Source organism: Alexandromys fortis, unplaced genomic scaffold (genome assembly GCF_014885135.2).
Source record: "Alexandromys fortis isolate MF-2015 unplaced genomic scaffold, M_Fortis_MF-2015_v1.1 scaffold_98, whole genome shotgun sequence".
NCBI classification, from domain to species: domain Eukaryota; kingdom Metazoa; phylum Chordata; class Mammalia; order Rodentia; family Cricetidae; genus Alexandromys; species Alexandromys fortis.
Window position 1 is genome coordinate 2,652,413 of NW_026068002.1, and position 66,351 is coordinate 2,718,763.

At 44.6% G+C, this 66,351-nt stretch overlaps 1 protein-coding gene and 1 pseudogene across 1 annotated transcript; both read left to right on the top strand.

Moving 5' to 3' along the window:
• Nucleotides 1–2,530: 2,530 nt before the first annotated feature.
• On the top strand, nucleotides 2,531–3,220 carry LOC126512961 (PAT complex subunit Asterix-like; annotated as a pseudogene).
• A 9,529-nt stretch (nucleotides 3,221–12,749) lies between these two features.
• Nucleotides 12,750–58,173, top strand: Wdfy1 (WD repeat and FYVE domain containing 1). The gene is made up of 12 exons (XM_050161018.1): nucleotides 12,750–12,932; nucleotides 32,395–32,462; nucleotides 36,900–36,973; nucleotides 41,051–41,105; nucleotides 43,483–43,633; nucleotides 44,981–45,093; nucleotides 47,342–47,468; nucleotides 48,161–48,266; nucleotides 51,656–51,757; nucleotides 53,134–53,264; nucleotides 54,286–54,394; nucleotides 55,042–58,173. The coding sequence occupies exons 1-12, from the start codon at nucleotides 12,796–12,798 to the stop codon at nucleotides 55,099–55,101; spliced, it is 1,233 nt and encodes a 410-aa protein (XP_050016975.1). The 5' UTR covers nucleotides 12,750–12,795; the 3' UTR covers nucleotides 55,102–58,173.
• Nucleotides 58,174–66,351: the final 8,178 nt, after the last annotated feature.

Genomic DNA, 66,351 nt, shown 5'->3' on the forward strand with positions numbered 1-66,351 from the left:
AGGCATCCTACAGCTGAGATGACATACAAACATATTATGTCCATAGAAGCAAATCACAAAGCTTAATTCCCCACTAGTCCAACATGATCCAGAACCTATGAATTGTAGCATGAATTCTAATTGGTCTTAATAATAAAAACTCAGAGTCAGCTATCAGGGGGTAGAAGCTGAAGGATCAGAGAAGCAGAGCAGCCAGTCACTAGAGTTCTTACCTCTACCAATGCTCAGACTAAAGGGGCGATCCTGTCCTTATACTTCCTCATCAGACTGACTACCTCATACTGCTGCCTCACACTGACGGCCTCAGACTACACTGCTCCTCAGACTACACTGAGCACCTGTGTAGAGGACCTGTCCCATCAAAAATACTTCTTACCAGGGTAGGGGCACGGGAGCCAAAGAAATATAACTAAAAAATATAAAGATGCATTAAAAATAATAAGACAGGCCGAGCAGTGGTAGTGCACGCCTTTAATCCCAGCACTCAGGAGGCAGAGGCAGGCGGATCTCTGTGAGATCAAGGCCGGCCTGGTCCACAAGAGCTAGTTCCAGGACAGGCTCCAAAGCTACAGAGAAACCCTGTCTTGAAAAATCAATAATAATGATAATAATAATAATAATAATAATAATAATAATAATAATAATAAGAAGAAGAAGAAGAAGAAGAAGAAGAAGAAGAAGAAGGAGTCAGAAAACACAGAAAGTATCAGGAGGGCATTTCAGGGATTAATCAGACACTGAAATCACTTACTGTTTATTTTTTCCACAGCTTTTATACCCGATGTAAACTGAGGGAGAAGGTAACGAAAGACCTTATATACATGATACAAAAGGTTAACTCACATAGTCAACTCTGGGATATCAATCATTAGCATTCTGTTGTCTAGGTAGCGAGGTGCCCCAAGTCAGGTACTCTAGGTCACATGCCTGAAGACTGCCTTTCTCTAGGTGACCTCATAGTTATAAAAGAAAGGATCAGAAGCACATCTGCATATCCTGACCAACCATCAGGATGGCACCAGGCTATCTTAACTTCAAAAGGGCCAGGCAACCACTTCCTGAGTTAGAAGGTGCAATTAAGTCTGTAGTCTCCAAACTCTCTGACCTTCAGACAAGGTGGAAATGGGCCTCCTTTTTGCAGCCTCCACACTCCTGTCTCCTCCTGCCTTATATTCCTCTCTGCCCAGCCATCCAGTCCTGTCTCCACCTCCCTAGTGCTGGGATTAAAGGTGTGTGATCCCAAGTGTTGGAATCACCTTTGTGTGAGATCTGTTTCTCTTTTAGATTGGATCAATTTTGTGTAGCATGCAGGGTGGCCTTGAACTAACAGCGATCCATCTGTGTCTCCCTCTCAAGCCCCTATCCCCAAATACTGAGGTTAAAGGTGTGTGCTACCACTGCCTGATCTCTGATCATCAGGCAAGCTTTATTTGTTAAAACACAAACAAAATATCACTACAATGAACCCTCTCACAGGGACTATGCACAACTTTAGAGAAATGTAGGTGTTTTGTAAGGGAATTTACTGGGCTTGGAGAAACATGATGTTTCATACAGTGAAGTTTCTTGGGCAGGAAATGCAGACAATAAATTGCAAGTGGCCCTCATTGGAATAATGAGTGGTACCCTCAAAGACAATGACCTACAAGGAATGCCTGCCAGGGTATGCTAGCAGACTTCAGTCTTTCTGCAGAGATAATGGAAAGTCAGTGGAGGAGCCAGAGGTAATTATTTGTTTCATTGGGGGTTCAGGTTTTAGGTAGACAAGAAGGTATCAGAGAAGTTTCCTTCACTCTCCTTCTCTTCAGAACAACTGGTATTGGAGAGTTGTTGGCTGGGGTTTCTGTCTCACTGGATCCTGATGCCCTTGAGTTCCAAAGAAACACACAGAGGTCTACATTAATTATAAACTGGTTGGCCTATTAGCTCAGGCTTATTAACTCTTATATCTTACATCTTAACCCATAATTCTTGTCTGTGTTAGCCACGTGGCTTGGTATCTTTATCAGTGAGGCATTCTTATCTTACTCCTCTGCATCTGGGTGAGGACTCTTCCCAGAATTCTGTACTTCCTGCTTGGTCACCCTGCCTATACTTCCTGGCTGGCTACTGGCCAATCAGCATTTTATTAAAATAATTCAAGTGACAGGATAAAATACCATTGTCCCACAGCACTTCTCTCCCCTTTTTTTCAAAACAAGAATTCTGAATCTAATATCCTTTGTGTAACCAACACTCTAAACAAAGATAAATATCCATAATCCATTTTTTGGGAATGTGGGCATAGTTTTCCAGACTATTTCCTGCTGATTAAGGGTGTTGATAATCTTATGGGGACCTAAAGAAAATTTCAAATTATGATCAAGTCCTGACTGGAATAATCTGTGAGGCTTGATAATCTGAGCCAGCAGTCTTGGGGCTGTTCTAAATGCAGAACTCAGAGGAAACTCCAACAGAGGTCCTCTGAAATATTGGATCATCTGGACCAGCTGCTCCTATTGGAGATTTTTCAGGGGGGTCTTCCTTGATCAAACCTGATTTTTCGAAGCTGCTGGTCTAGCAGTGAAAGAGGCACGGCGTGGTCTTCAGTTCGCAATGTCCACCAACAATATGCCCGACCCACGGAGACCCAACAAAGTGCTGAGGTATAAGCCTCCGCCGAGCGAGTGCAACCCAGCTTTGGACGACCCGACGCCGGACTACATGAATCTCCTTGGCATGATCTTTAGCTTGTGCGGCCTCATGCTTAAGCTGAAATGGTGTGCTTGGGTTGCCTCTACTGTTCCTTTATCAGCTTTGCCAACTCCCGGAGCTCGGAGGACACCAAGCAGATGATGAGTAGCTTCATGCTCTCAATCTCTGCCGTGGTGATGTCCTATCTGCAGAATCCTCAGCCCATGACACCCCCATGGTGATGTCACCTGGAGGGCTTGGATCCTGGACTCCTGCCCGCCTTCTGGCCCAGCCTTTGGCTATTTCCAACCTACCCTTAGCTGCTGTTTTCAACTTGCCTGAGTGTTGTCTCTGGTCTCCCAGCATAATGGAGGGAAGTTGGCCCGTTCTTTGGGTCCTGCTTTTGCTTTGACAAAGGGGTAACCCACAGACTTCCCTTTTACCATCCCTTTCCTGGCCACTGTTATGGGAAACCCTGTTCATGTTTCTAAAAGTATTCACTTGTTTTCTTGTTGAAACCGGTTGATATAAAATTTTCCACTCTGGAAAAAAAAAAAAACCTGATTTTTCTTAAGCCAGAATGAATCCACAGCCTCTCGTTTCTTGTGGAAACAAAAGCAAAACCTCTTCTCCAAAGTAACATGTCTTTAGACTTAAATTTTGAAGTCAAAGCTTTTTCAAAATATATGTTGTATTAATCCAGCAGAATTTGTAATCAAATGTCTTTTAGCAGCTGTTGTTCCTTCCTCAGCCATTAAACCATTTAAAGACAACACAATAACATACAGTATCCAGATTCTGTGTATTTTCCATCTTTATGTGGCTTTATTTTAAACTCTATTTTTATTTTTAATTTTTGGCTTTTTGAGACAGGGTTTCTCTGTTTATCTTTGGCTGTCCTGGAATTTACTCTGTAGACCAGGTTGTCTTTGAATGCACAGAGATCTGCCTGTGTCTGCCTCCCAAGTGTTAGGATTAAAGGTGTGTGCCACCACACCTTGAACTCACAGAGATACACTTGCCTCTGCCTCCCAAGTGTTGGGATTAAGGGTATGTGCTACCACACTTGTCTACTCTTTTTTTTCTTTTTCCTTTTAAGGACTTTAACCTTTTTCTTTTCTCTCCCAAGCGCGCGCGCACACACACACACATACACACATACATATATTTAAACACACTGTAAACTGAGGCTTTTTTGTCTGAATCTATCTTTACTGTATATCTCTCTTTTTCTGATCACATGAGTCTTTAATTTGCTAAGCGATGTGGCTAGGATTAAGGGCGTGGCTTTGACGGCTGGATCTAGCCCATTCCTTAGATTTCTGAGAGTCTAGCTTCCTGGCAGAGGTACTGGCCAGAGTCATGTTTATCGTCACAATTCTATGGCATTTCAAAGTCTGTGCCACCACCAAGAAGCATGTATCAGCTATTCATCAGCACCATTTAAGTGTTTTGTGGTGGGGCCTCTTAAAAGAGCTGCAAGGTTTTCGCAGCTAAAGCTGAGTCAGGAAGCCTATCTTAAATAAGACGCACTTGTTTCTAGCAAGCAAAGTCCACCTGAGAAAATACTGCTACCAAGAAGCCATGCTTAACTCTTCTTTTGTGTCTAGAATTACCTCCCAAGCTCTCTCAGGTTTTATATGGATGCAATTGTCCATGATGGCACCATTTTGTTGACAGAGGTTTCTGTCTTGCCCCATTCCACAGCCATTCAGTCCCAAAGAAACACACAGAGGTCTACATTAATCATAAGCTAGTTGGCCTATTACAGAGTGCATTTTGAGATGATGGTCCTTGGATTATTAGTAAATTCCCCTACACCTACTGAAATTAGTCCTGCCCTCCAAGCCCCCATAGTTGCAGATTCTATTTCCTATTATTAGAAACATGAAACAAACTCTAGAAACAGAAACTGGGGGTGTTAGTGCAGTGTTTACACATTCTTAATACTTCTTTAACATGGGACTTGCACTGGAGTAAGAGGGAAAACCATGGTGGGAACAGGAATATTAATCATAAGTAAAACTAGGCAGTAAAACAGAGTACACTGGCTTCTAACTCCATTTGTGCTGTCTGTTTTGTGTAAATAAACATGTAGAGATTGTTTGAGCTTTATGGAGAGAACAATTTGTAAAGAAGTGAAATGGTTATAAGAATTTAGTATCCTTCCTTCCTGGGACAGAGAAAGCAAGGCTAAGATGAATTATCCCAGGAAGGAGATGACACTGAGATTCTACTGTCAGTTTATGCCACAGATTTAACATGCCTTGAACAGATAAAAGTTTATTACAGTGCATAACAAATGCAGAGACATTGGTGATGTTAAACATTTTCTCTTAATTAACGAGACTATAGCCACTGAATTATAAACAACCTCAATGCTGTATGTAAAAGAGCCTTCTTAGAAGTCTATCATTTGTATGAATCATATTGCTTATGCCTACGTTGGTATTTATTGTATTATAATGTAAGTATATGCTGTCACAGTTCAGTGGTTTTATCATATGGTCCTCGTGATGATATTGGTAATTCATTAGCATCACATTGTTGGTTGTTTGTCTGTCCTCCCTGCTATTGTGTGTGTGTGTGTGCATATGTGTGCATATGTGTGGTTTCTTGAGATAGGGTCTCACTTTGTAACTCCAGTTGGCCTCAAACTCATGGCTTTTTTCCTGCCTCAGTTTCTGGTATTACTGGGTGAGCCACTATGCCTATTCTATCCAGTAATTGTATCAGTTGGGGCAAATCATGAAAATAAGACCCATATCAGATGGCTTCCTGGAGGAAATTAATAAAAGGAACTGTTTTCAAGGTGTTGAAAGCCCTGAAAAACTTGCAGGGGATCATAGGGAAGGATTAGAAAGACAGGGAGGAGATACCATCACAGCACACCAGGGAGCCCCAGGACCCCAGCATCCTAGTCAAGACATCCCCCTAAGAGCTAGTACAAAAGAGGGAGCTCTAGCCTGTGGAAACTGGAGATGCGGGGGAAAGACTTTGTTTCCTGAGCAGGAAAAGCAGGTAAAATATTCTCATTTCTCTTTCCCTCCCATCTTCTCATCTTCCACACCTGCTTGCCACTGTACAAACATATCAGGGAACAAATGAACAAGAGTCTAGGAAGACTGCAGAACTAAGCCTTCTACGACACAGACAGAACAGGGAAAGGGTGGACAGCAAACAGGAGAATAACCAGCAGGGTGATTGTCCTCAAGAAGCAGAGATGGGAAGAGTGAAAAGTCAAGGCCAGATTAGAATCCTCACCTATTAGGCTAATATCCTTTTAATTCATCCAAATGTTAAACGTAGAGACTTTTAAAAACTAGCAATTAATGATAATTATACTCATTATTATTATTATTATTAGGAAATTATAAAGACATCCCCTCAAGGAATATAATGTAAGACTCAAAGATTTAGATTTAGAAAAGGTTTGATGACAAAATGGATGATTAATGGTGAGACCCAAGGTCAGGAACCTGGGTCAACCATCATGGCTTCTCTACATAGTCTCTGCTTCCTACATCACCAATAAAAGTTAATACTGTTTTTACGGTAGCTACGCAATACCCTGAAAGACTATCTAGCTTGCCAAAGATGTCTCTGCTACTTAACAGCAGATCTGGAACAAAGGGACAGCTGATAACCTTAGACAGCCATCAACAGTAGAACAGGATTAGCCACTCTGCTAACTCAGCAGGGCAATTCAGAAATCAGTTCTCCTTGTGTATCCCGAGTCCCTTGGTTTCTAGAGACTGATAATTATCATCTGTTGCCACCATTCAAAACCATTCTCTTCAGGCTTTACATCTGGATTTCTAGAGGCTTCCAGCTAACTTATTTGACCAATCTTCATCATTTGCCGTAGCCAACCGCTCCCTCCTCCTTAAACTAAACATCTTCCTCCATGAGTTCCAAACCAACACTTAGCTTAGTTTGCTCCTATTTCATGGCTTCCTCCTCTGACCTCTTCCTGGGACCACTTTCTCTTGGTTACCCATAAATGTTGGTGTGTACAAGGGCTCTGCTTTCTTCACTTTCACCAGTGGTTCTCAACTTTCCTAACGCTGCAGCCCTTTAACACAGTTCTTCATGTTGTGCTGACCCCTGACCATAAAATTACCTTCATTGCTACTTCATAGCCTCAATTTTGCTACTGTTATGAATTGTAAAGTAAATATCTGATATGCAACCCCTATGAAAGGGCCCCCAAAGGGATCGTGACCCCCAGGTTGAGTACTGCTGACTTATACATATACAACACATATTTTTCTTTTGAACTTAATTATAGTTTCATAGCTGCAGGAATAAAATATATACTTAAAAGTTAGCATGCATTTGAGTACTGATTTTATAAAATATGGTATAAAGAGGAGGTAAAATTTTAACTTAATCTGTTTGTATAAACTGTCTCCAAGATTTAGGGAAAAGTTTTTTTTTTTTTTCTGAGACAGGGTTTCTCTGTGGTTTTGGAGCCTGTCCTGGAACTAGCTCCTGTAGACCAGGCTGGTCTCGAACTCACAGAGATCCACCTGCCTCTGCCTCCCAAGTGCTGGGATTAAAGGCGTGTGCCACCACCGCCGGGCTAGGGAAAAGTTTTATGCACCTTTTAGAGGCAAGCACACAGAAGCAGCCGTAGTCATGGGAGACTGGAAGAGATGCACACTTTTGGGTCAGACCATCTCAGTTGTTTGAGGTGAGGGTTATTTGGACTTCATATACAATGAACAGTTATAGGTGGTGGTTCATTTTTCTCTGCTTCTTAAAGTGATTTGGAAAATAAGGCCTATTAAAATAGGAGGCAAACTAATGACCTCCTATTTTTTTTTTTGTAGTTTGTAGATAAACTACAAAGAGTATATCCGAGGAAATAGAAAATAATAAACCAGAAAGGTTCAGACCCAAAGTGATTTTGGAGACATCCTTTGACAAGAGGCTTTTTAAGCATGAATGCTAAGGAATCATAAGCAATGGTTAGTCACAGCTCTTCTGTGACCTTGTTTGATCTGTCCCACTGGGGGAGATTCTAGTTGTATAATCAAGGTCTTGTTGACTGCTTCTGATTGGCTGAGCTTAAGTTTTGTTTTCCTTTACTACAGTCATTTACAAGAAATGGGTCAAGTTAAGTTTCACTCATGTTTGCAAATCAAGAAGGGTTAACGTCTTTGATGATGAGGTTGAACAGGCTTTGTGTGCTCAGACAGACATGAGGCCAGAGTAAACACTGGTCTCACGTAGCCCAGACAGGATTCAGACTCACCATGTAGCTAAGGATGCCTTTGAACTTCTAATCCTCCTTACTCTATGACTGGGATTACAAGTGTGTGCCACCATACCATCTTGTGTGGTACTGGACCTCATACCCACTACTCAAGAACTCTATCTACTACATGAACTACATCCCCAGACCAGAATTTCTGAACAACTCTTTTTAGATTACCTACCTTTCTTACTCATTTTCAATCATCTTGTTGCCATCAGAACAAAACCAAGCTTGGTTCCTCTCCTTTGCTGCCAACCACTGAGTGCCATTGGCTGCTAAACACACTGTGTCTAGCTGCCTTGACCTTCTGAAGGCACATCTGTGGTGCAGGATGGAGGGTCATTCTTCCACACTGTGTGATGACATGTTACTCTAATTGTTTTTTATCAATAAAAACTCAGGAGTCAGATATTGGAGTAAGAGCCTGAAAGATCAGAGAAGCAGAGACACCATCAGTCCTATCTACTTGCTCAGGTTCTTCCTCCAAACAGAGAGCCCAATCCCTTCCTGTCCCGCCTTACTACTTCCTGTCCTACCTGTCCTCCATCTTCCAAACGTCTACAGTTAATTTAGATCAGCTGGTGGCTAACTCCGTCCTCTGGGTCCAATCAAGCTTTATTTGTCAGAACACGATCAACTATCACACAACAATGTGAAGAATGCCTATTTGTCTTCTTGTCACCTTCCCTTGGAGACACAATAGACACCTTCAGCTTCTTGTTGAAACTGACCTCCACACCAGCTCCCTCTTCATTTTGCCAGTTTAGAAGGTTGTAACTCTAGTCTTCTGGTTGATCAGCCCTCATTTTTAGCTTCCTTTCATGGCCCATGAGGGTAACACTGAGTGGGAGTGTGCTTGACTAACATGTGAAAGCCCTAGGCCCATCCTCACACAACACAAAAACCAATCACTCAGTCACACAAATGAGAAGTAGCTGGGTATGATGGCACACAACTATAATTCCAGTGCTGAGGAAGCTGAGGCAGGAGGATTGTGAGTCCAAGACCATCTTGGCTATTTATCAAGAGCATCTCAAAATCAAAGCCAAAATCTAAAAATAGATTAATCCAGTCTCCCCCAAATCTGTCACTGGCTTCCCAACAAATATGAAGGGAAACCCAAAATCTTTACGAGGTCTCCAGGCTCAACATTATCTATTTTGTCTGTCTTATTTCTCTTCTTTTTGCTCCACCCTCCCCCGGCATCCGTAGTTGCTGCCTTGTTCCCATAAAACCCCATGCCTGCTCACCTCTGGGCCACAGCATATGCTATTTCCTTGTCCAGGATAGCATTTTGCCCACATTCCACGAGGCTTACTTCCTTGCTGGCTCAAATGTCTTTGCAGGGACGCCTCCACTGGTCACCTGACTCGGATAGTATTCTCTCCACGCGGAAACCGAGCTAGAGGTTGGCACCCAAGGTATTATTAGAGTTTAACACCTGTAAAGGGGAGGGTACTAGCAAGATTAGGTAGGAATAGGCCTGAGTAACATAGGGCTGGCGAAGCCCTGCTCTTGCCAAGAGAGAGCTCTGGAGCCCAGTGTTGACTAGCAACGTGCCCAGAAGCATCAAGTCTGTGGGTTCCTGTCTCCCTTAGCTGTAAAATGCAAGGTGCTTTGTAAAGGGGATGGTTGCCCCCTGGGGCTTTTCAGTAGCTGGGGCATATCCTGAAGCCCCTGAAGGCCACACTGCCTCCATGAAGGTGGATCTGTGCAGGTGTCTTTGTATTCTCCGCCTCCATGAAGGTGGATCTGTGCAGGTGTCTTTGTATTCTCCATCCCTAGTTAGAACTGTAACACCCCTATAGTCCAAGTTACCCCTCACTGCTTTATTTTCCTCATCACAGCCAACATTTTCCAATATAGAATATGATTTATTTCACATATTATTCATTTCCTTCAGTGGCATGTCAGACCCTTCTCTCTTCTTCAGTCTCTGCCACTCTGATAGTAGTGCAGCTGGAACTCTGTGTTTTATGACACTAATCTTGGGAAAACATGAACAAGTGTTTACGTACCCCAGATAGGGAACTGACAATAGACCAAAATATGGACGCCGCTAATTTCCGATTTGGTGAAACCAGTGAGTTTTATTGGGGTTACTCACAAGGAAACATGGGTGAGGAGTTACTGACAGGAGCAGAGATGACTCAAAGGACAGTTCTATCACCCAAAGCTCACTTGAGCATAAGTGACAGCTCCTGAAAGCTGGAAAGAAACCTGGAGCACACCGCACAACCTGTGGGCAGCTTGGAGTGTCCTCCTTAGGTAAGTTACTTGATAGATAGGAATTGTAGAAGAAGTAGCGGGCCGCTTCTTGCCGCCCGGCTCCTGGCCGCTTTACCCAAAATAATTACACACAAATTGTATTCATTTAAACACTGCCTCTTATTGGCTAACTCTCACATCCTGATTAACTCATTTCTATTCATGTGTGTAGCACCACAAAGTGGTGGCTTACTGGGAAGATTCTAACCTGCGTCCATCTTGGAGAGGAGAGCTATGGCGTCTGACTCTGCTTTCTTTCTCCCAGCATTCTGTTCTGTCTTCCCTGCCTACCTATGTTCTGACCTATCAGGCCAAGCAGTTTTCTTTATTAATTAACCAATGAAACAACAGATAGATAGAAGACCCACCTACATCAGGAAACTCTTCCCAGGAGTTCAGCTGCTCTCTGCATCTTCTAGGCCCCACCTTGACTGATTTCTATTTTTTCACAGCAGCTAGGCTAGGCGCTGCTCCTCTGAGGCAGGTCAGCATGTCTGAAAGTCATCTGAGTAGCTGAGTGCCTCTCAGCTGTCTTTACTGCTTCTGTATGCTTAGGGAAGGGCCTAGAGAATCTGGTTAGTTTCAGGGACTTCCTCAAGCTACTTTGAGTTGTTTACTTTGGGAGCTCAAAGAACTTGCCTACCTACTACATAGGTGTACCCATAGGACACCCTGTCTTACATCCCTGTAAATATCTCGTCTTACTCAGAGTCCCTGGCAGATGGATGCTTTTTACCTCAGAGGAAACTGCCATCCCACACTCAGGTCCTTATACACGCTAAGTAAGCATTCTCCTGAAAGACCCCCAGTGTGGGGAGACTCTCACTCAAGTCTCGGGATAACACGACCCCCTCCAGTAACTCACGAGAGACCTCCTTGCTGCAATCACACGAGGTTTAATCGACAAGATGGGAACCAGTGCACTGGGGCCGAGACTCATAACCCATGCAGGGGAAGAGTTGGACCCTGAGTGACCCGGAGAAGGGGTTTTTATAGGAAGAAACCACAGTAATCCGAAAGGGGCAGGGTGGGTGTCACAGAAAATTCCGAAAATACCAGTGATGATCACCCTGCCTCTCAAGGTCATAATCAGGTAGTTCCTGAAACACAGTATTCCCAAAATACCAATGATAATCACAAGGGGGGAAACTCCCTGTTTCTCAATATTAGTCTCAAGATTACAATCTAACTTTATCTTCAGCTAGTTCCTGAAACTGAACTGGCTAATTCTAGATTTCTGATTCTTTTCTCCCTGCTTAGATTTTTGGCTCTATTTTTTCCTGCTGGGGGGGGCAGAGTCTGGATTTATCCAGGTCTTTCACTCCCACTGAATTAGTTATCCCCCCCCCCCCCCCCCCGCTGTGACACAGAATAAAAAGCAACTGAAGGAAGGGAAGGATTACTTGGCTTCTGGTTTGTGAGCCCACAGCCTAGTTCTAGTGCGGTACTTCGGTTTATGGACCTTTAAACTTACTATCTGTGTCCTCCAGCCAAAACCCACTAGGAATACGCATGGGATCTCTGTGAGTTCGAGACCATCCTGGTCTATAAGAGCTAGTTCCAGGACAGGCTCCAAAACCACAGAGAAACCCTGTCTCGAAAAACAAAACAAACAAAAACAAAAACAAAACAACAACAAAAAAACCCAAATGAGGTTGGCAGAAGGTGCCTCATGGTAAGGGAGTCATTGGGCATCTGGGTAAAAGGGAGTCAGAAAAGGGCAACGGTAGGATGGATACAGGTCGCTGTTAGATTTGGGGAAGGTTTAAGGAAAGAGAGTTTTCCTCTGAACAGGAAGTTGGCAGGAAGGGGGACGGGGCACAACATTGTTTATTCTCACATCTTAACTAGATGGATCAAGACTATCTGAAGGAGAAAGCTGTAATTGGAGGAAAAGTAGTCATCACCTTCTCCCGGACAGGAGTGTCCAGCACTGTATTCGCACAGCGTTAATGGTCATCAAGCAGAATTATGCTATATCTGTCTTTAACCGGCACATGCCATGAGCACTCAGATGATGGTATCAGGCCCAGCACCCAGGTTCGGGCTGCTTGGTTTTTCTCATAGCTATGGCACGTTAAGCCGAGTGGTCTTTGGGTGGTTCAGTTTTGAGACAAAAACACTCATTAACTCCAGTACTGAGTTAATCCGTGTAAAGAAACCGGGATGCGTTCACCATCCAATGCCATGTACAGCAGCTCAAATATTCTAAGATGCACCAATTTCTCGCTTTTTAACATGCCTACAAACGGGGTGTGTCTGACTTTCAAACAATGGCTTCATAGGATAGAAGCAGCGTGGTGTTGATTGAGGGGCAGGTGCCTAAGCTCTGCTACTGCTCAGCTGAATCTGTTTCCGGGAGAATGATTTGGCTTTTTAACCTTCGTCAAAGTCCTGGCTTTTCTGGGGTTCCCGCCCAGGTCACAGAACTACGTCTGCGCGGCTTTCCCAGGCAATACGGGAAGCTGCGGCGGCGCTCGCGAGCTTACGGCGGCGTGGCGCACACGCGGCCCGGTTGCCCCCAGCAACCGGCGCGTCCCCGCCCGGCGGTCAGCTGATGGGCCGCCCGCGGGGGAGGCCGCGGCGCGAACATGGCGGCCGAGATCCACTCCAGGCCGCAGAGCAGCCGCCCGGTGCTGCTGAGCAAGATCGAGGGCCACCAGGACGCCGTCACGGCCGCGCTGCTCATCCCCAAGGAGGACGGCGTGATCACCGCTAGCGAGGACAGGTAGGGTCCGGGAGCGCGCGGGGGCCAGGGCGCGAGGTGGGGGCGGCCACGAGGCGTGGGGACCGTGGGGTTCCGCGGCTCTGCCACCCCTCCTGTGGTCACCCCGGGCCGAGCGGCCACCGGGGTCTCCCGCGTCTCTGCAGTCCGCCGAGAACCCGGTGCCGCCAGGCGGTTCTGTCTTACTCCTCCAGTCCGGGGACCGCTCCCCCGCCGCGCACCTTTACTCCTGGGAACCCCAAACATGCTCCTTCAGCCCGGACCTGCCTCTAGCGCTCTTTCAGTCTAGGACCTGGTTCCACAGCGGCCCCCTCTGTCACGGGACCCCGACCCACAGAACCTTTCCATCCCGGGACCCCGACCTACAGCACCCCTAGGGCCACTGTCCACCCCCACAGCTCTTCTCTAGTCGGATCTGTCTCACTGTTCCCCTCCAGCCCGGGAGGGACCTGAGCCCCAGGGCCCATCCAGCTCATCGCCCCTCCATCCTGGGACCCCGCCTCACAGGGCCTCTCCAGCCCAAGAGTTCAGACCCCTCCAGAATGCTCCTCTTTGCTCCCCCTACCAGGCCTCCCGTCCTGTCTTCCCAGTGCGCCCCTGCAACTCCGGGACGCCAGTGGTCATGGTCTTCTAGCCCAGCCTTTGCTCCACTCGCCACCCCCCTGCCGCCCAAACCCTGTCCCTTGGTGCTGCTCCAACCTCAGACCTTTGCCTCCTGCGTCTTCCTGATGGGAGGTTCACCGGGTGCTTCAGAGTTTCTGGATTCTCCTGGGCCCGGTCCAAGTCCCAGAGCTCTAGTGGCTGATTACATTGGAACCTGGTGCGGGTGTTTATTTCTTAAACGAACTCCCGGGACCAACTTCCAGTTTGTTTGGAGTTGAGGTTGGTGGTGGTGGTGGTGGTGGTGGTGGGGGGGGATTACCATTTAATGTTCTTTTTAACCTCAGCTGCTAGAACTATTTGAACCCATAATTGACCAAATAGTTTTCAGTTTTTAAATAAAAACTATTCATTCTTTAAAAAGAAGACACACTTATTTTAAAAGGAAAATGTATTTACAAGTAATATTACTGACGAGTGATTTATCTCCAAAAGTAAGAAATAATATCATTTATCATAGGGCTAAAACAATCTGTGTTACCAGCGTTCCTGCGTTTTGCCGGTCACCCTACTTTGGAAAAGATTCATTTGCTCTAGTGATTTCATTTTATCCAAGAGGGAACTGAAGCCCCAGAGGTGTAACTAGTTTCTCCGAGTCAAGGAGAAGCAGAGGAAGCCAGGAATGGAACCCAGGGCTTGTCTTCTGGCCTCAGGTGTTCAGGGTACTGTCAAGTGCCTGGAGAAATCGCCCTTGCTTTACAAGTGTAGCAAGTTTGGAACCTGAAAGGTTTAAACCACAGTTGAGGGAACCGGTTTCCATAGTCTTAAGCAGCGATGGACCCAAACTGGAAGGGCTTTGGCGAGAATATTTTCCTGTTCTCTGAAAGCTGGAGGCAGGGGCCAGCCTTTTGTCCTTACACCTTTAGAAGTGAGTGAATTTGAGGGCCTGCTCTGAAAGGGAAAAGGAAACTTGATGCCCCTAGCTCCTACTGGACCTTTCTGTTTGGCTTTTGAATGAGCTTAGTTAGGGCTTTCCCGCAGGCAGTGAGAGAATTTTCCCTCCAGTGTGCTTGCAGCTGACCTCAAACGAGGTGGTGCGCGGGACTGACTGGTAGGATCCCGTGAAACAGAAATGGTGTCGGGAGAGTGGGAACATGGGGTGAGAGAGAAGGGGATGTACAAGGCAAAGGGCAGAATAATGGTATTTCCATGATACGAACAGGAGTGCAGACAACAGTTTATTAAAGTCAGCAGGCTTTATTCAGTAAAATATTTTATTTGTGACTCATGCATGTTGGGTAAATTGCCGAATATCTGAGATTACTTGGGTAGGAACGGTGCTAATAAAGATTTTATGGAAAGTGATTACTAAGCTCCTCTGGGACTCAGATGTTCAGAGGAGTCTTGATCAGCTCATTTTTTTTTTTTAACCTCCTGCTCAGCTGCCCTGCAGGATTCAGGCAAATGACTAGACCACCAAGGAGCTGGCTTGCTACTGAAGGTTTCTGATGTGTATGTTAAGCCATTTTGTAGGTACCACAATTCATTCCTTCCTTCCATTCAGGAATACTGTGTCTAAGTCCTGGGGATAAGAGAAGGATCAAAAGCCACAGTGCCTATACTCATATAACTTCTGATTTATTGCTCTTTATGGCCCTTGACTCATAGAAGTCCAGTTTACGTATGTCTAAGGACTTAGAATCTTGGCTTCCCGTATTCATCTAAGAATACGTCAGACATGCCTGTTCATTTGTCTCTACCGTAACTGTAAAGTCAGCTGACATTAAAATAGCTCTTTCCAAGTGCCGAGTGGCTTACTGAGGACGTGGCCCTTCGTACTCCGCTCCCCAGATGCTGGAGACGTAGAAGGAGGAAACTTGGCCTGGGTTCAAGAACCATCCTTAGGAGAGGGCCTCATGGATGAAGGAGTGGTTTGTGAAGGGAGGATGCATATCCTGGTCCCCAGCAGGGCCAAAGGACAGAAGGGAGTGGGAAGTGGGAGTGAGATGTTTTAAAGTGACCAGAGCAGAAGGTGTATGGGAGGCCATGGCAGGAAAGTGCTGTGTCCAGTTTGGGAAAAGAATTTTGGTGTGACTCCTAGGAACTGGATTTTATTTGCATGCAGGGACAAACTCTAAAGTGGAGTTCAAAACAAGCAAATTGCGTGATTGAGATTTTTTTCTTTCAAAATGGCAATAGTTAACCTTTAGAAAGTCCCTTCTATACAATGCAAAATTGGGCTGTGTTTGTGTGTGGGTGTGTGTATCATCAACCCAAGCTCATATTCCCCATGAGAACAGTGCAGTCCATTTCTCTGATCAGCAGTTCCAAAACTCAATACCCTTTCAAAGTCAGAAGTGCCTGTGTATGGAAGTTTTCTCAAAGCACATTCGCTTGCAATCTTTCTTTATCCCATGCAGTGTGAGTATTTGTCTGTTTTACTGCTTAAGCAGCAGAGGTAAGGATGCTTTGTCAGGTCCTGCCAAGGGTATTCTGGAACGTAAGGTAATAGAACATACCATATTCTGATGGCCATTTGACAGACAGGTCAGAAAACCGAGGCACCAGCCACACTTAAGTAATCACCGAGACGGCAAAGCTACTGAGTAATGGGGCTGAGACCTGAATCCAGTTCTGCCCCTTCCAGCCCAAGTTCTTCCTGTAATCCACCTCTGTGCATTAGAAGAAACCAAGTCTAGGCTGTATCAGTCAGCCATGTACTACATCAGCAGCAAATGCAAAAGGACAGGATTTACCTTTTGCCTTGATCAGTAAGCCTTCCTTTTTACTACTTTTCAGGATTTAAAAAAAAAAAAAAAAAACGGCTTATACCTTTTTTTTTTTTTTTTTTTGAGTTTTTTTCGAGACAGGGTTTTTCTGTAGTTTTTGGTGCCTGTCCTGGAACTAGCTCTTGTAGAATAGGCTGGCCTCGAACTCACAGAGATCCGCCTGCCTCTGCCTCCCGAGTGCTGGGATTAAAGGCGTGCGCCACCACCGCCCGGCTGGCTTATACCTTTTTAGCGCAAATTTGCAACTTGTGCCTTAATGCTCACAAAGTAACGTTGTATAGGCCTTTGTGTGGTATCTATTAGTGTGTGTAAATAATGCGTGCATAAGCGTGCATGAATGCATGTCACCATGTGCCTGTGGCAGACAGGCTGAGCTTTCTCAACACCCGGTTTTTACTCAGGAGTTCCTGTAACCCATGCTAGGCTTGAATATACTGTGCAGCTCAGCGTGGTCTTGAACTCCTAATTCTCCTGCCTCCACCCCTTATTGCTAGGGCTGTGGTCATGTATTTTTTTATTTTTGAGACAGGGCCCCACTGCATAGCTCAGGCTGGCCCAGAACAGCCCCCCCCCACCCCCTGAGTACAGGGATTGTAGGTGTGTACTGCCACAAATCTGCTTAGGAAAGTAACTTTGAATATTTATAGCAGGATCCAGCTGAAGTTAATTTATTACATAAAGGCCACAGAGAATGAGGATGTCCTGAAAGGAAAAGCTAAAGAATCAAGGGGCTTCCTAAAGTCAGGGCCCACTTTTCCAAAGTCTGTGCCAGAGTTCCACCATCAGTGCTGGCCCCCAGGGAACATTGGAAACTGTCTGTATTCACTTTGGGTTGCAGGGCAAAAGATACTGTGGTATATGGGGCTGTGCCAGGCCCACAGCTCAGCATCCTTCAATGCCAGGGTGACTGCTCAACATCCTGTGGTACACAAGAGCCCAGTCACAAGTCTTTCTGCTCTAGAAAGAGTGGCTCTCAAACTTGAGTGTTTGCTGGAATCACTTGGAGCTCTTGTGAACCAGTGACTCCTGGGCCTCACCCTTGGAGATTCTGATGAGGAAGTTGACCTGGTGGGTGTGGGGGCCGGAGAGAGCTAGCATTTCTGGCAAGTCTCTGAGGGATGCTGCTAATCCAAGGACCACACTCAAAGCACTCGTGCCATGCAAGAAAGGGGGGTTATGCATCAGTCATCAGAGAAGAATGCACTTTACCCCCCCCCTTTAAAAATTGTTTTTAAATTTTGTGTAAGTGTGGATCTGTTCACTGGGCACAGGTGCCCTTGCAGCTCAGAAGACAGTGCTGGAATCCATGCTGCCGGAGCTACTCTGGGAACCAAACTCAGGTCCTTGGTGTATGCTCTTAACTGTCGAGCCATCTCCCTAGCCCTCCTCCTCTTTCTCAGCAGGGAGAGTATGTTTCTCTGGAGCTATTTTACAGATACCCATATCCTAACAAGTGCCCTGTCACTGTGACAGAACACCTGACATGGGGGCTGGAGAGATGGCTCAGAGGTTAAGAGTACTGACTGTTGAAATAAGAGCGGAACCCGGCCACCCGCAAGGCTAGCTTTATACATACCAGAAATAATTACACAGAAACTGTATTCTTTTAAACAATGCCTGGCCCATTAGTTTCAACCTCTTATTGGCTATCTCTTACATATTGATCTAACCCATTTCTAATAATCCCTGTAACACCATGAGGTGTCTTACCAGGGAGGATCTTAACCTGAGTCTGTGTCTAGTGGGAGAATCATGGCAACTCTGATTCGGCTTCTTTCTCCCAGCATTCTGTTCTGTTTACTCCACCTATCAGAGGGCCAAGCAGTTTCTTTATTAATTAACCAATGAAAGCAACAGATAAGATACAAGACCCACCTCCATCAACTGACTATTGTTCCAGAGGTCCTGAGTTCAATTACCAGCAACCACATGGTGGCTCACAGCCATCTATAATGAGATCTGGTGCCCTCTTCTGGCATGCAAGCATACATGGAAGGAATGTTGTATACATAATAAATAAATAAATATTTAAAAATAAAAAAGAATACCTGACATGTGCAACATGAAAGAAGAAAAGATTATCCTCGTGGTTTCGGGTTGTGGTCACTATGCCTTGTTGCCTTGGGACCTTTGGCAGGGCGCGCAGGTCAGTGCATTGTCACAGGGAGAACATGGCAGAGGAAACTGCAAACTCCATTGTGAACAGGGAGCTAAAACAGAGCAAGGGCTAGGGTCCCAATATACTCTTCAAGGGTCCACCTCCAACTCCAGTTGCTTCCTCCACCCACATCCTAAGGTTTCCCCAGCCTCTAATAACATCCCTGGTTGGGGTCTAAGCCTTTTAGCACATATTTTTGGAGACATTTAAGATACTAAACTATGAGCTGGGGAGTGTGTAGGAGTGCTTGCTCTGCAAGCATGAGGATCTGAGTTCAAATCTCTAACAACCACATAAGAAGCCAGGTATGATTGTGTTCCTTTAACTCCTAGTTGGGGCACACAGACAGGTGGGTCGTGCACACTCACATGTCTACACCACACAGACACACACACAAACATTCAAAGCATAACACTTATCTCCTTTTGAATAAAATCAGACTAACATAGCAGCTGAATATAATCTATCTATCCTCAGAAGACTATTATTAAGTCAATGTGGATAATAAGGCTTAATTGGGGTCCGAAACTTTCTTTCTTTTTTTTTTTTTATTTTTATTTTTATTATGTATACAATATTCTGTCTGTGTGTATGCCTGCAGGTCAGAAGAGGGCACCAGACCTCATTACAGATGGTTGTGAGCCACCATGTGGTTGCTGGGAATTGAACTCAGGACCTTTGGAAGAGCAGGCAATGCTCTTAACCACTGAGCCATCTCTCCAGCCCTAGAGAGCTTTCCCTGACCCGAAACTTTCAAACTAAGAATTATTTGAGCAGTGAGTCAGTAAAGTAACTGTGTTCCTGTTGAGGAAATTAAACAAAGACCACCATCAAATGATGCTCAGTGCTAAATTTAAGAATTGGAGTCAGGGACATAGAAAGACAATTATCACATGTACTCACTCATATGTGGTTTTTAAACATAAAGCAAAAAAAAAAAAAAAACCNCCAGGTGAGAAGGTTGAAGGGGAGGGGAGAGGCAGGGAGGGGAGCAGAGAAAAAAGATGAGCTCAATAAAATTAGTTAAAAAAAAAAAAAAGGAGCTGGGCGGTGGTGGCACAAGCCTTTAATCCCAGCACTCGGGAGGCAGAGGCAGGCGGATCTCTGTGAGTTCGAGACCAGCCTGGTCTGCAGAGCTAGTTCCAGGACAGACTCCAAAGCCACAGAAAAACCCTGTCTGGGGGGGGGGGGAAGGAAAAAGAAAGCTGGAGTCCAAGCAGTTACTCTGGAGGGGGAGGCCACTGGGAGCTGAGATTGCCTGCAGGGCAGAGCTGAATTGGGTGAGGCAGGAGGCTGGTTCCCTAGCAGGAGGCTGTTTCTGACCTCTGCTAGGACGGCACAGTAGTCAGATGGTCACTTGAGAAGTTTTCAAAGCAGGGAACTCTTGTTACAAAGCTTTCTTAGTGAAGTGAGGGCTGCAGACCCACAGTCTTCACTTTTTATTTTTTTATTTTCGAGACAGGGTTTCTCCGTAGCTTTTTGGTTCCTGTCCTGGAACTAGCTCTTGTAGATCAGGCTGGCCTCGAACTCACAGAGATCCCCCTGCCTCTGCCTCCCGAGTGCTGGGATTAAAGGCGTGCGCCACCACCGCCCGGCCATTTTCACTTTTGACAAGGTTGGAGGTGAACCTTGTCTGCTATTGCACCCAAGGCCTGCAAGCCCAATATTGATTTCTGCAGCAATCTCGGTTTTCTTTGGCTTAAGTCAAACAGTGACAGATCTGTTTTCAGGTGCTATGTGTAAACTGATTTTAGAAAAAGAAAAAACCCAAAAAACCCTCAAATGAAACAAACCCAAAACCCAACTTTTATATATTTTTGTAGCATTTTCCCTTTTTCATCCACTAGCTCTTTTAGTATATTTGCTTTTAAACACTTTGCTTGAGATAGAGTCTCATGGAGCCCAGGCTGGCCTTTGGCTTACCATGTAGCTGAGGAACCTGTTCTCTCCTGGGATTACAGGCATGTGCCACCAAGCCAGGTTTATGCCGTGCTGGGGGAACAAACCCAAGGTTTTGAGCACGTTTGGCCAAGAACTCTACCAACTGAGCTATGTCTGCAAACTGTTTTTGAATACTTATAAGCATATTAAGAAAGTTTGTAGGGAAATTTATATATTTCCTTATTGTTTATGGGAACTGACTCTAAACCTGTGTTGTTGTTGTTGTTGTTGTTGTTGTTGTTTTTAAAGTAAAATGCCTAAAAGGAAAATGTGTAACAGCTGGAAGCTGTTCATTTGTTCAGGGTGTTAGCGACTGTATCTTGATTGTCATTCAAGGCCTAGAAGTAGATTCTTTAGTCTGTGGTATAAAATAAACTGAAGAGGGCAGGAAGAGAGCGAGGCAGTGAGTGCGGGGATTCTCCCGTGCCAGACGCTGGGAATATCGTTTCTTTTTATAGTGTAATTAAGAACAGAGGCTCCACAGATAAGTGCCAGAGTTTGGTTCCAAGTCACGTGACTTTAGACAAGCTACTTAACCTCTTTGCATCATGGTCTTCACAGCTGCAAAGCACGGATGTAGTAGGATCCACCTCATGGGGTTTTATGAAGCGCTGACAGATTGATGACAGAGATGGAAGACGCCTAGAATAGAGCCTGGCACTGGGCTAGCAGTTGTGAGTTCCTATTTATCTCCCTTTATGTCAGCAAAGCTCAAAACATTTCTGCCCTGTGTGGGCAAGTGTGTGTTATGCGTGCATATGTGTATAGATAAAGTAAAAAAAAAAAAAAAAAATTCCCTGTCCTAAATAAGGCACTAACATTTGGAAGTCAATTGCAAATTTTTCTTAAACTTTTATAACTGACTTTGCGTCATGGCTTTTCTTTATTTCCTTATTTGGTCAGTTACAAGTCATTTCAGTCATATTCGTGTCCCACATAGATCTTTCCCCTGTGGTGGCAGAGAACCCTAAGATCAGGTCCTTTGACACACTAGTAGGACTCACACCAGACACACAGCCATGGCATATTGTAGTCACAGGGCACAGCATAAATCAAGCACATGCAGGGAAGACACCAGGCCAAGCTTCTGAGAGTCCTCCCAAGTGACCATGGAGTCACACAAGATGTGCTGAATTCCCCTTGTTGAATTATGTGACCCCCCCATGTTCAGTACTGTTTATCAGGGGAATTCAGTGGAGACAGTATGGCAAGTGTTTATTGGGGGGGGGGCACCCTCTCGTTAGCATGTGCCAGCACTCCGGAGTCTTGAAAAGAAAGACAAGTGTGAAGCATCAGCCAGGAGCTTTGTACAAACATGAAACAGGGTGAGCTCTTCTTCTGAGTTTGAGAATGTGGGAGCCCTATAGAAACCCAAGGTCTGAGACACCAGCTGAGGGCCAGCCTTGAAGGCAGGATGGCTGCCTCGGGCCTGACTCTGCTGGGAGTGCCTGTCCATTTTCACCCTCAAGGTTGTCCTCATCTCTTAACCACTATTAAACCTTGATCACTACAGCAGCCTCCAGGAAAAATTCCTGAGCCCTACCTAGTGTGCCCTATCAGAATCTGTTTCGCCACACTTGGATCTTCCAAATGGCTTTTGCCATGTCTTCTTTTCATGACCTTTCATTAATGTTGTCTGTGGTCATGTCTGTAATAGGATTCAGGAGAGCGTGTAACTGTTCTGTGCCCAGCTTTCTTTCTCACTTCTCAGTGGTCCTTGCCAGTGTGCTCTCTGTCCCATTAATACCATACACCTTTCTGCACCAGAGTTCATGTGCACCCTCCTCAAACCCCTTGCCCTCCTCTGTCTCCCATATCCAAGCCTTTTAGGGCCACTTCTACTTCTGTCTCCTCCGTGGAGGAATTCTTCCCTGTCTACCGCTGTCAGCCTTTCTCAGCTCCCTCCGGCTTACAACCAGGTGTTGCTGTTGGTTTGGGTTTTTTTCATCTGATCCTCCCACGTGGTCAGTACCTCCAAAGAGCAGGTCATGCAGCAGGCCCTGCGAAGCTACATCTAACTACTATCCTTGGGTCAATAGCCAGAGACTCTCATTGCTGTGTAATAGGCTTTCCCTGCTCTGGTTGACTTTAGCCGCCTGTATGTTCTCTCCTAGGAACAAAACTGAAATGTAACCAATGATATTGGTCCTAGAATTCAGCTGTTTATGTTACCTTCTTTCTGTAAAATGCACTCAGCAAATCATTCTGAAAGATAAGAGAGCAGGAATGTGTACTCATTTTGTGGAGTATTTATTCACATTGCATAACAAAATAGTCTTTTTAACTTTTTATATAGACAGGCCCATATCAAACTCACTGTCTACCGAAGATTGGTCCTGAGCTTTTAATTCTTCTGGTTCAACCTCCTTAGTGTTGGGGTCACGTGTGTGAGCCCATCACACCCTGTTTGTGTGGTGCTGAGGCTGGAACTCTGGTTAGAGCCTGCAAGGCCAGCACCCCGCCAGCTGAGCTCAGAATCATCCTTTCAGTCAGTTCCCCATAGACCACACACAGAGCAGCTCCCTGTAAGATCAAAGTGGGCCTGCAGCTGTGGGGTGAGAGGGCCTGCACTGGTACAGTTCCCCCTTCTTATCTCATCCTCTTTGTTTGTGTCCTGGCAGGGGCATCCACCTGGAAAGGCTTTGGGGAAATTGGAGGTGCTCGAGGTCATTGTTGATAGGGAGCTTTGGGCGGTACTAGGTTAAGGTTGGTTTGTAGAAAATACCACTTGGGCTGCATTTCCTTGGGTACTTGAGTACCTCAGAGGGCCTTCTTACTAACTCTGTGCTTCCCCAACATTCCTGCCTTGTGTGCTTAACTAATTTCCTTATACCTCCTGGGGAAATTGTTTGAGGGGTCTGAACTTTGAGGGGTACTGTGTTTGTCCCGTCCATTGTGCTGCCACCTGCCTTTCTAGCTGCCAGTCCAACTTTTCACTGTCCCCGTAGATCTGGCCTCATTACATCCTTCCCAGCTGAATGCTGGCCTTTTACATTCTTCTAGCATCTAAGACAGTGTAAAGCTACCAGCAGTGTGCCCAGTATTAGTTTGATTGAATCACTGAGCAAACCAATAACGAGCCAGAGAGCAGAATTTAAAGCTAACTCAAGCTGTACTTCCTCTGAGCTAGTTTAATCTTGGGTGTCCAGACAGCTCTGGTGGGCTCTGGGTAGAACTAACTGAAGTTGTTTGTTGGTTATCATCATCATCATCATCTTCTTCTTCTTCTTCTTCTTCTTCTTCTTCTTCTTCTTCTTCTTCTTCTTCTTCTTCTTCTTCTTCTTCTTCTTCTTCCTCCTCCTCCTCCTCCTCCTCCTCCTCCTCCTCCTCCTCCTCCTCCTCCTCCTCCACCACCACCACCACCACCACCACCACCACCACCTTAGGAAAGGGTGCTGTATGGGCCCCTTGCTGACCCCAGCTTGTCTAGATTATTCCTGTCCTCTGGGGCTCGGGATTTTCTTAGGCTTCTTGTTTGCACAGGAGTCCACTTGGCGGTAAAAGATTACCTCTGGGCTGGTTTCTCCAGTCACACAGAGAGCCTGCAGGAGGCATTTCAGCCACATGTCTATGGATTCTTGGGCAGCATTACTGGTGAGGGGCTGTGCAAGTGCCAGGGTCCCTGAGAGCCTTCTCTGGATGAAATCAGCAGGCTGTGATACTGTGTCCCCACAGCCCTGTAAGCTGTCCAGTATCCATTCCTTCCTGTGGTGCAGGCCAGTGAGTACTTCCTTCTTTCGCTCAGTCAGGCTTATTGTCCTCTAAAAGTGAGGCCAGTTTCTAGTCTTTTGGTTGAGAAGATCCACTCAACAACCGTTCACTGTTCCGTCTCGCTCTTACTGAAGGAGACACACTTTGTTCTATAGCGGAAATGAAGGTCAGAGTTCCAGCAACTCGGCTGGAAGGAAATTGCTATTTATTTGATAAAGACAGACTGGAGTGATGATGGTGTCATTCCCTCTTCCTTTCAGGCTAACATCTTAGTGTTCTAGAACCCATATTAGGTTCTTAGAGTAAAACATTTTAATCTGTATCCTCCGGAGGTACGGTCAGCCTAGGAAACGATACCCTTTGTTGTAGGTGACGGAAGCGTTCAGGAAGTCCTCAATCTGGGAGTATCAGTGTCTCTACAAGCAGTCATAATATTCTTTACAATTACGATTTACTCAGAGTTTAAGATAAATCAGGACCCTGCTCTTACTTTGTAGTATATTGTATATTCTGAAATTCGCTTTTCAGTTAGTTGGTTGAACACTACCTATTTGTCAGCAAGATTAGAAAATGATTAAATTGCTTTATTTCTGTTGTTCCTGGAAGAAAGGTAGTCTTGTTGGAGGTGGGGTGGGCTTGACCCTGGGCTTATGCAGAAGCCCTTGAGTGCTGCTGGAGATGACAAGTGGGCACGTGGAACAGTTCGCCTGACTCAGCTAGGCTCGCCCATGCTTGTGACCAGCCCTGTGTCTCAGCCCCTGGAGAGGTGACTAGTTCCAGGCTGGTCAAGGGTAATCCAGCCAAGACATGGGCTCCCTCCTCCTATTGTAGGTTCTCCTTAGCAAGGCTTACCCCCCTCCCCCGCTGCCCCTCGGCCCAGGTCATATGGTTTGGCAGGCTTCCAGGAGCAGGAGCAACAGCAGGAAAGGCCTTTCTCAGAGGAGCCCCAGCGCCACTTCTGACACACAGTGGGCCAGAGTCACCAGGCAGCCTCCCAGGGGGAGTAGAGAAGGAGGTTCTCCCTCTCCATGGGAAAGGCTGTAAAATCAGACAGTAAAGGGCACGGAGCAGCGAGGGGCGAAAAAAGAAGTCAAGCGCACTTCACACACAGCTTTCTGCCTCAGACTCTGACCTGCGCATCTCCTGTAGGTCCAGCCAGATCCAGACTGGAGGTAGTGGAGGATCTTAATAGTATCACTATTCTGACTTAGCACAAAAGTTAGGTTTTCTTTAAGCTTTGGGGCACAAGTGTATTTCCACCAGACTTTTCTGTGTTCTGAATCTCCTTTTAGGGGAACAAAGAACCCACTATTTAATAGTTCATGTTTATGTTACTGTTGAACGGAAAACATATGTAAATTTCTGGAAAAGCTCTTTTGCTTTTTTTTTTTTTTGACTTTGCAAAGCTACTTTATATTGAATTATATCTTTTGGAAGGTTTTAAATTATGAAATTTTTCTCACTTTCTAATCAGAGATGGATAAAATTGGACAAGGCAGCTCAAGTCAGGCAGTGTTGCAGCAGCCATGTTGTCTTGTGTGGTTTCTGCTTGTTCTGGCTCCTGAAGCATGAACTGGAGGTAAAACATGTCCATCGCCTTCACCACAGGCTAGCTTGCTCTCCGCAGATCGCAGGTGTGTTTTGGGGTCTAGCATGCAATTCAGTGCCGAGGACTTCGGAACTAAACAGGGACACACTGGAGGGCAACAGCTCAGTGCATCTTTCAAGCCAGGGAGCCTGATGTCTTTTGGGAAAATCGTCTTTCCCAGCTTTCTTGCATCTGGTTTCTTAGCCCTGTTATGCAGGCGCTGTACTCTGCTCCTTTGGGAGTGATCCTAACCCATCCAGAAACCTCCAGCTGTGCCTTCCGTCCACATCTCCTTATGGTGGCCAGGGAGTCCCTTCCCTGCTCTGCAGTGGCCTGCAGGAAAACACTGTGCCCCTTCATAAATTCCAGGGTGTTGCTGATTCTTGGCCTGCCCCAGGCACAAGTTCCTATTGATGCCCAGCTGACCACTGAGCAGGAGTCGTCGGGGAGGCACATAGAAGCCTTTAGCGTTGCTCTTGTTAACTAGGAAAAGTGGCTGCCATTTACTTGAAGTTGCCTCTGATTCTTATGCCTGAGGTTGCACAACACTTTAACCTTCTCTTAGTTTATATTCCTAGGCCTTCTCTGCTTTCAGTGGCCATGCTGATAGACACGTTCTTAAGGAATGGATCAATTTTACGTTTTCTGTTTCAGATAACCGTATTTGAACACTAGACAGAACTCATTGCAGGGTGTGTAACTGGGGGCTTGCTGTAAGGTCCCCATGGACTCTCTTGTTGTGCTCAGATCCTAGGAAGGACCTGGAGTCGGTGTTGCTCCTCCCACAGTCCACCCCTCACTCCACCTAATGCCTGCAGAGCCAGAGTGTGTGTTCCCTATACGATTGAGTTAGAGAACTGTAATTCAACCCTTTTGAGGAAAAGTGAATATCTTTGGCTTAAAAGATAGGTCAGTAGGTAAACTCACTTGGTACCAAGTCTAAGGCCCCACACTGGGTCTCCAGAACCCTCACAGTGGAGGGAGATCTGATTTTTATAAGTTGTCTTCTAACCTCCACCTGTGTGCTATGGGCATGTGTATACACCAACACACATACTAAGTATTAAAAAGAAAACTGCATGTTATAAACATGTCCACACACCTGCCGGTCTCATAATTATTTGTAGTAACTATATAAGCTATCAAGCTACTATGCCACTTGATAACCCATCTTATTATTTAACCTTTCCTCCAAATCCTTCATTCTTACCTTTTAACTTTTAGATGGGAAGTTCTTTCTTTTCCCTATTCAGTACTTTCTTCAGAACTAGTTGCCAAGTCTGAAATCCCTAAATTCAACCAAGTTTGCCGGCTTTTTTTTTCTCTTAAGAAGGATGCATGCTTCCTCATTTGTACTTGCTGGTCCTCTTCTCCCACTGTGTGAGTTCTGAGGCTCAGACTGTGGTCCTCAGGCACAGAGGAAAGCACCTTTTCCTGGTGATGCATACGGTTTGCCATTGATTTGTCTTTTACAGTCAGATAAAGGTGTGTGTGTTTCTTACTGGGTGCAGCCAGACTCTTGCGAAAATGTTCTCATTTAGAATGCTGACAGGGGCCCAGAGCCCTGAAGTGGGTGCGTCCCTGCTGTTTGAGTTGCTTCATGCGTATCCTCCTCCACATTGCGGTTGCAGACACTGGTAGTGGGAGATTGAAAATTCAGAACTGCAGACTTGCCTGCTGATGGGGGGATCGCAGCTCAGCCATCTCGGCTCCACAGGGTTAGGGCTGTGAGGAAACCTGCAAACCATTTCTGTAGGCTCAGCAGAAACAATGCATTTCCATTCCAAATATCTTTTGGAAAAGGAGACTTTATTGGAAAACAGAAATTGGGGGGGGGAGGATGATCCTAAAGTGTTTTTAGAAAGTTTTCTTTTTAGGATGCTAGGGTCTTGGAATATGAGAAATCTAGCCTCAGAGTGAGGGGTGGGAGTGGGGGAATAATGAATAGAGAAGGTGGCAGGAAAAACGACCTGACTGGGCTGGAGAGATGGCTCAGTGGTTAAGAGAGCTGGCTACTATTCTGAGGTCCTGAGTTCAGTTCCCAGCAACCACATGGTGGCTCACAACTGTGTGTAATGGGATCTAATGACCTTTTCTGGCATGCAGGTATACATGCAGATAGAGTACTCATGTATAAAAGAAAAAAATACATAAATAAAATTAAAACAAAAGAGTACTCAAAATACATAAATAAAATTAGAGCAAACAAACTAAGTACCTTCAACAGTGTTCTGCTAGGAAACATCGGGCTTATGGGCAACAAACAAACCCACCAGATCTCAGTGCTTAATGTAGCTGGCTTATTATGTAGTTGTAAGGATTTGAGTAATTTGCGTTTAGTAAAACATCACACATTGTTGCTTTCAACTTACCAGAGAGCAGGCTTTTTTTTCTACTTTGCAGACTAGTCCATGTTTTCACCTGAAATTTTTGAGGTGTTAATAACTAGTCCAGTTGAAGCCTGTTTTTTATAACCCCATTAAGGTAAGGAGAAACACGTTGATCATACTATGAAGCAAATTCCCATGTAACTTGTAGACATTGGAAAACTTTGTTTAGGTACAGCTTCTCTAGGATCCTGCGGTATCAGGGATTCAGTTTACTGTTGGTTTGATCCATAGACACGGAATACCTCAGCAGCACAGGAAGGGAAAGAATGGGATGGTTTAAAGAAGAGAACTCTGGGTAGAGGGCATAAAGCCAAACTCTACTGCCTGCTCGGAGCCCGATTCCCAGCGAGGTTGGCTTTCTCTGTCTTTTCACGATACGCAGTTTTCAAGGGGAATATGGTAAAAGTTTCAATTTCCTAGCTTGTTGATTGGATCCTAGCCAGGGTCGGATTTGTGCCGACCAAGTTGTAAGATGTTGGTTCTACAAAGAAAATGGCAGCACCTTTAAATCTAGCAATTGGGAGGCAGAGACAGGTGATCTCTGTGAGTTCGAGGCCAGCCTGGTCTACAGAGAGTGCCAGGATAGGTGCCAAAGCTACAGAGAGAAACCCTGTCTTCCAAATGCTGGAGTCCTGCTGAGTGTGATCTGAGCGTGGCCTTGGTCTAGGTTAATACCGTTCTGAAGGTGTATGGATTTGGTTTTTTGGGTCTAGTGATAGGTGGAAGAGATGGACTTTTAAGATTATTTCCTCACTGCTGATGTCTGGATGTTCCCCTTTCTGAGCTCAAAGGGAAAAGTGTGTCCCACAAACTCCATGGTCTTCGTGGTAGCAGAGTTTTAGTGAATTATCAACATTATCTTCTTCGTTAGACTTAAAAATCTTGATGGTGGTTAACTGCCGGATTTAACCCTTTGGTGGTCACGTTGTAAATAAAGCCAGTGAGCTTAAAGCAGAACCTAATGGAACATGACTTGATCTTCAAGTGTGACCTTTGTGCCTTGAATTTGGACAGAAGGGGGCATTATTGAGTGGACTTAATATTCACCTTGGAGTTGGGCTTGAACTTACTACTCTGCTTTGGCTTCATCTATTTGGCTGAAATGTAGCCGTAGCATTTCTGATTTCACCAACATGAAGTACAGTCAGCACAGGTAAGGCTCCTTTTGTGCATCAGTTCTAAGGGTAATCCTTGTGTACCTGCATGAGTTTTTAGATGAAGGAGTTGTGTTGAAATTGTATCCAACCTACCATCTGCCTAGAAGGACCTGTAGAGAATGAATGAATGGCTCACGGTAGAGTGGTGAGGGAGGAGAGCTTGGGCATGACCTGAGAGAACCGTATGGAGACTTGAAATACAGCAACTCGCTGGGTTGGGTTTCAGGGCCTGAGCTGGGGAGTTATGGGAACTAAGTTTGCACTTGAGTCCTGGGTTGGAGGTCATCACTGGTGGATGCTGAGCATAATAGCAGTGGACAGTGTGACTCCTTGAGAGGTGAGGTTGGTATTGGGTGTCCTGGAGGTGAACTGCAGCTGGGAAAGAGACCAGAAGGTAACAGGAGATGGGACTAGGGAGGAAGTGATGAGGCCCTGGACTCTGGTGGCCAAGCCAAGGATGCCCAAGAAAGGGCCTCTTGATACTTAGGAATTGCTGTTTGTTTCTTAACAAAACAGTTCTCCAGGCCTGGTGTACATACTTGTAATCCCACACTCCAGAGCCTGAAGCAGGAGGATCCTGCCTGAGCCAGTCTGGTAACATTGTAGTAAGAAGACCATGTCAAAACAAAACAAACCAAAAAGTCAAGACTCTGAATCAAAGAAACCCTCCATAGTGACATAATTACAACTCTTACACCTAAATAAAATGTAGTAATTTTAATATCAGCAAATATCTACTGCTGTTCATGTTTCTGATTACTTTATGATTATACACATATAGTTTTATGGGTTTTTAATCTAGATACAAATAACACTCACATTGTATTATTTGTTGTATTTATTAAGCTTGTCCCCCATTTTGTTTCTTTTCCATTCCAAATTATGTGTAGAAGGCTTTGGGTCTGTTGTGTGTAGACTTGCCCACAGTCTTGTTTTTTCTGAAGTGCGTTTGTCAGTGTTTTAACAGGTTCTTCCGCCCGCTGTCCTCCCTATGTGCTGAAGCTGGTAGCTGGATCTAGCAACCTAGTCAGATTCCACTGACCCTGAGACACACATGAAATGGGGTTCTGTACTGTGCCATCCTGTCATCTCTTTGGTAAATGCAGATGACTCGTGTGGATTGCCTTTTAGTCACACACGTGGTCTGTGCAGATCTTGAGACTGTGGGGCATGTTCTTCTGTGTGGACACAGCTCTGGCCGCCAACCCCAGAGCCTCGCCATGCTCTTTCTCTCACACCTCTAGAATCTGCTGCCTTCCCCAGAGTCAATCAGCTGCTCTTGAGGTTTGTTCCTATAGAACAATTTGGCTTGTCTTGAACTTGAAAAAGAAATAACTAGATGAATAGATAGCAATATATATTTTATATATATAAAAGATAGCTTTTATATATTTTTGTCTAAATTTAGCAACATTTGTCAACTGCTGTGTTGCTATTAGAAATATACTCTTAGCTGGTCAGTGGGGGCTCATGCCTTTAATCCCAGCAATTGGGAGGCAGAGGCAGGTGGATCTCTGTGAGTTCGAGGCCATCATATTCTACAAGAGCTAGTTCCAGGATAGGCACCAAAACTACAGGGAAACCCTATCTCGAAAAATCAAACAAAAAAAAAAAAAAAGGAAAAAAGAAGAAAAGGAAGAAATATTACTCTTATTCTTTCATCTTTGTGTATGTGTGTGTGTGTGTGTGTGTGTGTGTGTGTATGTGTGGGGGGGGTGGCTGGCATGGCTAAGGTCAGAGGACAACCCACCAGAGTCAATTCTCTCCTTCCATGTATCAAGGATTGAACTCAGATCCTCATTCTAGATTACAAACACGTTTACCCAGTGAAGCACCTTGGCATCCCATTAATAGAAATATAAACACGATTGTCAAAGAATGACAGTGGATGATGAGAAACTTGAGCAAAGCAGACACCGTTAGAATGCAGTTACCCAGAGGGGACTGGGCAGGCAGAAGAGCCCGGCTTAGGAGTTCTGCAAAGGCAGGAGTGGCCCCCTCTGGCCCTCTTGTTTCTCCTCCTGCAGTGAGCACACATGCTGCCCTTTGGCTCTGTGGCTCATTAGTTACTTTCCTGCACCCACAGGATTTCCTCACAGCCCTGTGTGTGTTCTGATGAAAGAGAGGCCAGAGACACAGTGCGGGACAGTTTCCTCCAGGGCAGAGCGAGGCCTCCCACTGATGGAGGCACCTTCACCTCTCTTCCTTCCCCAGTCCCATACTGCTTTTCCACAAGCATGGTGCTTCATTTTTTCTGTTTTTGCTTCTGTGGGATAAGGTCCTGTGTGTCCTGGGCTGGCCTTTAACTCATGGTGATCATCTTCCTGCTTTAGCCTTCCAAGTGTTGGGATTGTAGGGGTGTGTCCCCCTGCAGCCAGCTCTTCTTTCTTTGTGTGCCCGCTGCTATCCTCAGTGTCTCCTGGTGAGACAGTCATGTGACTTTGTTGGCACAGTTTGTTTTACCCAGAAAAGTGGTTGGTAGTTTCCAGCTTCCTTTGTATGTTATTACACAATGAACATTTCTATGTTATTAAAATTATTTGAAATCCTGACTGCTATTATATAACTTAACATGGTCATACTGTGTGATACGTAATATGTAAGTATGTATACCTTATATAATATACTAAATTTTATCTGTGTATATGTATTTCCCTTTGAATAACTTTATAAGATCAATTAGAAAATGTTGAATTTTTTAAAATTAAAAACAAAAGTGTCCTGAATTACAAAAGAAGACATTTCCTGCACCACTGAGGGTGACCATTCTCATGACGTGGACATCTTTTATGCACATTTGGAGCATAAGCCTTTGTAAAAGCATTGTGGCAACTTTCTGTTTCCTCACTGTGCACTGAATCTGGGGAGTGGTGAACTGGTGCTTGTGTGAAGTTAAAATTGATATATACGGGGAGTCAGATGCCACTGGTAGAGATGTTTAAAGACGACAGCGTCTGCATGTACTTGGCATCGGTGTGAGTCCTCGCTCCGAGTGTACTGACTTTATGGTATTAGATGTGTGTACTGACTTTATAGTATTAGGTGATGATCACTTCCATCCAGGTAACTAGTCCATGCTGTTGAGAAGATTTTAATGACTAAGCACTACTTCTCCGTCTTTGTCTCCACAGAACCATCCGAGTATGGCTGAAAAGAGACAGTGGCCAGTACTGGCCCAGCATCTACCACACAATGGCCTGTAAGTCACGGACTTCTGCACTTAAGGGCCTTGTTTCTGATGCCTTTGATGACTTCATTTCAAAATGCCTGGCGAAAAATGGCCGCTGGATTTCGGAATGAGTTCCTTTGTTGCCTAAGACCTCTGGCAGGCGGTCATAAACCACAGGAAAACTCCTTTGACAGAGGCAGTTGGGATACCAACCTAACTGACACAGGACTGAAATTGAAGAAAAAAAAGGATTAAAAAACAAAACAGGAAAAGGGCTATTTTCCTTTGTGCTCATTTGTCTGGCTTTAACTCAGTAATGACTTTAGAAAAATTATTTTTGCAGTTTCTTAGTAAGTGTTAATACCTTAGTAAGTGCTCATACTTTGGCCGATATTTGGAGGTTGGAGGAAAACTTGAAGTGTGGAGGAAAACCAGACTCAGGTTTTCAGCATAGGCCTCTAAATGCTGAGCCTTCTCATTGGCCTCCAACAGTCCCTTTTCACTCAGTGGTTTGGGGCTCATACACCACTGTAAAAGACCTGTTTTACATACGCAGTATGTATAGTCCATATGCTGTGGTTCGACCTGGTGTTGTGACAGCCTTTCGCCTGTTCCTTTCACTGTCCCCCAGTGTTGTAGGACGATGTGGACCAGGGAATAACACTTTGTAAATGGAGAATCTTCCCAGAAGCTGGGCATGTAGCCCAGTTAGTAGAGCATTTGCTAAGCATGTCTGAGGCTCTGAGTTCAGTACCCAGCAGAGCATAAAGCTGGGCATGGCTGCCCATAGCTTCATAGCACGGTTCAAGGCCAGCCTGGGCTTCGTGAGACCCTGTCTCTTAGGATATCCTGACATCAAATTACCCATACATCCTCAAGCCAAAGTACACACCATGACTTTGCCATATCTATGTATATCTTTCTTCTTTTCTTCAGCTTTTCTCAGAGACAAAGCCCAGCAGAAAATGCCTGGGTTCCTTCCACCTTAACGCCAAGTGGGAGGTGATTTCTTCTTTCCCAAACAATCACAAGATAGACAGCTTCTGAGGAAATGTCTACTTAGAAAGTGTTACTTACACCTTGGGCCTCACTTCTCCATGACATGAGGGGCAGGAAGGAAGACAGTAAAAGGATCAAGCCAAAGGCTAGTCACACTGCAGGAGTATGTGGAATACATAGGCCTCTCTGTAATGGGAGCATAGCTCCTAACTCCTAAGTGACCAGTCCCAGCTGTGGGACTCCCTGAGGCACTGTTCCTTAATGAGGGAGTTCCTTGAATTAAGGGCTTCAGTGGTCAGATGAACCTCTAGGAGAAGAAAAGGATTTGTTGTGCCCTTAATGGTTTGTCACTGAAGGTCATTGTGAAGTGTCTCCATAAGCGGGTGCTGACCATCGTCCTGGTGACTGTTAACACTGGTCACAGCTTTCCTGAGAAGCCTTCCGAAACTATGGCGCTGGTATGGGTCAGCGGTTAGTCAGCACAGTTCGTGTGGTAGGAGTCAGCCTTCCCAGCCACTCTGCTCAGCCTTTTCCCATGTATTCATCCTATAAAAATTTCTGCCAAAAGTTAGTGGTTTATCAGTGTTAGACCGTCTAAAAGCTTTGGACAACTGGTCACCCTCTCCATGATGGTGACTATAATTCTAATCCATACCTGTTTATGACTGCAGGATTGTGCTGTCTACCGAAAGGATGAGGTGGATCCACAGTGTTTTATTTATGCACAGGATTATAAAGGCCGTGTTGAGACTCCATGGCAGCCCCTCTGCTCTGCCACTAGGGTACAAAAGCATTAGCGAACAGTGAGGGCAGCCGACCGAGCTCCAGCCCCCAAGGCTGTAAATAGAACCTGCAGCAGGGAGATCCCACAATCTGAGTTTTACATATGTGATCTCAGACTCACGCTGCCTTTGTGTGTATATTGTCATTAATCTGAAAGATGGTCTGTGTTTTTCCTGTTTGTAAAGCTGTGTGAGTCCTTGACCCCCTCCACCCCTGTTTGGAAGCTGTATGTTGCTTATCCCAGGAGAACCTCTCTTCTAGAAGAAGATGGAGAAAACAAATGAACAAAAAACAGCCAGGATATTCTAATATCAAAACCAAACTAGGGGAACGTTTTTAATTAAAAAATTCTGGGATTGGTGAGCTGACTCAGTGGGTAAAGTGCATGGCCCACGAGCCTGGCAACCCGAGGGTATTCTCTGGAGCCCATGAGCCTGGCAACCCGAGGGTCTTCTCTGGAGCCCTCGATGGGAAGAGAAAGGAACTCCCGGAGGCTGCCATTCTGATTTCCACGTGTTCACTGTGGCACGTGTGTGCCCTCCACCTCACACATACGACATTAATAGTAATCAGTGCAACAAATCTCTAGAGTCATAAAGTTAATCAATCAGCACATTGACCTTATTACACAAATGAGTAATTTTACATATGTATGCAGTTTTATGATAGTGTCAGGTATCAGAAGAAATGAGGCTTAAAGCCAACATCAAAATTTATCATCAGCTGACCAACAAAAAAATGATAACATGATTCTTTTCAATCATCAAAGCAACTGATAATTGCTTTAATTGTTTGAGGTTGGTGTGTATGAATGTGTGTGTGTTTAAAACAATATATCTTTGTGGTTATAATCATTTTTTAATTCAGACAGCCTCACTTTTTCATGTAGCTGGCCTCAAACTCCCTATGTAAACCAAAAGTCACAGAAATTCTCCTACCTCTGCCTCCTGGGTCTTGGAATTTAATTATGTACCACCATGCCTGGTAGAGGATATAATTATTAAACATGAGATTATATATTATAAACTCAAAATATAGATACAGGAATATGCAGACTTAAAGCCAGTTCAGAGTCACACACATCTGACTGAGTTGTATACAGTGCCAGGATCCACTTTCACCTGCAGAGATCTAGAATGCTACTGAGACAGTCTTTCCCTAGTGTGATCTTCCAGTCCTTCCCTAGTGTGGTCTTCTCGTTGTCTTTGGGTACAATTCTTTGTGATGCTTTCTTTGGCAGAGTATGAGCCCAGGGCTTTGGGAGATTGCTTAGTCAGTAAAGTGCCTGTCACACAAGTACAGAAACCTGAGTCCAGATCCCACATGAAGGGCCAGGCACAATGCTGTTTTCCTGCAGCACCATTGATGTGCCATAGAGGAGAGGAAAGGTGGAAACAGGCAGATCTCCGAAGCTGACTGATTGGCTAGCCAGCCTGGCTGAATCGGTCAGCTTCGGGTTCAGTGAGAAGACCCTGTCTCAAAACATAAAGGTAGAGAGAGATCAAGGAAAGACACCCAGTCTAGGTCTGGCTGTATATTCATACATGTACACAAATAAGTATAACCCCCGCCATACACACACACACTAAATAAGGCCAAAAAAAAGTATAAGCCCATTGGAGTAAGAAAACCTCAAGTGCTAACTTCCTTTGGAGGTTTTTTTTTTTTTTTTTCTCTCTCTCTCTTTGACTTTTCCTTTGGGATTTGAGACTGTGTCACTCCGCATGTACCCCAGGCAGGCCCAGAACTTTTGGGTAGGCAGTTCTCCGAACTTGACCTTGAACTGTGATCCTCCTCCCTCTGCCTTCTGAATGCTCAGTTGCAAGCTTACACCACTCAGCCCAGCTTTCCTTTATTTATTTTTGATAAGCAATTTCAATTCAAAGCCACACACATCTGGTTTATGTCCCTCTGACGTGCATTTTCATGTTGTGGATCTTTTGTTGCCAGTTAAAATTATTTATGCAACATGAACCCAAACAGTTCTGTCTCTAAATATTGAGTTTTAGAAGTCACAGTTGTTCTGATTTTTAGAAGACAATTTGGAGTTTTTCCTGCTTACGAAGTTTCTGTTGCCCATGATTCCTGAAAGAGGGATGGGTTGGCCCTAATGAGTGCGTGCCTAAAAGAGGTCAGTGCTATCCCATGCAGTCACAGCTCTGCTTAGCACACACTACAAATGGGTTGTATGTTATTGCAAAGGGGAAAAGTTTTTATCTTTCTCTTGGGAAGAGAGTAATCCCAAGGTGAGCTTCCTAGCTTGCTCACCTATGTCACAGGGTTGGAATTCTCATGCCAGTACCCTTCATTGTTAGAGTCAACTAATCGTGGTCTTTCCTGGGGAAAGGTGTGAGCATCTGGATGTCAGAGCATGCTCAGAAACACTGGTTCCCAGAGGCATCAGTACTACAACAGGAGGAGTTCCATGCAGACGAGACGTCCTGCTGGCAGACTTCACCCAGAGTTCTAAAAGCAACTGTGAAATGACTCACGGAGTTCCACTTTTAAACTTAAGCCATGGGGAACTTTAGTTACATTTTTAATATGTACAATTTATTTTTCATAAAGCATTTTGTCTATTTTTTGAAACCTAAACCACATAACTCTTCTTAATAATAATATGCTTTTAAAAATGGCTCCCAGTATGTAGCTTTTCTCACAATGTGGTCTTTGTTTTTTTGGCAGCTCCCTGCTCTACTATGGCTTATCACCATGACAGCAGACGGATATTTGTGGGCCAGGATAATGGGGCTATAATGGTAGGTAGCGTCTCCGACGTATTAATATGTCCTTTGTAAGGCTCTACCCCACGATTCCTTATGCTGAACACATTGTTGGCATTAGCAGTGTCTGATTCATCATAGATGTTAGACTGAAAATGAGTTCAATTTAATTCCTGTAAACTATTTTCTATGGATCTCAAAATGCTCTCCTGATTAGTGTCTTGGTGCTCAGGTGACCCACAAAGCGCAGACTTTTTACAGGGGGTTTGAAGCCTGTAGCTGCTGCTGTCTTTGACAAGGTAGTGGAGAACCTGTGTACGTGTGTATTTCTGTGAAAGACAGCTGAGAAGGAGGACCAGCTCTTCATCCGGGAACTCTTGTGACTCTAGAGGAAAGCCGTGCAGCTCGAACAACCTTTGGTAAAGGATGGGATATTTAAACTTTCAGTCTCTTACTGACTGGTGATTTTTTCAGTTTAGCTGTGTGTACATATCTACTCATTTTCTCAATAGAAATGTAACACATACCATCTTGGTGCATGAACATTTTAGTGGTTTGCAGTATTGTGTGTCTTCATTAGACTATGTCAGCATCACCATTTTCTAATTGCAGGACATTTTCATGTCCCCCAAAGAAGGCTTGTGTCTCCATTGGCAGTTGCTCCCTGGTACACCTCCCCCATCTGGCTGTCTCTGATCTGCTTTCTCTGAATGGGGAGTTGTCTGTCCTCCATGTATTGTGTGAATAGAGTCCTTATGTGTGTCTTGAGGGGTCTTCTTGGTTGAAGTTTCAGTTTGTTACTTTATCCCTTTTTGTGGTAGACTGACGTTCTCCTAGACAGAGTATTCGCCTAGATAGAGAAGTCCCACTTTGTCCATTGATGGGTTGATTGGTATTGGTATTATTTCCATGTGGGCTGTTAAGAACACTGGTACTGTAGCATCGTGGATAAGTCCCTGTGTGAACCTGCATTCTTCAGTTTGCTGGATATGTAGGAATGGAATTTCTAGGTCATGTGGTGACTATTTAATATTTCAGGAATTCCTCTGTCCATTTTTAGTTAATTTATTTTTTTGAGAGAGAAAACTTTGCTTTATAGCTCAAGCTGTCCAAGAACTTGCCACCTTAGTGCCTTTACCTCCAAAGCGCTGACCTTAGAAGTTTGTATCACCATCTGGTGCCCTGGGTTTGGTTTGTAAGTTCTTATTTAGTGCTAGATACTAGACTCCTATCAGATACACAATTTGCAAAAACCTCTCCTATCATAAGGGTTGTCTTTTAATCATTTTTAAGTTTTGTAAAGTCCAATTTATCTTCTTTTTTTCCCTTTCTTTTAGTTGCTTGTACTTTGGCTACAATATCTAAGGAACTTTTAATTACCTGGCTCAAGGTCTTATTCCTGTTTTCACAGGAATAAATTAATCTGTGGCCATATCCCTCTGAGTGTCATAATGTCCTAATCCTGTCATAGAACAGGCACATTATACTTCTCTTTTCTTCTAGGAGTTTTACACTTTAGTTTTATATTAGAACTTGACCCCATTATATTTAATTTCTGTAGATGGTCTGAGGGATGTATTCACACTTATTTCTTTTGCGTGTGGCTGCCCAAAGCTAGCCCAGTGCGTGTTGTCTTTTCCCATTGTGCTTACTTGGCACCCTTGTCCCAGCCAGCCAGCGGTTTCAGAGATGGAAGCTTAGTAAAGACTTGAGGGGGCACAGGTCTGTGATGGAGGCAGGTATCTTTGGCTGGTTGGTACTAAACAATAGAGGGAGGATCCAGGCATAACTGAAATGTGGTCATGAAAGAACTGCGAGTAAAGTTTTACATTTTACTGTGTGGTGAGAAGCTAGCACAAAGGTTTTTGACAGGCATACAATATGAGGTGATTCATATCCCCCTCACTTCTTTCAGATAGGATTTCACTACACTGCTCAGGCTGGCCCTAGAACCTACTGTGTAGCCCCCGTTGACCTCAGACCTATGACCTCTCACCTCACCCTTCTAGAAGGATGGAATTATAAGCACCACTTATATTCTTGCACCTGGTGATATTCTTAAGTGACTAATTGTGGAGACTGGATTGGAGAGTGACAAGAATGGAAAGGAAAGTCAAATTACTATGGCAACCAGGAATCTGGGCTCAAAGACAGCAGCCTCAGAAGTGGACAGATGACTTAAGATGCCTCCTGTCATGTTTGCTGTAGGTACAGTTGGAGAGGACAACAAAAGATGTCAGGTGACACCAGATTTGGGGCTTGAATTACATAGGCTGTTGCAATTTCCCGAGGAAGAAAAGGCTTCTGGTGGCAATTGGAGAAGGGAGAAGGGAGGTGGTGAGTTCAGAAAACACAGGCAACAGAGAGAGAGACTGAGATAAAGCTGTATCGAGAAGGGCAGCGTGTGTTTATGTATGAACAGATGTAAGAGTGAGTACAGGTTAAGAAGCTAGGAAGCAATGAGATAGACAGTGAGGAGGGAGGGGGTAGGCAAAAAGACACAAAGGTCATGAGGGAAGAAAGAGACTAAGGGTGGGGTGCTACAAGGTATGGGGAAAAATGGTGCAGGGGGAAGAACTGTCAAAACAAAGTGTTTGAAAATTTCCTAGGGATTATTTAGTATTTTACATGTCTGCTAAAAAAAATGGATGGATGGATGGATGGATGGAATAGATAGATATAGAGATAGATGATAGGTGGGTAGGTAAGTAGATAGATAATAGATAGTAGGTAGATGATAGGTAGGTAGGTATATAGATAGTAGGTAGATGGGTGGGTAGGTAGGTAGAAAGGTAGAAGAAGGCAGCCAGGGGTAGGAGGGAACGCATTCTTTTTGCAGGCATAGAAGCTTTGAGCACAGTGGTAACATAAGGGACCATAGTGGGAAATCCTTAGGGTGCCTAATAAGGGCTAATCCTAGGAAAGGGGTTTTGCTGGAAAGAGGATGAAGAGTCTTATGTAGGTCAAAGATCTTCATTGTTGTTTTAGTTGATCTGCACTTTAATGCAAAGATGCCATGATTCTGTTTAACGGCAGCGAAGAAAGAGCCAAAGGGAAGGATGGGCTGCTGCCCTATCATTCAGCCAGCATTGGCAGGGGGCAAGGGCCACTCTGCACACAGTGCAGCAATGATTAGCAGAGCTCTGCCCCTCTCCTTCCAGTGACTTTGTAGGGCTGTCATGATGACGCACACAGCCACGTGAGGTAAATCCACAAGTGTGGGAAGTGAGCACCTTCTCCCGATGGCTTTGGTTGAGGAACAGGCTGCAGTCACAACATGTGAAGGCGGTAGTTGCAGCAGAAAGGGTGACTAAGCAGTGCTGTAGTCAGCAGCTGGTCTCTGGGCTGGCCGCCATGTCTGTTTTCTCATTTACAGTGCTGATGACCTTTCATACCCAGCAAAGCCAGGTGGAGGACAGGAAGCCTGAATTCCTTTTTTTATATGTGTGTGTGTGTGTGTTTTCTCACTCTAAATGAGTCTACAGTTTATAATGTCTGCATTACATAGCAACTTAACAATTTAACACTGATCAATAGGATTCTTAATTAGTGCATAGTCTTTTAACTTTTATTGATTCTTTTCATTACAGAAGTAAGTGCTTTTTTTTCTCGTAGTTATTTGAAAAATATAAGAATATCCAAAGACCTTCAATAATCTCTAAAGGTTGTGATTTTGAGGGTATTTTTATGCACACAACATGCTCATTTTCCTCATTAAATTGTCGAGCCATCCCCATGTCTTTCCTGTAAGTCATCAGCAACATTGACAACAGATCTTTAACATTGGCTCCTTACGTATTGTTTTGAGAGGTTTATTAATTTAGTTTTGCATAGCCAAAGGAGCAAAATTAGCAAACTTGGAGGAAGTATTGGACTCAATGCTGAGCTGGCCAGCAGCAGTTTCTTTGTAGGATTCCAGCTGTTTGATTCCTCCTAAAGAATGATGACCCAATCAGCTTTTCTGGTAAGAGCAGTTCACATCCCCTCTGTAGCTCATCTTGAGCGCCATGCCTTATGACAAGCATTTTTTTGGACTTTGATTCATTTTTCAAGTTGAGCTCCTATTGTTTACAGAACTGTAACTGTCTTCTTATTGCATATGCTTGCTTTTAGGAATTTCACGTTTCTGAAGATTTTAATAAAATGAATTTTGTCAAGACCTATCCAGGTAATGACACACACTCTCACATGTGTACACATTTAAATCCACACACATCGAAGGTAGGTTTCCATGTTAACATTTTCATGTTACTGCTCCAGTTACATGAGAGACTATTGAATTGAGTTATTTGCCATCCTTTCCTTCTTCCTGCATTTAAATTTTTGTATATTGGGTAAGTGTACAAGATTTAATTTCACTATTTTTTTATTATTGGAAGAAGATGTGCACTGCTTCCAATTTTTGATTAACATACAGTGCAGTATACATACGTGCATTTGTGTGTATGTGCACATGTCTGTGGGTGTGATTCACAGTTATATGTATGACTGTGTGCTCATGACAGCAACTCTGACTCTAGGTGTTTAATTTTGATGACTTCTACTTAAGACAAAGTCCTGCAAGTGGAATAGTCAGGTCAGACACTTAAAAAGTTATTTTAATGCTACAGATTTATTTTTGCAAACTGCTTTCTCAACAAAAGTGCAGCTCCTTGCAGCTCCATGACCAATGAGCGAACAAGGTTCTCTCTTGCTGGATCTTTCTACCATTGCTGCCTTATTAGTTGGTGCCAATTTGACAAGAGTGTTTTAAATGACTTCAGCTTTATTTAGGGTTGGCCATTTGTCTTCCATGAATGTCCGTTATGATTTGCAGTGTGTTGTAACTGAGTTAAAAGGTGTGCTTTGGAACATCTGTCAAATACACATTTTATTTAATCTGTATTTAAGTTTCCAGAGTTCTCTACTGGTTATATACAGCATAGTTTTGTAGTGGATTCTAGAGTTTGTGTTTCATTGGTGACTTATGACATCTAGAAATCTGTGGATGAGTGAATAGAGTTTGCCACGTTTTAAATTTTACCACATGGGAGAGTTTAGAAACCATGAGCGAAGCAGGATAAGCACTAACAGGCTTCACCGTTCTTTCCTAAAAGAAAATACTGAAAAACTACAGTAGCAAAAAGGATCTAAGCCTACGAATAAGACAGCTGAGAGAGGTAATTGACTGTCGTTCTGAGGTCTTTACCGTGAGCTGGGATAAACCTTTTCTTACCTCAGCTTGACAGCCACAGATTTAGTAGGAAAGTGTTTGGGGTCAGACAGATCAAATTATATATATTTCAACTATAAGATGTAGTCTATAAATAAAAGCCATCTCCCTCAGTTTTTATATCTGAAATTAATATGCACCCTTTGTTTGTGGAAATTAGAAATATCGTTAAAGCAGAAAAAAGTTAACAAAAAGCCCACTCAGTCACCATCTGGGATTTGGTTTGCAGGAACCTATGCCTGAGAGCTGTGGGGCACCCTTGAAGTTTCAGGGCTTTCGGGGAGCACAGCCATGTCATGGGCTCTGCCCGACAGTCACATCAACATTCTGAGCCTCTCAGTTCTTCTGAACAGCTCACACAGCAATAGTAGCCTTTTCTCTGTCTGGCCTTTGACTTTATCCATCAGCTTGCGCATTTAGTAGATACCTGCTGTATACAGAGTCTTGTGCCAGATGTAGAGAAGTCATGTTATGCCTTAAAGTGTGAGGGCTCATCCATCTGCCATGCAGAAAAGGTATGAACAAGGATAAAGTCTGTCTGTCATGCGGGAAAGGTATGAACAAGGATAAAGTCTGTCTGTCCTGCGGGAAAGGCATGAGCAATGATGAAATAATCTGCACATAAAATACACTCTTGCAGTCCAGACTATACGTAAAACTAAAAAAAAGTTGAAAGGAAATAATACCACATAGACACTCAGATCAATGAGAGGAATACTAGACATGGTGAAAAGATGGCAAGGAAGTGTGTGTTTGTGTGTGTTTAATGAAAAAACTACATGTCTAAAGCTAAAATTATAATAAGTGCAAGTGTAATATATATGAAACCATATCATGCAAATTCACTATAGAGTATTTGGGGATATTATACAAAATCAAAGCTGATTGTTTAGCTTTGTATTGTGTAGTCTTTTGAATAAAGACTAAAAAAGTAAAAAAGGACCACAAAAAAAAAAATACACTCTTGCTCTCTTGAGAAAAATTTGCACTGTGCATAGAGACGGCATATTAAGGTCGTCAGAGCAAAAGTAAAAATGTTCCTTTGAACACAGAGAGATAATGATAAAAAAAATTCTAGTTTTCTGTTGCTGGAATCCTTCTTGAGCATGCCTCTTTAGTGTTTCTGACAGCCTTCTATGTGAGGTGGCCCAGGCCTTTGGAGAGAGCCTGTGCCCGTGCATGGTGGGGATGGGGAGAAGCAGATTGTCTGGTGTCTCCTGGGATCATGGCTGCACTGTGGAAGTTGAGCCTCAGCTCTCACCCAGCATGGGGAGGTGTTTCTGAAGATCCCTTCTGTCCTGACGGGCACTGACCCTCCGTTTGTCTCCTGCAGCCCACCAGAACCGAGTGTCTGCCATCATCTTCAGCGTGGCCGCTGAGTGGGTGATCAGCACAGGCCACGACAAGTGTGTGAGCTGGATGTGCACGCGCAGTGGGAACATGCTTGGTCGTCACTTCTTCACATCCTGGGCTTCCTGCTTGCAGTATCCTTCAGAGTGTGCGCCTTCCCATCACTCCTACCTCACTGTTTAATTTGGAATTGAGTTATTAATTGTTCTGAGACAGAATGACTCCTGTGGATTTAATCTCAAATCCAAAGTGCCTTGGGTTCCCCCAGATGATGGCAATCCCTGCTTTAACTTTCCAGCTCTATGGAAGCTATTTTACACACAGCTCACCTCTGCTTCAGGTGTGCACCAGTGATGAAAAGATGAAGACCATAAACAACACTCTAGGTAGTACATGATGCCATGGTATACCTCTCTAACACACACACATATACAAAATAGAAAATCACTTTTCTTAAGTTGTTACAAGTGAATGCCTTTAACATAGCACCATACAGTGTAGGCCCATATAAGGGAGAAATGTTCATGTATTTTAAGTAAGTTTTTTTTTTTTTTTTTTTTTTTTTTGATTTTTCAAGACAGGATTTCTCTGTAGCTTTGATACCTGTCCTGGCACTTACTCTGTAGATGAGGCTGACCTCAAACTCACAGAGATCTGCCTGCCTCTGCCTGCTGACGGTAGGGATTAAAGGCGTGCACCACCACTGCCTGGCTTTAAGTGAGCTTTTCTGTCATAAGCGAGAGCTCTCCTAATGGCTTTGCAGAGCATTACAGGAAACCACAGCCACGGATGACCTGGCTTGTCGCTCTCCTGACCTGTGTTGTGGAATGTTAGTCGTAGTTCCGCAGTTTTGTGTACGGTGCTGACTTTCTTCAGATGTCTGTGCTTCCAGAGGGAGCGAGGAGTGAGTTGTTATGTAATTAAAACGCTTCACGCTGGCGACCACCCCAGAGCGCTGATATCTGGGTTATGAACTACCTTAAGTTAAAGGAAGCCATTGTCTTCATTTAAAGCTAGATTATCTCCGCCAAAAGGAAGATGAGTCTGTACTTGCTGTCAGTGTGACATTGTTTTCAGAGCTCCTTCGCAAAATAACATCCTGTTGCATTGTGTATGTGTGTATACATGTGTGTTTGCCATTTTCACTATTTAGCAATTGTATTCTTTAATGTTTTATTGTAACTTGTTTGGAACTGCCTATCTGTCATCTCTACGAGCTCTCACTTTTTTTTATGGCTGGTTCCTGTCCGATTGCCCTCGGCATATTAACTGTTGGGTGGAAGCTAGCTTCCCTATAGCTGCTTTAGTTTTTCTTTCAGCATGGTACCTGCCACACCCTTGCTGTTTGCTCCTTGTCTCTCACATCGTGATTTCAGGTCTGTGGTCGTTGTCGTAGAATGCCTTTGTCTGTGGCTGCTGTTGCTTGCTCTGTGGGAACGTGCTGAGATGGCTGCTGTCACCTGTCCTTGACTGCTTCTCAGGTATGATCTGGATACTCAGCATGCCTTCGTTGGCGATTACTCGGGACAGATCACCCTGCTGAAGCTGGAGCAGAATGCCTGTTCAGTGATCACAACCCTCAAGGGACATGAAGGTAGGCCTGGCCAGAAGTTTCTCTCCTAGGTTAGGCATCCAATGTCGGACGGCAGCTCTGTGGTTTGGGGAGTGCTCCCCTCCGTGTGATTGGCCAGCTTTCAGTTTGATGGGATTGAAAAGATAACTAAGTGTCGGTCGGGTGTCAGGTTCCATTTCATACATCAGAAATCCTGTGTGCATTGCTCAAAGGGATGCCTTGTATTGCTCACCTTGTTTGCTTATTGATTGATGAGTGGATGGAGTTTTTTTAAGGTGCCCTGATGCTGGCTGTCCTCAGCTCATGATAATCCTCCTCCATCAGCCTCGTAAGTGCTAGTTGTGAGCCGCCGTGCCCAACAACCTTTTCAAATTATTGTTTCCATAAGAACTTTTCATGGGCAGGGGTTTTGAACCCAGGGCCGGTGCATGCCAAGTGAGAACTCCACCACTGACCTACACTTCCGTCCCCAGACCATATCTTTTATTTTAAACAGACCTTTGGAAGAGTTCTCATTACTGTTCTGTTTATTTTATGAGTTTCCAGAGCAGTACAATTAGAGAACCGCTGTGGGCTGCTCAGCCTTATACTTGGTCACCGGGCACTGGCTAATGACCTAGGAGAGTGAATCTCATAAGATAAAACTCCCTGCGTCTGTGGCACATTGTGGAGGACGGGAAACTTTTTATATATGTGTGAGTGACACGTTGATTTCATTGACCACGGAGCTGAAATGCAATGTGGGTTTGTTTGTTTGTTTATTTTTATTCAAGTGGTTGGATCCCATTTCTGTGTGAATCATGGTTTGGAACGTTGAGGTCTCTAGCTTAGACTAGAGAATTGAACATTTGTTGAGAGGCTCAATAGTGTGTTTATTTAAGATGGTATTTAGGTGTTCAAGTGCAACAAGTTGGATGTATCATACACTTTCTAGCTAAGTTGTCTGAATGAAATAGACCTTCTGAGGTCAGGGACTCTGGGGGAAAGGTGAAAAGAGAAAGGGATAACGCCTTAGAAAGCTGTTGCGGAGAAGCGGAGCTCCTGCTGAAGCTGCCCTGGGACTACTTAGTGGTTTTCCTGTGAGACCATCTGTATCTGTGATTTAGGTCACTGACACACGAGGGGCACAGGACCCAACAGAATTCATAAAAAACAGATGGGGCCCAAAGCTCATTTTGCAGAGGACTTTTTTTTGTTTTGTTTTCACTTTTGTTTTAAGGTTTATGTGAGAAACTGACTTTTCTTAACTGCTAGTAAAGGTAGCGTCACTAGTTTCTGTGTACCTCCAGAACTGTTTGTGTCACAGGTTCAGCATTACTTTTTGTTAGCAGCTGTTTCCCAGGTCAGTAGTAGTGGTGGAAGATACTCTTGCAAGAGAAATCTTTAGAAACAAAACATTCTCCCAGGGCCATTCAATTTGATAAGCTAGCTAAGAGTGTGAAATGTAAGGGTTGGAATTTTTTTTTAAGCTGAACTACTTTGGTATATGTATTTTGTGCACCTGCAGCATTGTTTTTTTTTCTTAAGGCATTAATTTAATTTTTAGAGATAAAAGCATCCTAGGGTAAATTTCTATAAAGTCTCATGAGTCTGGAATAACCTAGATTTATATTGTAATAAAATACCCACAGTAAACTACAGGTATTTTTCTTGACATTTTTTTTCTCTCCGGAAGTTTTCTGAACTGATGTTTTATATCTAGCTGCTTTATAAATTATTGGTGGCAACAAAAAAAAAAAATTTTTTTTTTTTGGCGTACCAATGAGTTTATTGGGGTTACTCCCAGGAATATGGATGAGGGGGTTACCTTACAGGAGCAGGGGTAACTCAAAGACAGTTGCATCACTGAAAGTCCACATGACTCATGACAGGTAGTACATAGAAGGAAGGCTCATTAAGATGCAGGAAGTAAGCAACTCACAAGTCTCAGGAAGTCCCAGAAGTTCCCAGGTGCACAGAACCCTTTTCTCACTCACCAGAGATACAAGATGGTTAAAAAGAGACGCCACAGCCCATGGAGCTGCCTGCAAGGACAAACTTTAAACCCTTTGAATTCAGAGCTGTGCGTCTTCACAGTCACATCCTCATCTTCCAACTTTGGATGATGGACTTGCAGTGTTTTCTCCGTGACTAGTGAGGATGTGGTTTGAATGACCCTTTTACGACAGAGGTAGATGTTTTACTCAAAGGCCCGGCTGGCAGTTGGGTTTTCCCGTGGCACATGTGTCCTGATGCTGAGTTCTGTCTGACCCTTCTCTCACGTGCCTAGGTAGTATCGCCTGCCTTTGGTGGGACCCCATTCAGCGGTTACTCTTCTCAGGAGCATCCGACAACAGCATCATCATGTGGGACATCGGGGGACGGAAAGGCCGAACACTTCTCCTTCAGGGCCACCAGTACGTGACCATTAGGGGATGGAGGTCTGAGTCAGGAAAGGAGGGCACTGCTCTTGCCTCCTGCCTTCATTTTCATTGCATTTGTCCTGAGTCAAAGCAAAATGGAGTGTGAGGTGTTCTTACTCGTTAGTCTAAAGAGGTCACCGCTCTTCTCCCAAGGAGTGGCCCTGTTGAAATACCTACTTAAAGCACCATGGATCAGAAACTGGAGGGCGAGAACTTTGACCATGGCAGATTGTGTTAAAAGTACGGGGCTACTCCTGAGCTGGGGACATAAGTGGTCTATTAAACCCTAAAATATGTCTCATTAGAAAGTAACAGGTGCTTCAGTAGCTAAGTCCCTTAAGCTTTGATGTTGTAATACTTAGGGCTGCTTGTCCAACCTGTGAAAAAGGATCCCTTTCTTTGCTCCTTCACTGTGGTTTTCTTTCTTCCTTGATGCTGCTCAGGCCATAATTGTTTACTGCAATTGCAATCAAGTTGAAACTTAGCCAGGAAAAAGGTGCAAAAGTTACCAGGTCAGGAGATTGCATGGCATCCAGGTCCGAGAGCCTTTGGGAAGAGGGCAGAGTTCTCCCTACGTGTGCACATGAGTCCCCTATGGCTGCGTGAGAGGTGACTGTTCATGGCCCTCGTGGCCTTTCTACTTTTGCATATGAACTGTTGACATGTGACTTGTGCTCCGTTTGCAGCGACAGGGTGCAGTCACTGTGCTACCTGCAGTTCACGAGGCAGCTTGTCTCCTGCTCCTCGGATGGCGGAATTGCAGTGTGGAACATGGACGTTAGCAGAGAAGAGGTAAGGAGCAAGAACATGGCCAGCAGGTCAGAGGAGAGCCCTTCTCTGACTGCTCAGTTTTCCACCTTGCAGGTTGGCAGTCGTATAAACAACCCCCCTTTCTCACGGCTCCATCTAACAAAGTTCTTTTAAATTTTATACATTAACCTATTTTATTTGCATGTGTGTAAGTGTGATGTGTATCTATTGTGTTCTTGTGTGTGCATGGGTGCAGGGCTTCTTCTCTTACTCGACACTAAGGCTGGCGCTCACAGATTTCACTAGCCTGGCCAGGCAGCAAGCCCCAGGAACCCAAGCTTCTACCTTCTCAGCAGTGGGATGACAGGCATATACCACCCTGCCTGGCTTTTTGTGTAAGTGCCTAGGTTCTGAACTCATAGGGAGCACCTTGCTGGCTCAACCATTTCTTCAGCCCTCTCTGCCGTGCCATAACCTGCCCCGGTGAGACTTTCTGGTGTTAATGGGCAGTGTTTAGGTTGAATAACGGGAGGACTCTTTGCAGCCAGTAGCCTTCTAACTCATCCAGGGATGGGCCCATGGAGGCCTTTTGAAGTATTCGTGCAAGTCCGGAGCGTTTCAGTTTGGAAGCTTCGAGAAGGATGTCACAGGACAGAGCTAGGCGGTGGTCATTGCAGGGAAACTGTGCCTCTCTTCTCTGCTTCTATCTTGTGCTGCACTCTCCCAGTGAGTCCATGCTGATAACCGTTTTCTTTTTTGGCAACTTGATTTTTAAATTTCTTTGAGCCACTTAACTAGGTGTGAAGCCTTGTTTACATAAGTCCCTTACTCTCTGGGTGTCTGCTTTCTCTTCTCCACAGTGAGATCATTTCCTAGGGTGATGTCTAGGCCTCTTCCATTTCTTTAGTGCCGTTAACTGTCTGTGCAGGCTCCCGTCATCCTTTTATTTTAGGGCACACTGCAATGAGTGTGCTCGACCTTGTCCGTGTGCGGTTCTTCACTTACTCGCCCCATGCAAATTTCTGAAAATAGATTCCGGGGGAGGGATGTGTACATCCAGAGGCTTTTTATAGCTGTCATCAGATGGTTTCCAGGCAGGATTTCCTGCTCATCTCTGCTAGGACCAGGGCGGTCCGTCTTTGCTCAGTGACAGCTGTGGCTTGTGATGTTGATAGCAGAAGTAGATTCAGAAGGGCGATGGATGGGAAGGAACCTTCACCAAGCTTTAACCACGGAGTGGCCACGCAGTCTGGCAACTTAGGGGAACATATGGTAGATGTGTTTTGATGTTCTATGGTTTTTGAATTATGTGTACATGTATGTGTTGTGTTGTGTGTGTGTGCTGACTTATGCCCTACTCTCTTCCCTTTGCTTTGTCCCCTTGAGACGGGTCTCTCACTGAACGTGGAGTTCATGGTTTTTGCCTAGGCTGGCTGGACAGCAAGCGCAAACAATCCTGTCTCTTTGTTGACCACCCTTCACTGGAGTTATAGATGTGTAGCTCAGTGTGATGTTTACTAGAATTCTGGGAATCAGTTCAGATCCTCACACTTGTACTGCAAGGCTCTTACTCACTGGGCCATCTCCCCAGCCTTGGTGAATCCTTTTTGATACTGCACTGTAGCAGGTATTATCGTACATGATGTCACATGTGTTCCCTATACTGTCCTGTAGGTAGGTCATTGTGCAGTTCAGTGCACCCCATGTGTCATTGCAGTGGGTACCGTGTTAATCCAAAGTCCCCTGGAAGCTTCTATGAGTGGCTCTGCTTTGTGTTGCCTCATAATAACCGTGGTTCTCACTGCGTAGATTTGGGTTTTTAGTGTGTCCCTTAAATGCTAATCAGGGAGTTGTCTATAGGAAGCAGTAGCGACAAACTTGTTTTCACCTTCCTACCCACAAGAAACGTGTGGGCAAGTTGAAGAAAACAGACTGCCCCATAGCTGATAATATGGATCCTAATGCAGAGGTGTTCTAATTGCTAAGTTTCCTGGCAGCCTTGTGTGGCAAGCCAAACAGGAAACTCTGGTTACATGGCTGCAGTTTGACTTCTAGTTTGGCACATTCTAAAAATCTTTTGGTAAGGCTTGGAGTGGTGAATTGTACAACATAGTGTAGCACCAGCTTTGCATGGCTCCATGAAGGTTCTTTCCTTGCAAAGGTCTCTCAGGGCTGTGCTCTGCATTCCTCAGCCGCTGGTTGTATTCACCAAGAACAGCTGACGTGCTGTTTGGTGTCCTGGGTTCTTGGTCCTTCCTTCCCCAGTCTTGTTCTGAGAGAACAGAGGTGAGAGGGAGGATGCATTTCCTGTTGGGATTCTCTCACAGGTTGAAGCACCCCAATCTCAACACGCCTTTGTTTTCCTTGGTGCATCTTTCAGAAAATGCAGTCAGAGTGGGAGTAGTGCCCCTCCTTTAGGTGACATAGTCGTGAACTGCAGCTGCACATGGAGGAAAAGGAAAATACTGTCCTGCCTGTCAAGGTGCTTCCTGTGTGGCAGAGATGGCTTCCTGTTAGTCATCTCTGGAAGAGGGGTAAAGCAGTTTGTACCCAAAGAGGCTTTATTTTTAGACACTAACTTTTTTCTAGCTAAGGACTTGCAGTGTTAAGGTGAGCAGCCTGCTATCTGCGAGGTCTGACCCTGCCAGGGATCCGTAGAGTGTCCAGGTCTTCCTTAGCCAGGGCCCAGAGGAAGAAGGGCAGTTCTCCAGTCCATTCCGCTCACCCACAGTGTCTCTGGAAGTCACCTGTTCATCTTGGCTAGACTATTCCTAGCCCCCCAAGGCTATTAACTCTCTGTGGCCATCAGCCCCTCCCAGAATAGAGCATATTTGATTCCCTTCTGGTTTGTAATCAGGGCTGTTCCTTTTTGGGAGTGAGTATATGAAGTATGAATGAACAAGTAACAGTACTTAGAGAATGTTTAAGCAAGCAGACTTCAGAATGTGTGGTACTGTACGCATCAGTACCCTTACAGTGACCCTATAAGAGATAGTTCAGGTTGCACAAGAAATGGGTTTTATTCAAGCAGATATAGATTTCAAGTAATTTTAGCATGAAAAAGAAATATATACGACCATCCTTAAAGAGTCAAAGTATTTTCTTATCTGCAGGTACTATTTGAACAACTCTGTAAGCACTGTTAAAATTGTTACGATTAGTCAGAATACAAGCGTGAGTCAGGTATGGTGGTACACACCTATGCTTGTAGCTCTTGAGAGGCAGAGACACACGTTCCAGGCCAGCCAAACTATACAGTGAGACTGTCTCCTAAAACTGACCAAACATAAAAACAGCAACAGAAAAATCTGTATACCATGGTTTTGCTCATGGCAACCTCAGCTAAAATACATTGGGGAATTTAAAAGGAATATTAACTCTAGAGAGTTGTAGAACTCTGTACTCATGTCTGAACTCTGTGCTGCCCCTAGGCTCCCCAGTGGCTGGAAAGTGACTCCTGTCAGAAGTGTGAGCAGCCCTTCTTCTGGAATATAAAGCAGATGTGGGACACGAAGACGCTGGGGTTGAGACAGGTCAGTAGCTAGTGTTTCCTCACCCTCTAAGGATTCTGTGTCTCGTCATCTTTATCACTAATTTGGGTTTTTAGAAAATCATGTTTTGCTCTTACAAACGCAGTTGATTCCTCTATTGTTTCTCTTGCTGCCGTGTAACTGATAACAAGCACAGCCTGTCCTGGGGCCGGACAGACCCTTCCCTAACTGCTCATCTGCTTGTCTTGCATTAGAAAGCTAGGGGTGCCTCGAGACGCTGCAGAATCTGTTGTGAAACTGTGGGAATTGCTTGCATTTGGCACTATTTCTTATTAGAGTCAGTGTTTCGTATTAGCCAAGAATAAAATTAGAACAATGAGGAAATTCCATGAGTCTTAAGCTGTCACTAGCAGGTTAGTAATGGCCCTCCCCAGGGCGCTCTCTGACCCTGTGAATATCAGTTCATCCATCCCAATTGTGTCAGTATAAATACACCTGCAACATTTTCATTAAGGCTCTCTCAAATCTCTCTTACACTTTTTTAAATTAAGAAGCATGCCCTCAGGAGCCTATTATTGAGTTACTGATAGCATGAGGTGCTCGCTCGCCCACGTAATGCCTAAGGCCTGCAGTGGGATGCATTCCTGCACAGCCTCGAAGGTGGTCACTCACTCAGGCCGAGCATGAATTTGGGCAGCTAATCCAGAGTGTGGTGATTTCATTCACCGTTGGTGGTGAGGGATTAGTCTAACATTTGTGTGTGTGACTAACTTTGCTTACTTTCACCCAAAGAACTGCCCTGTAAGGCCCCATCCAGACTGGCATCCCAGACTGGGCCTCCTTTATTTCTTATTACCCTGAAACACTCTGAAATAGCCAAGTCTGTGGGATGCTTGTGTAGTAGGGATAAGACAGTATAGTTGGTATTCCTTCTGAAGAAAACACGGAAGAGTGGGTTTCACTCTTATGCATTAATAATTAATAGGAGAGAGAGAAATGGTCGCCAGAGGATTAGCGGTCAAAGTCTGCTAGAGTAATAATAATCGGAGTGGTTTTTAGCATTCTGGAGGCTTATTTCCTGGATCAGACTTTGAAAGGTCAAAAGAACGTTGTTCGCCTGTACAGATTATTCTAGACTCTTTTCTTTCCAGCATCTCCAGAAATTGGGTTCCTAAAAGAAGTTAAGTTTGGTTTGAATGTTGTTGCTCATCGTAGACAAGACACTATGGAACAGCAGACACAGCTGTTGTCCAGCAAGCAAGGAAGTTTATGTTTTTGAGACCCTTGCCTGTGGAGTGTCTCGAGTGTCAGTTGATGGTGCAGTGAGCATTAGGGGTATATGAAGCATATTCTCCCTGGCCCCGTTTCCTGGCTTTTCCATGAATCAAAACTGACCCTGCCTCCCTCTCCCCTGGAAGCATCACTGCAGGAAGTGCGGGAAGGCCGTCTGCGGAAAGTGCAGCAGCAAGCGCTCCAGCTACCCAGTCATGGGCTTCGAGTTCCAGGTCCGGGTCTGTGATTCCTGTTACGACTCCATCAAAGACGAAGAGTGAGTGCCCTTGGCATTTGCCTAACTGTGTCCCAACCCTCTGTTTGATGGGCATTGAGTGAGGGCAGCCTGAGGAAGGATCTAGGTTTCTACCCATGTGCTTATCTCTTTGGAACGTCATAAACTATTTCTGTTTTGTCTGTTTTTAATTACTTTTGTTTATTTGTGGATTGGGCACGTGTGTATCACAGCTTGGCTGTGGAAGTTCAGCTTATAGAGTCTCTTCTTCCTAAGAATCAGACGGCTGGAAAAATGCCTTAACTTGCTCAGTCATTTTGCCAACCCACATAAACCATTTTGAGGAGACGTTCCTCTTCTAGCTTTGTGACTTTTGGTTGCTACTGTTTATCTCAAGCTTCTCCACTGGCTGGGACAGGTTTTTTTTTTTTTTTGAGTACTGTGAGGGTGGTTAGGGGTAGTCCAGCAGCTAGGGCCCATCTCACAGGGCTCGGTGCAGAGACATGTTCTTGTATCAGTGGACAGCTCAACTGAGCTAACTGACCTTTGTCCACTCATGCAGATGTCGTTACTAAGAAGACTGTAAAGACCTGTGCTTTCTGTGGATATTTTGAAATAACTTGATCAGACACAGTGCCCTCATGGGGGCAGTAGAAAAATCATAGTTATCTTTCCTGTCTCCTTGAGCCCTAGCTGCAGCAGCAGAGGCCTGTGTGATGGTCATGAACTAATTAATGGGACGGAGTGGTGCTCCCGGTTACGGAGCGGAGCCTCATAGCTCTTATGGGCGGTCAAGGTTCAGGGGCATTTCTCCTGGAACTAACAGTTACAGACAGTGTTGGACTCTATGTGGGTACTGAGAACTGAACCCAGGTCCTACTGGAAGAGCAGCCAGTGCTCTTAACTGCCCAGCCATCTCTCCAGCCCCCAGTGCTATTTTTTTTTTTTTAGAAACGAATGTTAACACCATTATTGTGTGTCAGCCGCCTATGTTGCTGGCGGTTCGCTGCGCTTTTAGCTCGGGTACAGTTAGTATGTTTCAACTATCCTTTCTCTTTGTTAGTCGGACTTCTCTAGCAACATTTCATGAAGGAAAACACAACATTTCCCATATGTCCATGGACATTGCAAGGGGACTAATGGTGACCTGTGGGACAGATCGTGTGGTAAAGGTAAGCTGGCTTGTTAGCATCTCATTTGAGATATAGCCATCCTCATGGTGTGAATGGGCTTCAGGACATTCCTGAAACCATTGCCATTTGCCTTTGCTTTCTAGAATCAACTGCCTGCCTGCTCATAGCCCCGGTGACTGAGCAAATGGCTATGATTTCCTATACCCTGAGGAGAAGTCACTCTGGGTGTTGTTTGGTCCTGATGGTGAGGACCAGGTGCCCTTAGGTCCTGTGGGTTCTGAGCTCTCACCTGGCTTCCATCTTTGCCCATCCCTGTCTCCAGCCTTTCCTGTCTTCTTGGCTTTACACCCTCTTCAGTTTGTGAGGAATCATCACGTATATTTTAATTAATCTCCAGTTCATAAACAGAACTTGGAAGTAAATGTTTTAAACTCAGTTGAGTCGTGAAACGGAAATATTTTATATTCTTAGACATTATAGTAGACTATTATGACATTGTTTTCAGGTTTCAAGATGCTACCTAGAAGTGTTTTTGTTGTTATTGTTTGGGTTTGTTGTTGTTGTTGTTTGTTGTTGCTGTTGATTTGTTTTCAGTGTAGTTAGTGAATGTATGTAAGTCTGTCAGTGCTGACTCTTGAAGTGAGAGCCCATGGTAAGTGTGCCTTCTCCATGTCCCTTCCTTGTAGATATGGGATATGACTCCTGTGGTAGGCTGCAGCCTGGCAACTGGATTCTCTCCACACTGATGCTGAAGCTGAGTGATGTCCGCTCCACCTTGCACACGCACAGTGACTTCCACAAAACAAAACCCTTCATGTAGCTCGACAGCCACTGTCATGTAAATGGACAATAACCACCTGAAAAACAAATCAATATTTTTAAAAAGAAAAAAATATATATTTAAGTGTGTTTTGGGGTATTTGTGGAAATTATCTGTGGGGAATAATACCTGAAGGGTCTGTCCTTGGTGGTCCCCTAAGGAATAGAATTTCCTCAGCACAACTGCCTCATGAACATCACACCAGTGGGTAAGGGGAAGTAATCCAGCAAATGAAGGTTTTAGGGGGAAAATTTTAACAAATGATTAATGCTTACTTCAGTGCAAACCTGTGAGCACACATGGAGTCTCCTGAGAGGGTCCTCGGAAGCCCCTGCGGGCACTCTGCTGTCCAGGCAGAAGTTGGAGGAAGGGCTTTCTGTCTTTCTCCGGGGGAGTTGGTAGGATGTTAAGAAACTCCAGCTTCCCCCCTCCAGGCTGGCCGTATGTGAGTGAGTGTTCTCCACAGCGAGTTGCTGAAGAACTCTTCAAGGTACCTGTTCCCGTCAGGTCGAGCCATGATCTGCTCTTGGCTTTGGCTCGCTGCAGTTGTTTCTCATGTGTATGTCTCTACAGTTGACACACAACAAGACAGCCCACATTTGTCCCTCTCTCCCACACCTGCTCTGTGGACAAAGCTTTTTTATGGTGCTGTTGTACAAGCTTCCTGACATTTTTTTTTCTTTTCATTATAGCTAGTCATGACCCATGGCAAACCCAGCTCCCCCAGCATGGTGGGGATGGATGCCATCAGCCTGGTCCATGGAAAAACCCAGTCTTGCTAACAGATACATTTGTAGTCCCAGGATGAGGCCCCGTGATACGGTAGCAACTTCTGCCCCTCAGAAAAAGTCCTCTGAAGCTTTTATAGTATGCTGTACTTGTGACTAGTTGTTGTTCATGTTTCATAGGAAGAAATTGGTGGCCCTTTTTCCAGAATTATCAGTCAGGTCTTGTACAGTAATCCCTAACTGCTAAACCACTTTTCATGTTTGGAAAAGCTGTTGTATAAAACACATTTTCAAGGTTTTTGACCAGATAACCGGGATGAGGAGCAGAAGTGGGTTGGAAGGCCTGCAGTGAATGTTCAGATGTTTCTGTATGTTGTGTTAACTGTAGCACATGAACTGCTCCAGGAGAACTGCGGGAGACAGCGGAAAAGGGCCTGCTGCTTTAAAGGCCAAATAGTGAATGGCCGCAGCACCTATGTGACTCTTGCTGCTGTCACTGCTGCTCCGTGCTGGGTTACATCAGGATCAGGGCATCGTTTCTAAGAGGCAGTAAAGCTATGATGTCTCAATGGCTGTGACACAGATGAGGGAAGGAAAGGCAGCCAGGCATACTGGGTTCTAGCTTTGCAGTGACAGCTCTTGTCTTCAGAAGTAGGACCAAAGGGTTTGTGTTGCCCCTTTTAGTTTTTATGTTTTGTCACCTTAACTGGTGATCCTTCACCAGATTCCGCTTACACTCCGGAAGACGTGTGTTGCCAGTGTGCTTTGCACAGGAGACAGAGCGATGCTCTGGAACCGCCGTGTCGAGTGTTCTCCTCGGGCTGCCCAGTCCGTGGTTCTGCCCTTGCAAAGGGATACAGGTCTGAGGAGTCCTGCCCTGTGGAATAGTGCGGAGCCCCCTGTGCTTTTGTTTTCCTGAAGACGTCTGTAAAATGTGACTTTTGGACATCTGTGGTAGATTAAACTGAATACTCTATATTTTTCAAGCTTTTTTTATTTCAAAAGCTTCTTGTTATAAAACCCCGTGTGGCATAGAGAGCATGAGGTTGGTTTGAGCTTCTAATGGGCTAATAGATATTAAGGAAGAAATTTGTATTTAAGGGCGAATTAGGGCAGGGGACCTTAGGAAGGAGTGCAGACTGTTTGACAATGCAGTTCGTTCCGCAGTTGGGCCTGTGATCACGTCATTCAGAAATAGTCATGCCAGTCTCTTCCTGTGGTTACACGTCAGGTAGCAAGTGGGGTCATTTTTTTATAGAGGGTGAAAATTATATTCTCAAGTTTACTGACTGGGCACCTGAGGAAGGGACAGTAAGGCTCATACTTTTTGTCTTATTTGGACTCTATTGCAAAATGGGTCACTTAATATAGTTCCTCAAGGAACAGCTACCATCTTTCCTATCCCAGAATTCTCAAGCTGATGTATACAAACAAGGAGCAAGAAGTGCGGGGTGTTAGAGGAGAGTCTTTACTTAGATCTAGTGTGTAACGAAGGGATGTCAAGTCTTTATTCTCATCATGGTCTTCAGTGGTCCTGTATTAGTTGTTCCCAGTGATAGCAGTAGGCCTGTACGTTGGTAGAGTCTACTTAGTAGTCACTAGGTCGTAACAGTTTACTCTTAACGTGCTGCCTAGAAGATGTCATAACACTAGCTCTAGAGCCCTCACTTTGTTCTCCCTCACTGTGATTGCTTGTTAGCAGCTGTATTTATTCAACTGTCAGAACTGACCCAGATAAACAGTAAATAGGAGACCCAAGAAGATATTTTTGAAAATCAGTGTTTCATTAAAGTACTATTGATATCCCCTAAATGATAAGAATCCAGTTACTGTTAATGAAAACAATCTGCTCATTATAATGGGAGGCTTAACAAATATGTAAGACATGCTAATTTCTAAAAGGAGCTGATGTTTAATTGTTAATTGTGAGCAGATTATTGAATGTCTCGTCTATTTTCTGCAGTTTACTATACAATAACTCTTTGAGTAAGTTGAACTTTAATTGTGCAGCAAATTTCTATCGACGAACAATTTAAAGTGTTTCATTCTGTAGCCTTTATTGACTTGGGAAGCAAAATATGACATAAAATAATTCAACGTGTTCTTGTATAGCTGTGTTTCCATATAATACTGTGCTCTGTGTATCCCAGAGAGGCTGAAAATTTTGTTCTTTTTTATTTGTGGGTTTGTTTTTGTGGGGCTTTTTTGTTATTTTTTTTTCTTTTTTTTTTTGGAGAATATGCATATAATAAAATCTCCGTTGCGTGTTATGCTGCTTGCTTCGTGTGTGTTCTGTTTGGTCTGGGCACGGCACAGGACATGTCTGTGTCACACTTAACTTGGCATTCTGTGTGCTCTGGGCAAGTTACCTGCATTATCTTTAAATTCTAGCATCACCCCTCAAGTTTGTCTTCCATTTGCATTTTACAGGTGACAAAATGAAGAAGAGTCTGTCCTTCTGTGTCTCTGTCTGTGTGTCTGACTTACAGGTGGGCGCCTTCTCTGTGCCCCGTCCTCCAGTGCTAGCATATTATACCGTGGCAGGGGAGCGTAGGAGGGTAGTGCTCTCTGGAGTTTAGAAACTTCGGTGAATCCCCAGTTAGTGTAGCTCAGGATAGCTCTGCACAGAGCTGCATAGAGAAGAGAGATCCTGGCTCAGGCTCTCCTGTGCCTGCAGCTCAACCTTGTGAGGTTAGATGCAGTGAGTCAGAGCCAGGAAAACTGAATCCTGAGCTAATGCCGTAAGATGTTGGCCTGGCCAGTCTGGTTACTGTGTGCTTCTCAAAACTAGATGTCACTGTCTTTCCTCTCAGCATCAAACCAGCTTTATGGAAGAAAAGGACTTGGGCGTGGCAGCACACACTCCTATTCCCAACACTTGGAGGGTTTAGGCAGAAGGAGCCTAACCACCCAGAAACTGGAGGCCAGCTAGCTGCAGGAGACCATCCCAGAGAGCAGACAGTAGAATAAGGTTCCACTAAACCAAACGAAGCACAGTGCTTTTGAAGCTCAGAGATGGCCCCAGTAAGCTTGCATCGTATGTCTTTCCAATGTTTGCGATACATTACCATTTCTCATCGCTGTGCACGTTAGACTGTGTGTTAACTTGGCTCCTGCTGCAATTGCGGGTCTCTGGGTCCCTGAGCTTTGCTTAGCAGTAGGGAAGAAGCTTCTCCTTGTAGGTAACTGTTGTGATACGGAGCGGCGGGCTGTGTTCCTGCTGCCCAGCTCACGGCTGCCTGGCTGGCTCATGCCCTGAAATAATTACACGGAAACTGTATTCTTTTAAACATTGCCTGGCCCATTAGTTTTAGCCTCTTATTGGCTAGCTCTTACATATTGACCTAACCCATTTTTAATAATCTGTATAGTCCACAAGATGGCTTACCAGGGGAGATCTTAACCTGCGTCTGTCTGGAATGGGAGAATCATGGTGACTGCCTGACTCGGCTTTTTTTTCCCAGCATTTTGTCTGTTTATTCCACCTACCTAATTTTTTGTCCTATTAGGGCCAAACAGTTTTTTTTTATTAGTTAACCAATAAAAACAACAGATAAGATACAAGACCCACCTCCATCAGGTAACACCCTATCGTGACCGTTTCTCCCACAGTAGTCATGGGAGTACATGAGCCATCCATAGAACACTACTGCTCTGGACCTAAGCTGCTGGCACACCTGCCAAATGCTGGAAGTGGTAGGAAGATGGAGGTACCAGAGGGATTATGAAGGTGGAACCATGGAGGCTTGCTGAGGGGTTTCTGTTCTTCCCAAAGCAACAAAGTCTACTTTGGGGTTTCTGCTTGTCATGGGAGTGTTAAGAACTCCGCCCTCAGCCTCGTGCTTGTGTGGGTGCTCTACTTCTTAAGCCGTTTACACAGAAAGAATTACAGGTCTCCCTATGAAGTGCTAGTATCTGTCTTTTTCCCCTTAAAACTGGACCAGCTTCAGTGAACTTGGTGACTCACCAGGCCAACCTTGGTAACTGGGAAACTGGTAAAAGGAATTATGTGATTTTGAGGCTAGGTCAGAAAATGCCACACAGTTCACATCTGTTTTTGGGAAACCAGACAGTTCCAGATGGCAGCCAGCTCAAGCACCCGGCCTCGTGAGTGTCCCATCCTGGACGTCTAGTGCCGCTGAGCGTTCAGGTCATTGCAGACGCCACCAGCAACATCTGGAACATCACGAGGCAACAGGAACATGCACCACGGTGGGGTCCTGCTCCCAGATTCCTGACCCACAAAACTCGACAATAAAATGGTCTTTCAGCAGTGATGTCCCGATCATGGCGCTGCTGTCTCCAGAGTTTCTCACCAGACTACCAGCATGCAGCGCTGTCCCCCACCAAGCAAAGAAAAGCTGTGCCCACACAGTGATAGAACACAGATGAGGGGCTCCTGCAGAGAAGCCAGATGCTCCTCCATAAACTGAAGCCAACAGGACAAAGCCCTTGCCATCTTCTCCTTAAGATTTCTTACCTCTACATCCCAGGTTTTTTTTGTTAACCATATTGATGCCAGTTTTGAACAAAGCATAGGATAATCACACTCAGATTATTACATTGGCTAAATATAGAGGGACTAGTTTTTTTTTTTAAGATTTATTTATTTATTATGTATATAATGTTCTGCCTGCATGTCGGAAGAGGGTACCAGATCTCATTACAGATGGGTATGAGCCATCATGTCAGTGCTCTTAACCTCTGAGCCATTTCTCCAGCCTGAGGGACTGAGTTTTTACAGGTTGGTAAATTATGCACCATGATTAGAGCATTCAGAATGTTTTGAGTCACTGAATTCTCTCTAATGAAGGAACTGTTTACTACATAGGGTTTTTATCTTTTAAACATTGTGTTTTTGTTGACACACAGTTCACTTGTGGAAAAAGCATTGGGCACAAAGTGAAGCGCTGTGATAAAGGTCCATTCTTGCACAGGGAAAGAGTGACCTAACAAATAGGTCATTTGTACAGTGTTCCAGAAAGTAATGAATGGAAGGAAGCAAAGAAAAAGGGGCAGGCTTCTGGGGATGGAGGGCAGATGGTGGGTGTGGGGAAGGGCAACTTGCCAACTCAAATTCTGATCGGAGTGCCACATGGACAAAGAACTCGGAGGAGAGTGAGGGAGATAGCAAAGCCGGAAACAAGGAAAGAGGTCTGGGGAAGAGAAAAGAGCTGCTGTGTGTGTGGCCAGTGAGCTATGAATTAAGCCCAGCACAAACTTACTTGTAAACTTACTTGAACCATTCAAGCTTTCTCTTCTTTTGTACAATTTAAAACACGTGGTTATAAAGTTCTCTTGCGTGAACTTTGGACACAACAGTGTTGTGATGTGCTGTCAAAGGGGCTAGACGTGCCTGGGAAAGCAAGGAATCCAGGCCCTCACTGCATGCTGCATGTGTCTGGAGAAAAGCAATGACCTAGAGAGGGACAAGTAAAGGGGTGTCTCTCCAAAGCCTTTACAAGCTCGGGGTGGGTTGGGGGCAGGGCTGGGGGTTTATCATGCAGGGACATTGCAAAACCCATGACTTTTCCTAAGTGTAGCAACCTGTTGTGTGTCAGAAGGGTGCCAGACCAACATGATTTGACTGGCGCATTGTGAGTAGGTCACTCTGGCAGCTGCTCCATAGTATGTAAGGGGTAAGTGTACAAATGGAGGGCGCTAAAGAGGTTGTGGGGTGGTCCAGGTGAGTCTAGGATGGGGTGACAGAGGAAGCACCAGGGAATCTTGTGTTGGATGTATTTTGATGGAAGCATTTCCATGACTTCCTGATGCTCTGGATAGGAGAAATCAAGAGTCAAAGACAACTGAAAGGTTTGGCCTGAAAAGCATCACAGTCTGAGTTGGAGAAGCCACTGGAGGCAGAGAATGGAGCTGCAGCTTCCAGCCAGTCTGCAGAAACCAGGACCACAGAGACAGGCAGGTCGAGATGGAAGAGTGGTGGACAGAAGACTCATGGTTCAGTGGACCTGTTTAGGAAATGGGGATTACGCCCTAGAGACAATTAGGCTTTTCTGTTTGTCAGTTCCATGGTGCACACATAGCACCCTCACAGTGATAGGTGTCCTTCGTGGGATACAGGAGGGTGTTGCACCCTCCCTCAGCCCAGTGTGTTTGATAGTTTCTTGGGCCTGAATGTTCATATGTAGTTTTAATCAGCCTGTGTGTTCTTATAGCCCAAGTCTACCTTGGTGATTTATAGGTGTGGGAATAAGTTAACAGTCTGTTTCATGGGTAATGCTGGCCATGTGCATGTCTACATGCACAGTGCATAGTTATTTTTTCACTAATTGTTTGTACTAGGATGGAGCCAAATGCTGCTTCTTATCAAACAGTCATCCGGGGTGTTGCTGGAGTTGTTGGTCTAGGTCTGAGCTCAGGTAGTCCTGGCCACGATCCCTGTTATACAAGTTGAAGAGACAAGTAACAGTGAAAAGTAGAGAAAGGAACTTTATTCAGTGTTGCTCACATTGTGAAGGGCAAGAAATGGGAGTCAAAGCCAGGCAAGGTGGCATGGGCATACACAGGCAGATCTCCATGAGTTCGAGGCCAGCCTAATCTGTACAAAGAGTTCTAGGACAGCCAGAGCTGTTTTACATAGATACATACACATACACAGGAGGGGGATCCAGTAACTCCCAAGTACAACTTTAGTGTACTAACAAGCTAACAAACATGAGGTTTAGATTTAAACAGAGCATAAGAGGTAAACATAGCTAAGCAGTCCTGGTCAAGGTATGGTCCTAACTGTCAGTCATCCATCATCTCTGCACCATGTGTTTTACAAGATAGACATCAGGTAAGTTGTCAGCATTGTATGAAGTCTTCCTGGACAACACATTTATTCTTTTGCTGTCACGGAGCTTCAGCCCTTTGTACTCTCCCTTATAGGAGAGCCCTTGGGAAAGTTCAGTTCTTCAGGGTTCATTGTTTCAACAGCTGGACAGCACAATTGTCTCTCTTTAAAATCTCTTCACTCCTGCCTGGATGGTGACAAGCCTGAAAGATGTTACAACACAGGGAGTGGCTTGCCTCGCTGCTTCCTGAGTTCTTTTGTTGAGTTTAAGGTGCCACAATAATTAGATTACTGTTGCTCTGATGAAATCCCATGATTAAACTTACGAGAGAATTTGTTTTAGAGAATCCATGATCACAGGGACTGCATGGCATGGTGGTGGGAACAGGAAACCGGCTGATCACATTGTTAGCATCACACCGGAAGCAGAGAATCAGGAAGCGCAGGAATGCTGTAAACCCTCCTTTAGTGAATTCAGGTTTCTGTTTGTTTGGTTTTAACTGTTATGTCTCAAATATAACTTGTGAAAATCAGCAAATGAAAATTATCGTGTGTGTGTGTGTGTGTGTGTGTGTGTGTGTGTGTGTATTCCAGCCAAGAATCATGGTGCCTATCTTCAGTCCTAGTATGCAAGGAGTCGGAGCAGGAAGATCATGCATTTCTGTCTCAAGAAAACAAAACAAACACAAGGTGTTTCAACTTAGTGGCTTTTCACATCCTTACACACAATTGGAACTATGGGTTTTTTGTTTTTTTGAGACAGGGTTTCTCCATGTAACACCCCTGACCCCTGGCTGTCCTGGAATTCTCTCTGTAGACCAGGTTGGCCTCGAACTCACAGGGTTCTGCCTGCCTCTGCCTCTTGAGTGTTGGGCATAAAGGCATGCACCACTACCACCTGGCTTCAAAATTTAAATTTCTAACTATGCAATAATGTGTATGCCTGGCATCTGGAAATGTGAGATATATCCCTCTCACAGTATTGGGAGTAAAACAGTAACAAATTCACAAATTCAAGAGAAGAGTGAAAATGCTGCAGCTTTTACTACACGGTTCTGCAGGAAGGGATGCCAGGGTAGAGAAAAGACAGGAATGGCTGGTGTGCTTATGTCTTGCGGGATTGGTGAGAGATTCCTGCCCTCCCATAGGCTGGGCCTTGTCCCCTTCCCAAACTTCAGGACTCGGAGAATTATTCATTACTTAGTGAATGATCTGGAGCTCGAGACTGCCTCTCTTTGCTGATTGTGGGCTGTCACTTAGATTACCTGTAACTTGACTTCTCAGACAATCAAGTAGCGTCTGCTGCCAGCTAGGGGAGGTGCCTGCTGCATCCTGCTCTTCTAACTCCAGTGAACTCTAACCTCAGATTGAAAATGGACCATCACAGTCTGTTTTTTGCAACACGGATCCTTAGAAAAGTTTAAGAAAACATTTAGTTGTTACTTGCTAATATCAAGCAAATTATAGAGTGTGAATTTGAACCATTCACCCCATAATGAGGAGATAAGAAGACAAAAGTTTACTTTGTAGATTTTCAAAAGGCAGTAGATGAAGGCAGCCTTCAGAGAAGTCTAGTGTTTCCTGTGTTTAAGTGTATTAATGAATGACAGCACCCAATTAAGCATCTAATTGTGTTGAAAATGCAATTGCATATTTACAGATGTTTTTGCTCATCACCAAGTTTCTTCTGTGCTCATGCAGTCAGTTCAGATACTGTTGAGTCTTGTGCTGTGGAGGCTCAAAGTGTGTGGTGATTTGTATTATAAAATATATTGTATTTATATATTATATGNGATTTGTATTATAAAATATATTGTATTTATATATTATATGGTATTATAAAATATAGTATTTATAACAAAAATTCCAGTGTGGTTCTGTCTCCACTGAGCCTTCCTTGTCAATACCGCTCCTCCATGGTGGTCTACAAGCTGACAGCTTCCTGGGAGACAAGTTCCCCTTCAGGCTAACACCAGTGATGGAGGAAGGTCATTGGTTAATTAATAAAGAAACTGCTTGGCCCGGATAGTTTAGAACACAGGTGGGTGGAGTAAACAGAACAGAATGCTGGGAGGAAGAGGAAGTGAGGTAAGACGCCTCAGACAGATGCCAGGCTGCTGCTCTCCAGGGCAGATGCAATGAAGCAAGCCACCAGGTCAGACATGCTGAATCTTTCCCGGTAAGACTGGTGCTACACAGATTACTAAAAATGGGTTAGGCGAAATATGAGAATTAGCGCGTAAGAGGCTAGAGCTAGTGGGCCAGGCAGTGTTTATATGAATACAGTTTGTGTGTCGTTATTTTGGGGCATAAGCTAGCCAAGTGGCCGGGAGCTGCGTGGCAGGAACGCAGCCCACAGCTCCTTCAACACACCAGGGCTTTAGCCTTCCCCTTCCACTGGCAAGAGATTCCTGGGGGAAGTTACAATTCCATGTTTCAATGTGGAAGAAGTTTGACCAAGTTTTTCTAGTAACACAACAAAGAAACTTGACTGGAAAGTCAAGACCCTTTCCAAAGGACCCTGGTGGCCACATCAGAGAGGCCGGGTGCGGCCGAGTGGGAACAGGGCTGTTAAGAGTCTCAGCTGCTGCCAAACACCACTGGTAGGCAGATGCTTGCCATTTGCTAAGCTAGTCCAGAGGAGAGTGCTGCCTTTGGACACTCCGAGTGATTTACCTACTAATCACAAAGGAGAGAAATAGATGGCTATTGAGAGGGCTGAAGGTGGCTCGAGATAACTTGGCTCTGGTGTTGCAAAATTCTAAACTCTCCACAATCATTGAGTTGTGATTAGTTAATTAGCCTTGTAGAAGGATCACCTTGGAGGTATAGCTTTCTCCTGGAAACTTCGGTTCACACGAGCTAGGCATGGTTAGCCTTATAGGCCAACAGTGCCAGTCAGAATTGACCACATTGGGAAAAGGAACAAATACAGAGGCCCAGTGATACCTGCTCCAAGCCCTCTTCAGGGTCCTGATACGAGGTTTAAATAGAGGACAAGAAGTTTGCATAGCTATACAGACCTGCCTGAGGTGTGGTCCTGCCTGTTGTTGACTTATTGTCTAGGCTCCAATCCCTTGCGGAAGGTAGTCTGACTCGTTCTCAGAACGAAGCATCTTTGGGAGAGAGGCTCTCCTTTGACACCAATCTTCAGTCAAAACTGCCACGTTTCAAACATAACTTGTGAAAAGTCAACAAATGCCTAGGGAAATTCCAACTTCTTAGGACACTGGTTCAGTAGGCTGATAGCCAATAAGAGGGGTTTAAACATTCCTTTACGATATCTTCATTCCAGACATGGTGGCACACGCCTTTGATCCCAGCACACTGGAGGCAGAGGCAGGCAGATCTCTGTAAGTTAGAGTCTAGCTTGGTCTACAAAATGAGTTCTAGGACAGCCAAAGCTGTTATGTAGAGAAAACTGGTCTCTAACAAAAATCAACAAAAGAAAAAAAATTTTTTAAAAAGTTCTTCATTCCAAGCCAGGTGTGCTGGATCATGACAGGAATCCCAGTACTTGGAGGCAGAGGCAGGTTGATCTCTGTGAGCTCGAGGCCAGCCTGGTTTATGTGGTGAGTGTCAGATCAGCCAGGGATTCCCTGTGAGACACTATCTTGAACAAACAAAAAACAAACCAAAAAAAAAAAAAAAA

Coding starts and splice junctions, on each gene's coding strand:
- Wdfy1 (XM_050161018.1), top strand. CDS start 12,796: ATGGCGGCCGAGATCCACTCCAGGCCGCAGAGCAGCCGCCCGGTGCTG. Junction 36,974..41,050: donor AGGATAATGGGGCTATAATG/GTAGGTAGCGTC, acceptor GCTTGCTTTTAG/GAATTTCACGTTTCTGAAGA. Junction 43,634..44,980: donor TCCTGGGCTTCCTGCTTGCA/GTATCCTTCAGA, acceptor ACTGCTTCTCAG/GTATGATCTGGATACTCAGC.